The sequence below is a fragment of the Geotrypetes seraphini genome, chromosome 8 (genome assembly GCF_902459505.1).
Source record: "Geotrypetes seraphini chromosome 8, aGeoSer1.1, whole genome shotgun sequence".
Taxonomy (NCBI): Eukaryota; Metazoa; Chordata; class Amphibia; order Gymnophiona; family Dermophiidae; genus Geotrypetes; species Geotrypetes seraphini.
Genome location: NC_047091.1, coordinates 123,324,575 through 123,396,414, shown reverse-complemented (window position 1 = coordinate 123,396,414; position 71,840 = coordinate 123,324,575). Strand labels below are relative to the sequence as shown.

Below are 71,840 nucleotides of genomic sequence, written 5' to 3'. Positions count from 1 at the left end.
GATGGGAGAGGAGGGGCTTGTGGGCCCAGTGCATGTACGTGCCTGGCCTGGTGTTGGGGAAGTTTGAAATTGGCGGTGGTGCCTTGGGAGGGGAGCAGGGAGAGAGAAAAAGAAAGAAAGAGAGGGAGGGGGAAATTTTGGGTTGGATAGTATTGTCTTATACTGAACTGGCTCTAAATACTCAAAAGTCAAAAACAATGCTTTTCACTTGGAAAGGAGACATTATTCAAAAAATACCATTCATAATAGATAATACTCTACTTGAATCAGTATCTCAATTGAAAATTCTAGGAATATTGATTGATACAGATCTTTCATTTCATAGTCATATAAGTGAAATAGTTAAATCTTGCTTTTATAGATTGCGGCTTCTTCGATCTATTTCCTCCTTTTTAGATTCCAAATCAATCAATATTCTAGTTCACTCACTAATTATCTCAAAATTAGACTATTGTAACTCTCTTTTCATCAACATAACCCAAAAAGAAAAGAGACGGCTTCAAATAATCCAAAACACCACAATCAAACTAATTCATAAAGCAAAAAAATATGATCATGTAACCCCACTTTTTATTAAATCACACTGGCTCCCTATCTCTCATCGAATCACCTTTAAAGTTATATTCTTGGTTTATAAAACATTAATCTTTAATGAGCCTCAATTCATATCAAAAATGATTGTCCCATATAATTCTTCTCGCTCTCTACGATCGTCTTCATTAAATCTGCTTTCAATCCCGTCTTTGAGGGTTATCGGCACAAGACGAAATGATATGTTCTCAGTAGTGGCACCTTCCTTGTGGAATGCCCTTCCAAATTTTATTAAACTTGAAAAAGATATCACTTCTTTTAAAAAAATTTTAAAAACATATTTATTTCAAGATGCATTTGATTTATGATAAACATATTCCAATTTCCTGCATTCTTATAATAATCAACTAAAATTTCTAATATATCTATTCCATTTTTTACCTAATGTGCTTCCCTTTTTATGTAATTTCACTAAATATTACAATTGTAACTTTTTCCCCTCTTACCTACTCAATCATGTATGTCCAAATCCTCTGTCTAATGTCTTGTCCCATCATATTAAATGTAATACCAAAATCTGTTGGTTTTTAATTTGTACATCGCTTAGATATTGTAATAAGCGATCCATCAAATGTAAATAAACTTGAAACTTGAAGAGTACCAGTATGACTGTTTATGTTTTGGGGTGGGAATTTGGCTTTCTGGTTTATTGTTTGTATTGTTTTGTGCTGTATTTGCCTTTGTGAAAATTCAATAAAACTTGTTAAAATAAAATAAAAAAGAAAGAAAGGGGAGGGGGCAGGGAGAGAGAAAGAAAGAAAGGGGGCAGGGAGAGAGAAAGAATGGGGGGCAGGGAGAGAGAGACAAAAAGTTGGACTCATGGAGGGACAGAGAGAAGTGTTGGTTGGGGAATGGAATGAGGTCTGGAGGAGAGGAAGCATGCAGGAGGCAGAAAGAAAGAAAGATTGGATTTACAGTCAGAAGAAGGAAGTGCAGCCAGAGACTCATGAAATCACCAGACAGCAAAGGTAGGAAATAAATTTAGTGATCAAACTGTGTCTGAATTTATATCAGCTGTCTATATTTTGCACTATGGCCCCCCTTTTACTAAACCACAATAGCAGTTTTTAGCACAGGGAGCCTATGAGCGTGGGGCATTCAGCGCAGCTCCCTGTGCTAAAAACCGCTATTGCAATTTAGTAAAAGGGGAGGGGGGGTGTCTATTTTTGTATAGTTGTTACTGAGGTGACATTGCATAGTTTAAAGTCATCTGCCTTGTCCTTTTGGAAAAAAAAAATCTTCAAATATAGATAATTAACATTTTCTCTGCGTACAGTAGACTTTTGGTAGATCATTTTAATTTGGTCATTTTAAAAGTAGCTTGCAAGCCAAGAAAGTGTAGGCATCCCTGATCTAGACAGTCACAGTAATCAATGTTTTCCTCAGCAGCTAAAACCAACAACTGAAATATGTGGGAGAGCTGCCAATTTTGAAGCCTATTGTTGAAAGACTTTTCCTGGAGTAGGTGATAACAGAGCAGGCTAGACTGCTGAGTCCTAGCACTGTTGGCACTTTTATTTTTTGTTTGGTTTATTTATAATCTGCCTTATACAAGGCGAAGTACATCAACATATTCATAAATATACATAAATAACACTTCAATTATTTTACAAAAATAAAAATTGACACCACCAAATTACATAAATCAGACTGACATATCAACTTTAACATCGTCAAACAACCCTGCCTTCCCAAAAGGATCAGTTCAATGAGCATAACATGTAGTCATAACAAAGCTGACAAATTCATTCTGTGTATTTCATACAACAGAACAAATGACATTTTAACAATTTCTTGAGAGCCTGCAAACTTTCTTGCTGCTTAATGGTTGGTGGGAAGGAGTCTGCATCTCCTGTCCAGGCTGGGAAAGTGGGGCACCGGGGGGGAGGAGGGGATCTACATCCCCTTTTGTGCCCTAGGTGAATTGGGGAGGGGGGGTCTGAGACCAGTTGTGTGCAGGGAAAACAGGTGCTGGGGGGAGTGGGATCTCCCCCAGGCCCTGCTTGCCTCCTGGGACTGCCTCTTCAGTGGTCTTTGATTGAAAGCATGACCACTTTTAATTTACTGGGTTACGGTGCTTTGAAGGCTTTTGTTACAGCTCCTGCCTACACTAATTCCAAGCTAGTCTCTATGGCAGCCACCGTAGATGTGGTTCCATGGGTGAAGGCTCACACGTGCTTCTCCAGAGTGCACTACTATCACGGTGGTTCCCACAATCAGACTCCCTTCAAATGACACTCCAGTGATCTCTGAATTCCCGCAGAAGTATGAGTTGGTGGCTTCATCCATAATAATTATTACAAGTCATGCCTCTAAGAATAGTGTTGTGGGTGAGTCTCACAATGGATTCCAGCCTGTTCGGCTGAGGAGGCCACTGCAATAGTTGCTCAGTCCAGGGGAAGTAGTCGGCCTCCCAGAGAAAGTGGTCCATCAGCAAACTGGAGCTTTGGGCTAATTAGTTGGCATTGCAGAAGCTGGAGAAGATTTTGGAAGGACAGCTGTCTGAGTTGCATGTCTGGTGGCATATGTCAATTGCCAAGGAAGCACCAAGAGTGCACAGCTGAGCCTGAAGGTCCACATTGTTCCAGGGGCAGAGATACACCTATAGGAGATCTCCATGGTGCATGTAGCAGGAGTAGACAAGGTCCAGATCAATTACCTTAGCAGGCAGGCCTTAAACCCAGGAGAATGGGCATTCTCTACAGCAGCATTCCAATCCATCTGGTTTACTTTTGGATTGACTGTGTTGGAATTGCTGCTCATGGATAGAGACATTGTACTCTTCAGCTTTCCATTTCTAGACTGTGGATGGACAGATGGACCCCAAATTTATTTAAAATAATTTATAACCCACTTATTAATACATTTGTCATAATGTATAAATTGAATTAATTAAATCACATCTTGTAGGTATGTCTAGATCTTTATCATAGGTTGTATGGGGAAAACCAAACTCAAAATCTTTTGGACCTTTCAGATATGACAGCAAACACAAACTCAATTGTGCAGATTTACTTGTCACTCAGTGATTTACTATATATACTCAAATATAAAGCAATATACATTTTCCCCTGAAGAAAGATGGAAAAATATTAACTTGAATATAAAACTGAGAGCTTATATTCAAGTTTTCCTCTACATCCCACCTTCCCTCTTGTCTGCCTGCCAGCTAGCTTTGAAAAAGAAAGAGGTTGTAAGGATTTTAGCATGGTGATCCATCCCTATATGACAAAAAACTTGAGTGGTGAGGATTTAATTCAGAGGTCTGTACTGCTGAGGCATTTTTGACTACATTAGTCATTGGGGATTTGACTACATTAGTTCCACACTTTCATTACATTTGGGCTGCGTTTTTATAGCAATATCAGTTGAGAAGATTACAGTTGGTTCATACCGGAGAATTCAACAAACTCTTCTCTTCGGCACCGGGTCGGCGATGGACTCCTCGACATCGACAGCGGTACCACAGAAATCGGCACCGTCTACTTCGACACCGCCCGACCCCGCATCGGCGTCTCTGGCGCCAGGTAAGCCGGCTAAGAAGCCTTCCTCTTCCCTCGAGCGCCCTCCAACTACGGTGGCGACACCGGCCTTGCCGGCATCGCACCGGTCCCGCAAGCGCTCCGCCCCGATCTCGGTGAGTGCCTCGTCATCGGCCTCCTCATCGCCGGGGCGTGGAGCGGCATCTAAGGAACCGAAGAAAAAGAAAGCGGTTCCGATGCCACCCCTAGATGACCGTATCTCGGCCATCTTAAAAGTTCAACTCCAGGAACAGTTACAGCAACAACTCGAGCACCTGTTGCCCACTATCCTGGCACCGCTCCTTCCGGTACCAGACCGGCCCGAGCCCCGTACCGAACCCCCGGTATCCACCCCTTCGGTACCTATTAACACCTCCATGCCGATTCTTTCGGCTGAGCAGCTTCATATCCATCCAGTGGTTCACTCCCATACCACATCGGATCCTCCTCGGCACCAGGCAGTGCGTCATTCTTCCCGGGACCGGGATCGACGCCGGTCTTCCTCTCCTGGTACCGTTTCGGTGCGCTCTGGAAAATCCTTATCTAAGACTCGCCATACCGCACCTTCCACTCCAGTGTCTCGACATGCACCAGAGGTCCTGGACCCTGACTTATGGGAGGAATCCCCTCTCGGTACCGAGGAGGATCCCTCCTCATCTGATGAGGACCCGTCGGCACCCGATGCCACCTCCAAACCGGAGCAGTCCTCATTTTCTAAATTTCTGAGGGAAATGTCTGCTGCCCTGTCCCTCCCTTTAGAATCTGACTCAAAGAAGTCTCAAGCCTTCCTGGAGGCTTTAGATTTCGAACAACCTCCTAAGGAGTTCCTCAAGCTTCCCGTACATGACATCCTACGGGAGACCTTTTACAAAAACTGGGAGAATCCCCTTACGGTACCGGGGGCCCCCCGCAAACTAGACAACCTCTATCGTGTCATCCCTATCCCAGGGTTCGACAAGTCTCAATTGCCCCATGAGTTCCTTCTTGTTGAATCCACCTTGAAAAAGACTCAGGGCTCCAGTGTCTATGCCTCTACCCCTCCTGGCAGAGAGGGTAAGACCATGGACAAGTTTGGCAAGAGGCTCTACCAGAATGCCATGCTGGCCAACAGGGCGAACAACTATTCCTTCCATTTTTCTTTCTATATGAAACATTTGGTCCAACAGCTGTCTGCCCTCCAAAAGTACCTGCCGGAGCGCAAGGTCCCATTGTTCCAACAGCACATCTCTGGCCTTCTTCAGTTGCGCAAGTTTATGGTCCGCTCGATTTACGACTCATTCGAGCTCACCTCCCGTGCCTCTGCCATGGCCGTAGCCATGCGCCGCCTGGCCTGGCTGAGAGTCTCCGACCTGGACATCAACCACCAGGATCGTCTAGCCAACGCCCCCTGTCTCGGGGATGAACTTTTTGGAGAGTCACTGGATTCCACCACCCAGAAACTCTCCGCCCATGAAACCAGGTGGGACACCCTGATCAAGCCAAAGAAGAAGGCTCCGCCTGCCCGAACTTATCGACCTCAGTCGTCCTATCAGCGCAGGTTCTCAGCCAGGCCACTCAATCCGCCTCCTCAACAACCTCGGCGGCCCCGTCAACAACAGCACCATGCCCAGGCTCGTTCTCAGGCTACTCAACCCTCCAAGCCTCTTCAGCCTGCCAAACAGTCTCAGCCCTTTTGACTCTTCTCTCCAGGGCATAGCCAGTCTTCCACCTTCACTACCTCTTCCACAACCAATCGGAGGTCGCCTCACCATATTCTCCAGCCGTTGGGAGGTCATCACATCGGACCAGTGGGTCCTCAACATCATCCGCCACGGCTACTCTCTCAACTTCCAGACTCTTCCTTCAGACAACCCTCCCGTAGAGTCTGCTTCTCACTCATCTCAAGCCCCCCTCCTCCTGAGGGAGGTTCAATCCCTCCTCCTTCTCAATGCCATCGAAGAAGTACCTCCAGATCAATGGGGTCAGGGATTCTACTCCCGCTACTTCCTGGTACCCAAAAAGACGGGAGACCTCCGTCCAATTCTCGATCTCAGGGACCTCAACAAGTGTCTGGTAAAGGAGAAGTTCAGAATGCTCTCCCTTGCCACACTCTACCCTCTTCTATCTCAGAACGACTGGCTATGTTCCCTGGACCTCAAAGAGGCCTACACTCACATCTCCATCCATCCGGCTTCTCGCCGCTATCTGCGGTTCCAAGTACTGCACCGCCACTATCAGTACAAGGTGCTACCGTTTGGCCTCGCTTCCTCACCCAGAGTCTTCACCAAATGCCTCATAGTAGTTGCGGCCTTCCTCAGGTCTCACAACCTCCAGGTGTTCCCCTACTTGGACGATTGGTTGGTGAAAGCACCTTCATCTCAACTTGTGCTACAGGCTACTCATCACACAATCTCTCTCCTCCACCTCCTGGGGTTCGAGATCAACTACCCCAAGTCGCACTTACTTCCCACCCAGCGACTTCAATTCATCGGAGCTGTTCTGGACACCACTCTAATGAGGGCTTTTCTTCCCTCCGATCGTCAGTGGACTCTGCTCCACCTCTGTCGTCAGGTGCTCCAACACTCCTCCATTCCTGCTCGGCAAATGATGGTCCTCCTGGGACACATGGCCTCGACAGTACATGTCCTTCCTCTGGCACGTCTCCACCTTCGCACGCCTCAATGGACTCTCGCCAACCAATGGTCACAGACTACAGATCTTCTTTCTCATCCCATCTCTGTGACATCATCTCTTCAGCAATCTCTCCAATGGTGGTTGAACTCCTCAAATCTTTCCAGGGGTCTGCTCTTTCATCTGCCCCCTCACTCTATGATCATCACCACGGATGCGTCCCCCTATGCGTGGGGAGCTCACCTAGGGGATCTACGCACCCAGGGTCTTTGGACCCCACAGGAGCGTCGACATCACATCAATTTTCTGGAACTCAGAGCCATATTCTACGCCCTCAAGGCTTTCCAACATCTTCTCTGCCCTCAGGTTCTCCTCCTGTGCACAGACAATCAGGTCGCCATGTACTACATAAACAAGCAAGGCGGCACCGGATCTCACCCCCTTTGTTTGGAGGCTCTACGCATCTGGACCTGGGCCACGGACCGCAATCTCTTCCTCAAAGCGGTCTATATCCAGGGCGAACAGAACTCCCTGGCCGACAATCTCAGCCGCATCCTTCAACCTCACGAGTGGACGTTGGACCCTCCGACTCTACTCTCCATCTTTGCTCGATGGGGCACTCCGCAGGTGGACCTCTTTGCAGCACCTCACAATCATCAGCTGCCCCTCTTCTGCTCCAGACTCTTCTCTCCTCACCGTCTGGCCCCGGATGCATTCCTACTCGATTGGAGGGATCGATTCCTGTATGCCTTCCCTCCACTTCCTCTGATGTTGCGGACCTTGTCCAAGCTCCGCAAGGACAACGCCACCATGATTCTCATCGCCCCTCGGTGGCCTCGTCAACACTGGTTCTCCCTCCTGCTCCAACTCAGCTCCAGGGAGCCCATTCCTCTTCCTGTGTTTCCTACTCTACTTACACAGCAGCATCAGTCTCTACTGCATCCCAATCTGTCTTCACTCCACCTGACAGCTTGGTTTCTCTCGGGCTGACCTCTCCGGAGAATCTATCTCAACCGGTCCGCCTCATTTTGGACGCCTCCAGGAAACCGGCCACTCTCCAATGTTACCATCAGAAGTGGACCAGATTCTCCTCGTGGTGTCTCCGGCATCATCAGGAACCCACCTCTCTAGCGGTGGAACTTGTATTGGATTATCTGCTCTCGCTGTCCAATGCTGGCCTCAAGTCTACCTCCATCAGAGTCCACCTCAGTGCCATCACTGCGTTTCATGAGCCTATTCTCGGAAAACCCCTCACGGCTCATCCTCTGGTTTCCAGATTTATGAGAGGTCTCTTCAATATCAAACCGCCTCTCAAGCCTCCTCCTGTCGTCTGGGACCTGAATGTGGTTCTCTCAGCACTCATGAAACCTCCGTTTGAGCCTCTTGCCACAACTTCGCTCAGGCTTCTTACCTGGAAGGTGCTTTTCCTAATTGCCATCACCTCTGCCAGGAGGGTTAGCGAACTGCATGCACTGGTTGCTGATCCACCGTTCACTGTTTTTCACCATGACAAGGTTGTTCTGCGTACCCACCCTAAATTCCTTCCCAAGGTGGTCTCGGCTTTTCACCTCAACCAGTCCATTGTGTTGCCCGTCTTCTTCCCTAAGCCTCACTCGCATCCTGGGGAACAGGCGTTGCACACGCTGGATTGTAAGCGTGCCCTTGCTTACTACCTTGATCGTACCAGAGCTCACCGAACATCCCCTCAGCTATTTTTGTCTTTCGATCCCAACCGTTTGGGTCGTCCTGTCTCCAAACGGACACTTTCAAATTGGCTTGCTGCCTGTATTGCATTCTGCTATGCTCGGGCCGGTCTCTCACTGGAAGGAGCTGTCACGGCCCACAGAGTCCGAGCTATGGCTGCTTCTGTAGCGTTCCTCCGTTCCACGCCCATCGAGGAAATCTGCAAGGCAGCCACTTGGTCCTCAGTTCACACGTTCACTACTCACTACTGTCTGGATGCGTTCTCCAGACGGGATGGACACTTCGGCCAATCTGTGTTACAAAATTTATTTTCCTAATGGCCAACCATCCCCCCTCCCTCTTTGTTAGCTTGGAGGTCACCCATGTGTTAAGAATATGCTGCCTGCTTGTCCTGGGATAAAGCACAGTTACTTACCGTAACAGGTGTTATCCAGGGACAGCAGGCAGATATTCTTACGTCCCACCCACCTCCCCGGGTTGGCTTCTTAGCTGGCTTATCCTAACTGGGGACCACGCACTCCTCCGTCGGGCGGGAAGGCACTCGCGCACGCGTGGTGCGGCCAACTAGAAACTTCTAGTTAAAAAGGTCCGTACCGAGGGCTCCGTCGGTGACGTCACCCATGTGTTAAGAATATCTGCCTGCTGTCCCTGGATAACACCTGTTACGGTAAGTAACTGTGCTTTACAGTTGGTTCATACCACAGCTTCCCAGTTATTAATGACAGATCATGTTTCTTTTGTCTTGGCTGCCCTTCACTGACTCCCTGTTGAATAATGGGTTCTGTTTAAGATTCTTTGCATGATATTTCAAGCTTTATGTGTAGATGGTCCTTTATATTTGGTAGAGTTTGTGAAGCTCCAAGGAGACTATGGGCTCATTTTATTGAGCCGCGCTAGTGGGGTTAACGCACGTGACTTTTCATCACGCGCTAACCCCCGCGCTGGCTTAAAAACTACTGCCTGCTCAAGAGGAGGCAGTAGCGGCCAGCGGTTTAGCACATGGTATTATGCGCGTTAAACCACTGGCACGCCTTTGTAAAAGGAGCCCTATGTTTATCAGAGTGGTGTTTTTCTCAGCTTCTGGGAAATGTTAGATTGCAGAGAAAACCAAAAAAACTCTGGAGTGACGATGTTCCCAAATAGACTTTATTTGAAAGTATCAAAGTTCCAAAGGTACACTAAAATCATCCACATAAAATAATTCCATCCACATAAGAGCCTTAAAGGACCTAGTCCGCTAGGGATACAGGACCCAACACGGTCCGCATTTCGACAAAAAGTCTTCCTCAGGGGGTCCCTGGGGGTCCTATAAAGGTGAGTACGTGGGAAACAATTGTGTGGTGAACCGGAAGTGAGACACTGATTTTAGTGTACCTTTAGAACTTTGATACTTTCAAATAAAGTCCATTTGGGAACATCATCACTCCACAGAGTTTTTTTGGTTTTCTCTGGATTTTCTTCTTTGTGGATATTTTGGGGTCAATTCCTTTTGTTTTTTTTAAATGTTAGATTGCAACCTACTTGTTAACATACAATGGGTAGTGGCTTTGAGTTTTGAAAGGCAGTATTCTACTTTTAGGCAGAAATTAAAAACAGTTTTATAATGCATTTTATTAATTCTCTGTTTTTAGAGAATTGAATTGATGGGATGGGTGGGTTTTTAATATTGATATTTCTTATATTGTTACATGCTTTTGACTTCTGATTGAACATGTTATCCAATCATGCTAAAAGTAAAAAAAAAAAAAATCCAGCATGCAAATCCTTGTCAATGTCTTATTACCAAGTTGTTGTTTTTTTTTTTTAACGTTCTTTATTCATTTTCAAATTAAACCACAAGTGCACAAAAGAATATTCTATACAAGTTATTTCACAATAGCACATTAATCTCTACCACATAATATTCTAGTGATATAATAACACCCCCAACCACCCACCCTTTATCACATTTTCAGTAAGAATAAACACACATATATAGCATATTTTAACATATTATGTATAAATTATTCCCAACTCCCTCCCCCCCTTCAGAGGACATATACTAACTTTATAAAAATATGGGGGCCATTGGCAACATATTGTGGTGAATAGTCATCGATTCTTCTCTTTTCCTTTTCTTTTTTCTTTCTTGTTAGCACACCAAGTTGTTTTTTTAAAAAATCCAGTCATTTAAACTAACAAAGCCATTGTCTAAAACATTCAGCTTTCCCCCCTGCTCACTGAAAAACGATTTTAATCATGCCTACTCTGTCGAGAAGCGCAGCGCCATTGTAAGTGCCTCTGCATGCGTATTACCCCTTGTTTTACTGCCATGACCTGTGTTTAACAGCTAGTGTTTATTCTAGGGCACTCTGGAGTGTTTTGAGGAAGAGCTGCTGGCATTCTTCTCCGTGAGCCCGCAGTCTGTATACACCGCTCTGTTGGATAATAGGTAATATCTGTTAATGCTGTAGGTGTTGGCAAAGCAGGTTTGATAGACTGGGGAAGGGCTAGGGAGGGAGAAAAGAAAGCAGGAACCAGTGGTAGTTTCTGCAGCAGGAGAAGAGAGGGAAAAAAACTGCTGCAGACTTTTAAAAAAGTTACTGTATGCTGGCCCTGCAACACAATTTCCCGGGTCCTCATAACACACTAGTGTGTAGCGAAAAGTTGGTTGAGAGCCACTGTTCTAAGGTTAATAGGACATAAAGAAAGGCCATAATTTCAGCAGTAAAATACACACTCAGGTGCCATGAAGGTGGCCATGTATAAGCATAATTAACTTTCATATGCAAAATTGCACAAAAAGTATGCACTTTAAAATGCTTTAGAGTTGATGAAAATGTCTGCATGTACTATTTAGGTTAATAGTTTATAAAGATAAATAGATGCTTACTTGTCTTTATAACAGGCTTCACATAGTCACTGCACTTATAAATGTCCCCATTATTCAGACACTACACTTGTAAGGAGACATTGGGTCTGATAATATACTAAGCATGCCTTTCTTTCTGTCCCTTCCAGCTATGAGAGATTACTGTTACATGCACTTTGCCAATACATGGACCTCGCCTCTGCCAGTAAGTGCTTCCTAGATGTGTTTTTGATTGTCTTGATATCTGTGAATGTTTGATTTCATTATGTATTCTGAGTCTGTGATTTGACTAACAGTAAAAAGAATACTAATAAGACTCTCTACAAGAATTCTCCCAAGAAGGGATGACTACCCCATAGGTTCAGTAATAGTGTCTGTCGCACTAGACTTATTTATTATTAATACTAGTGTTTAAGCCCGTTAGATTAACGGGTGCTAGAATAGATGTGTGTGTCTGTTTTTCTTTCTTTCTCTCTCTCCCCTTGACCGCTGTCTGTCTGTCTATGTTTATTTGTTTTTCTCTCCTTGGACACTGGCTGTCTCTCCTTGGACGCTGCCTGAATGTCTTCCTTTCTGTTTGTCTCACTGGCCCCCTGTGTGTCATTCTTTGTGTCTGTGTCCTTGTATCATTGCCCCACCCCCCCAGAGCAAAGTTGTCTGCCCCCAGCATACCCCTTCCCCTCTCCCTGACTGTCTCTCCATGGCCCCCTTCTGTCTTCCCCTTCCCCCCCCCTCCGAGCAAAGCTGTCTGGCCCCCAGCAAACCTCTCCAACAAAAGCATCCCCCTGTACCTGAAGCATCGGCACGACACCCTTCAGCCAATCGTGAGTGCTCAGAGCGCGAGAGAGAGCGGGGCCTGCAATTTTTTAAGCGTCGGTGAGGAAGGAGAGGTTGGTCCAACTCAGGGGCTTTGTGGACAGTCTTCTGCGGCTCGAAGCCTTCCTCCCAGCAGCCACTTCCAGCAGCACTCCGTACTGCCTTCCTCCCGCCGCCCAGAGTAGATGTCTGTATGTCTGCATGTTTTTTTTGTTTTTTTTTTAATTTGTCTCTCTCTCCTTGGACGCTGTCTGTCTGTCATTCTTTGTGTCTGTGTGTCTCCCTGGTCCTCTGTCTGTCCGTCTTTCTTTCTGTCTGTTTCCCTGGCCCCCCTGCTTGTCAAAACAGCCCTCTTTCCCTCTCCCCCTGTTCTGCAATGCCTACCTGCTCCGTGGCCCCCTTCTGTTCCTCCCCCACCTGATTGCTGTCTGCCCCCAGCACACCCTTCTCCCCAAAGCAGCCCCTTTCCCTCTCCCCCTATTCTGCAATGCTTACCTGCTCCATGGTCCCTTTCTGTTCCCCCCCCCATGATTGCTGTCTGCACTCATCACAACCCTCCCACCAAAACAGCCCCCTTTCCTGTCTGCTCCATGCCCTTCTTTTTCCTCTTCCCCTCCCTGCATCCATGTTTTCTGCCATCGCTGCCACTCCTATTTAAAGTGGCCTGCTGAGGTTCGCGGCCGGCTGTAGCGAACCTCGCAGGCCGCTGTCCACCTCAGTAGCATGTTCCCTCTGACGCGATCGCGTCAGAGGGAACGTGCTACCATGTGGAGAGCGGCCTGAGAGGTTCGCTACAGCCGGCCGCGAACCTCAGCAGGCCGCTTTGAACATGAGCGGTAGCGGCTGTTGCGGGAGGATGGGGGGGGAGTCGTTGACGTGCAGGCCGCTGTGAACAGGAGCGGCGGCAGGACCATGAGGCGGGAGTGAGCTGTTTGGCTTCCCCTATCTGGGGAAACCGCCGTGCCGAGGAGAGCCGGAAGTGAGTTTTTCGACTTCCCCTATTTGGGGAAAGCGCCGTGCCGAACTCAGCTGCGCGTCGGGAGTGAGTTGTTCGACTTCCCCTATCTGGGGAAACTGCCGTGCCGAACTCAGCTGCGCGTGGTGCCGTAGTAAGCGCGGGGCATGCTGCACTCTTGGCGGCCACGGACATACGGATCATGGAAGCACGCCGATAAGAATGCGCGTGCGCCGCCTACGGTTTTATTATATAGATACTGTATATTTTGCTCTGCCTATCATCCCTCTGGACTGTCCTCTGATTCCTTAGTTGTCGCTCTACAAGTGAGATGGTAGGAGCTGATCTTTTCTGCTCATGTTTATTTTTCAATTATATTCGGGTTTTTGGGACCATTTGCGAGGCTTTTCGGTGCTGCAGAGGATCCCTTGGGACATCTCTGGCCGTGTGAGAGCGCAGACTCTGAAGATGAAGGTCTGTTTCCAAGGGACAGCCTGCACTTGGACAACTTGACTGATCCCAAGGGAGCAAAGCTCACCCCAGGTTCATCCGCAGTGGGCTTGAGCAGAGGCTGAGTGGCTCTGTAGTGTTTTTTTGCAGGATTGGGGCCTACGGTTCCCCCCTCTCCCTGTTTGCATGTGTGAGGTCCAGTGGGGGTTTAGATCTCCAGCCAGTTCGTTGGGCCTAAGAGGCAGTCCAAAGACACAAGCAGTCTGGATTCCAGGCTTGTTGAGGCAGACGTTCTCTCTGAAAGTTGTTTCCAGCTTCAGCATTTGCTGCTCACAGCACACAGCAAGTAACAGGCTGACAGCCTGAAAAACAAAATTAGGGGAAGGGTTCTTAAAATTGGTTATTTTTTGGGTTCTGGGGTTAATCAGGTTTGATTAACCAGCGCCATTTTTCTGATGGTTCCATTACAGTTCCAGTGCCATGGTGTGGAATCTTTACAGTACCCCTGATACAGTAAATTGCGAAACGGGGATTTCCCTGTCGGGTCTATGGAGGATGTCTGTTTCCAGTGGACTGAGATGCTAGACTGATTGTGTTCTGGTTAATTATTATCCAGTAAAGAAACAGATAAGTCCTCTTTTTTTGTATCTTAGGGTCACGGTTACAACTATGGACTGAGTGTCATGAAAGAAGTGATTTCCTATTTTTCAAGTCACTGAGAGCTCTGTTTTTTAGCTTTCAACATTTGAATTTGTTTAATTTGTTGAATTTGTTGAATTTGTTGAATTTGTTGAATTTGTTGTTATAGTCCTGTATATTAGCCCCCGATGTGGGCTAATATACAGGACTATAAAGGAGTGGAGGTTTTTTGACCATATGAAGCTGAACTGAGGATTTTTCTCCACTTCTTTATGTTTGCCCAAATTTGGCTGGGTTTGCCTATTAACCTATTTGATCTCTAGGTGACTGATAGGAAAACTTCACCTCTCTATTTATTTTGGAGCAAGAGTTTTTGTTTATGTATGATTTATCTGCTTCATCTAAAATACGGATTGTGTTAATCAGGTTCCCCTACTTTTAAATGTCTGGAGTGGATTATGTAGCTGATGATATGTCTGATCTTTTCAGAAATCCCAGTAAACATCAAGTTACCACCTGAATTGGAGAAATTCAACACACAAGTTCCTCAGAATGCCACACCAGATATACGTGTGGTAGCCGTCCTCATAGGAACATAGTAATGTGTGAATATGTTATTTTATAACGTTTCATAACGCTTATAAAGTGCAAGTGCTTCAATAAGTTATATAATGGTCATTTTTTAAGAGTTACTGCAAAGGCAATACTTAGGCACAAACCCGGCATCTTTAACAAGGATTTAGCATCTTGCTAAGATTTTGAACTGCTCTGCTCTCCCTATCCCCGACCCTGATGAAATTATGAAACACGTCGGTGGAGATTGAGGCAGACCCAGTTTCACAAAGTTAAGTATTGCCTTTGCAGTAACTCTTAAAAAATGACCATTATATAACTTATTGAAGCACTTGCACTTTATAAGCGTTATGAAACGTTATAAAATAACATATTCACACATTACTATGTTCCTATGAGGACGGCTACCACACGTATATCTGGTGTGGCATTCTGAGGAACTTGTGTGTTGAATTTCTCCAATTCAGGTGGTAACTTGATGTTTACTGGGATTTCAGGATTGTCTTTTGTGTGCACATTTAGACTTTGATCTTTTCAGAGTCATGAGCAAAATGTCTGCTTATTCCATTTCCACCCACAGGATGCTATGGATCAGACACTGGATGGCACATTTCTCCTCCAAGGCAACCTTGTGTAAATTAACATTTAAGGGACATTTACTCTTTGGAAAAGGTCTGAATGATGTTAGCCAGGATCGCAAGCCAAAGTCTTTACCGGACAGCAGACCTTGAGCCCCTAGAGGTTCAGGTTACGGTACTTTTTGGACCTCCAGATGATATCACCAGTTCTCGGGAGGACCTTCGGGCCAGAGGTCTTTTCAAGGCTCCAGACAAAGATTTGTAGGGGCTAGGCGTCTCCAGTCTTTAGGACCCCACCCCGCCACAAACTCCTTAGAAGCAGTTATGATGTCAAGCTGTCAGCCAAGCTTTCATACGTTGGAGGGAGGGAGGTTATTGGGGAACATGGAGAGAGATCACCACAGATCTTTGGCTGCTGGATATTATATTGGGGGGGGGAAGCTCAAGTTCTTTCGTCTCTTCTCAGACCTTTTTTCTAGACTTTCCAGCTGGGAGCCTGGAAAAGGAAAAAAAAAAGTCTAAAGTCCAAGCAACAGTGCAAAGGCTGCTGGATCTGGAAGCCATAGAGCCTGTGCCAGCGGAAGACTCAGGCTCCAGCAGAAACTCGATATACTTCATAGTGCCCAAGAAAGGCTCAGAAGACAGGAGAACAATTCTAGACCCCAAAGCAGTAAATGCAACTCTCCAGCGACCCTGTTTCCAAATGGAGACAGTGAGGTTGGTGATTGTGTCAGTGGTGTTGGGGGAATTTCTCACCTGCCCTGGATTTGACGGAGACCTAACTGCACATTCCCATTTTTCTAGAGCACAGGAAATTTTTATGATTCCATGTGCTGGAACAACACTTCCAGTTTGCGGCTTTGCCCTTTGGGCTGGCCACCACACCACCATGGACATTCACCAAAGTAATGGTGGTTGTTGCAGCACACCTGTGCAGAGCAGACATACAAGTACGTCTGTATCTGAACAATTGGGTAATAAGAGCCCAATCCGAAGGCAGACTAGTGGTTCAAAGAGTGATTCAACTGCTGCAGAAGCTGGTCTGGGTGGTTAGCTTTTGGAAAAGCTACCTGGAGCCGTCGCAGATCTTGGCGTATCTGGGAGTCCGGTTCGACACAAGAGAAAACAAAGTGTTCCTCCTGAAAGCCCACAGAGAGGTGTTTCTGTATAAGACTGCTTCGACAGCCTGGCATTATTGCAGGTGCTGGGATCAATGGTTGTGACCATGGACATAGTTCCATGGGCAAGGACACACTTGCATCCATTCCAGGATGCGCTACTCTCCCAATGATGCCCACAAAGGAATGCACTTCAGCAGCAGCCCCCTTGGACAGTGGAAGCTCATCACAGTCTAGCCTTGTGGTTGGAGCCTCAGTGTCTCACCAGAGGAATTCCCCTTCACATCTCTGCATGGGTGATACTGATGCCAGACACCAGCCTATATAGCTTGAGGGCACATTGTGAGGGTTATCGGGTTCAGGGAGCTGAAGTCGTCGATCAGCCACTTAGGACTTCGAGCCATCCACCTGGTTCTTCATTCCTTTGGGAGCACACTGTAGTACAAAGCGGTATGAGTTTTCTTGGACAACGCAACAGAAATAGCCTATGTCAATCGCCAGGAGGGCACTAAGAGTGCTGCTCTATGTTTGGAAGCCCAGATGCTGCTTTTTTTGGGCAGAGGCCCATCTCTTGTCCCTCTGGTGGCACATATGGCAGGAGTGGACAGTGTGCAAACGGATTTCCTCAGCCGGAAGACCCTAGATCCCAGGGAGTGGTCACTATCTCAGGAAGCCTTCTGCATTGTGAATCGGTGGGGCATCAGCAGCCAACAAGAAGGCAACTTGGTTTTTCAGTTGAAGATATGAGACAGAAAGCAAAGGCCTGGATGCCCTGGTGCAAACCTGGCCAAAGACAGGTCTTCTTTACACTTTCCCTCCTTGGCTCATGATAGGCAGACTTCTGCACAAGATCATGCTGCACTAGGGGCTGGTGATTCTAAAAGCACCAGACTGGCTGAGAAGACTGTGGTATGCAGAAATGGTCCGTCTACAAAGAGATCAGGGTCTCAAGCTTCCATGTCATCCCCGGCTGCTCATGCAGGGTCCAATTATCCTGCAGGATTCAGAATGCTTTGATCTTACAGCATGGCTCTTGAGCGTGTGGTATTAGTGTAAAGGCTATTCAGATGACGTGGTCTCCACCCTTGTAAGATATAGGAAGAAAGCAACTATAGCAGCATATGCAAAAGATTGGAAGTGCTTGGTGTGCTCAGAGGAATGAGGATCTGAGCTCGATACCGATCTCTGTGCTTTAACAAAGATAGAGGACACAACTGCCACATTAATGAATCTAGGAGAGTATCTGTATAATCTCCCATATTCTTAGTGCAGGTTGCGCTAAGGTTGGTGACGTTGTTTGTTTTCACTTTATGTATTGCAAATGGTTAAGTTTTGCTGTATCTGTTATATGTTAATAATATGAGTAGAACTGACATGTTTCTTGGGGAGAGTCTTCGTACCCCTCCCTATTTTATATGCTCTCCAGGGCTGCCTGTCTACGTTAGTATGAACTGAGGAATTGGAGGACAGCAGGCAGAGCAAAAGAATGCTAATAAAGCTCTCTACAAGAATTCTTGAGAGAAGATATTGACTACCCACAAACTCAGAAATAGAGTGTCTGTCTACTAGAAAGAAGATTGAGATAAGAACCTAATCTTTTCATACAAAGGCAGCATACCCTCTCCTTGGATAGAACACAATCAAGATTGTGTACAGATAACAAAAGCAAAAACCCAAAGTGAGATTGAAAAGGTATTAAGTGAGACTGAAAATGTATTAAGGATAGTATGAGGTTGACTAAGGTCAGTAAAATAGTTCAGCAGAAATCAGCATTAGGATTGGGACAGCTGCATGTGTAATGGAATAAGCACAGTTGAGGGGATGTATCCTAGTACAGTGTGGTTATCACATTTGTTTTGGATCACAGTGTAATTAAATAAGCACTCTTCATGAGCTGCTGGTGTGTGTGTGTGTGTGGGGGGGGGGTGGCTGAGATGTACCCCAGTATGGTGTGACATGGCTTTGGATATCATCTTGATCTTGGCTCAATGTGTAATGGAATAAGCATTCTTCCTTATTATCCTGAACAGACCAGTCCAGCCCAGCACCTGTGGGTTTTGTCTTTCAACCAGTGTTGTAAGCTCTTATAAGGGCATTGTACAGATTCAGCTCCTTAGTATTTTTCTATCTGAAGCAGATTGTAACAGGCAAATCTTGCAGCTCCCGGTCTAGCCAGGTCAAGTTCACTCCTGGGCCATTTGGAGAATTAGGTTCCAGCTGTGCAGGGGGCATTCCACTAGTAGGGTTTGGATTTGTTGAAGTGGCATTACCCCCGTTCTCTTTTTGCTAGCTAGATTTTTCTAGTTTTATTCACTCATTAAAAAATAAAAATCATCAACAAAGGAGGGATGCAATGGAAGCTACACAAGATGAGCTTGGCTCTGCTTAGAGCAGAGACAGGCAGCCCTGCCAGTGCTTCATTCTAATGTAAGCCATTCTAATGTAAGCCAGTCTTTCCCCTTTTACAAGGGGAAAGACTGGGCTGCACACACCAAAGTTTGAGGGAGCTCCAGGGTGGGGAGATGTGCAGATTGAAGCTGTGGTCAGCATTGGGATTGGTGCTTTGGTGGGCCTGTTTCAGTGGCATGTTGCTGAACTTTTGTGACCATGGTGACTCTCTAAGTTGGGCTTCCAATGGAGGCCCTGGCAGAATGAGTGAAGCTCTGCTTCCAATGTGGTGGCCACTGTAGTGTTTTGGGATTAGTATGTAATGGAATAAGTGTTCTTCAGTTCTTGGGGGGGAGGTATATATCTCTGTACAGTATGACACAGTGGACCTGGGCTAGTGTACTAGACTGCTCTTATGCTTACTCAGATGATATTTTCAAAGTCTCCAGGTAACAAAAAATTTAGTGATGAGAATAACATTTGGAGTGCCATGTAAAATAGTAAAACAAGGGGGCATGAATTGAGGTTGCAGGGTGGTAGACTTAGGAATAATGTCAGGAAATTCTTTTTCACAGAGAGAGTGGTTGATGCCTGGAACGCCCTCCCAAGGGAGGTGGTGGAGAAGAAAACGGTGATGGAATTCAAAAAGGCATGGGATGAACATAAGGGATCTAATTAGAAAATGAATAGTATTAAAAAAAAAAAACCCAAAACTTAAATGGTTGCCTGTGTGTTCGATGTGTCGAGTGGCGCTTAAATAGCGTCTCCGGCTGTGAAGAACTAAGGCTGATACTGGGCAGACTTGCATTGTCTGTGCCCTATATAGGGCAATTCAGTTAAGATGGGCTAGAGAGGGCTTCAACAGAAACTCCAGAATTTGGAACATGAAGACAGTGCTGGGCAGACTTGCAGTCTGTGTCCGCAAATGACAAAATGGTTTGGATAGGCTAGAGTGAGCTTTGATGGCAACTGCAGTAGTTGAAACTTAAGGACAGTACCAGGCAGATTTCTATGGTCTATGGTCCAGAAATGGCAAAGAAAGACAATCATGAATTAATGAGTGTGACTGTTGGACAGACTGGATGGACCATTCATGTCTTTATCTGCTGTCATTTACTATGTTACTATGTTAATATATGGAGTGCCACATAGAAGGGTTCACCAGCTTCCCATTTAAATCTAGGATCAAATCCTTTCATCTTCCTCTTACAGGTTGTATAATTCAGTTCCATCCTAACATCAGTGAGAAGGGAAACTGAATTTTGTTTACCTTAGGAGGAAGGTAAAAGGATCAAATTTCTGTTGGACTGAGGAGCTGAACATAACAGAAAGCTTATTAGTCTGGGCTTTTGGGGAAAATGTCAGGATGGTTTCTCAGAGTGGAGGTTTTATCGCTGGGGAAGGAACAGGACTTTTTTTGTTCAATATTTGCTGGGCATGTTTGTTTGCTGTATACTATATGCATGGAATGCTCTATTGCAGTGTTCTTCAACCGTCAGTCCGTGGACCGGTGCCGGTCTGTAGAAATTTCCTGCTGGTCCACAGGGCTGGCACATGTATCGGGCCCTAGACAGTGCTCTTCAGCCACCAGTCCACGGTGTGACCAATGTGGCGTTGTCTTTGGGCCGGCTCCCTCTTCCTCAGTGCTGCAATGCACAAAGCTGTGGGCAGACGCTCCTGCGCCTGAACCAGAAGTCTTCTCTCTGACGTCGCAGATGAGACGTAGAATGCGCGAGGAGCCACCGCCCACAGCTTTGTGCACTGCAGCACTGTGGAAGAGGGATGCGGCCTGAAGATAACACCAGGGAGCAGGCCAGAAGGCAAGGCATAGCAAGGAGGGAGGGAGGGAGACTAACAACAGTAGGGGGGAATGATTTTATTTTTTAATTTAGTGATTGATTTACATCTGCTGTCTGTTTAGGAAGAAATGCATTTGTTTCTTTTCCTCTGGGGTTGTACTGCTTGCAGAGTCTTGCATCTTAGGGTTTGTTTGTAAATATTAGTACTTTTAGTTTTTGGTCCTGCATTTGCATAGGGTTATCTGTTTTCTGGTAGGAATGAATGTTAAAAAGCATACAGTGTGCTTTGTGTATTTTAATTTTGTGGTTAACCATTATGTGTTGTTAATACGATTATATTGTGTGTGTATATATGAAAAATGAATGGAAAAAATGGTGTTACAATTAGTACTATTATGGGGGCGGGGTTTGGGGCAGAGATTGGGTGGAGATGGGCGGGGTCTGGCCCACGACTTAGCCCAGTGTTCTTCAACTGCCGGTCCACAAAATAATTATTTTATTTCCGCCGGTCCATAGGTGTCAAAAGGTTGAAGAACACTGCTCTATTGAGTTGAATGGCAATAACGAGGGTACCTTAAGCTCATTTAGAAGTGCTTCTGTAAAACTAGTGATCCTGATGATATGCTGCTCTGTTATTGGGGTCTTTTCCGTGAATTGCTGTTTTACTGTGTTAATGCAGGTGGATGGGGGTGGGATAGCAGGAGACTCTGCCAGCAGCACTAATTAACTGCTAACATGGCAGGAAAGCCTCTGTGTCTCTGTTACTACCATATAAAGAACCTGCTAATGATGGCGGCTGCAGGCTGTTTTGCTTATTACTGATTTATCAAAAAATGTCTAGAATGCAGCTGGAATAAATCATTGAAATTCTCTGAAACACTAAGGAGTTGATATGCAGTGAGGTATAAATGGGCAGGAAAAGCTCAGAAAACTGTTTTGGCGATTCAGTGGCACTCGGACTATCACAGCACTATGCAGTTAGTGCTGGGATAGTCTGTGGGCTAAGCCAGGAAGGAGCTAGCAGCTCTACAGTCTCCAACCATATTCAGTGCCAGGTAGTTAGGACTTCCTTTTGTGTGCATCCTATCTTTGCCCACTTAGCTGTGTGGGTACCAGTACTCAATATCGGGCTGGCACCCACATAACTTCTGGGTAAGTGACTGACCCAGATAGTCAATGCTGGTGCCTGGACTAGTGCTGTCTGATTCTCGATTCAAATCGATTCAGTTTTTAAAAATAAAACAGACTTACCGATTCAGGCCATGCAGCCAGTGGGGTCAAGTCCAGCACTATCTCCATACACCACTCTCCCCACTTTCTGCCACTGCTGCTGCTTTCCCAAAGCAGCAGCAGTGGTGACAAACTGAAACAGATGGGCTGAGGGACCTTCTTTTATGTACCTGTGGCTGCTGGCCCACCCTCTCCGACGTCACTTCTGGGGCAGAGCCAGCAGCCGCGGATATGTATGAGACGATCCCGCAGCCAGTCTGTTTGAGTTTGCTGCTGCTACTTCAGGAAGACAGCAGCAGTGGTAGGGGTGCTAGGGGGCAGTAGGTAAATATGGAGTAGGAAGGAGAGAGGGGCAGACACTGGTGGATGTGGGGTGAGTGGAAGAGGTGGGGCAGACGGTGGAAGATGGGTGGGGAAGAGAGAGGGGGGGTAGCCACTGATGGAAGTGGAATGGGAGGAGACAGATGGGGTAGAAGCTGATGGAAATGGTTTGGGGTGGGGGAGAGAGAGGGCAGATTCTGTATAGAAGTGGGAAGATGCTGGATGGAAGAGGGGAGAGACAGGAAGGAGGGAGATAATGATGGAAGGGGAAAGAAAGGGCAGATATAGGGGGCAAACATTGTATAGAAAAGGGAGAGAAAGAGGGCAAAGTTAATGAAAGAAGTAAAATAGGAGAGCCAGGGTGAGGGGAAAAAGATGGAACTTGAAATCTAGATAGTAAGAATGAGTTAAATCTGGATATAAAGGTAGAAAAATAAATTGAAGAAAGCTGAAAGGAAAAGGAAGAGAGAAAAATCCTGGCAAGAGACTTAAGACGGAGGAAAGAAGAAACCAGAGAAGTAAATGGCCAGAAAACAAAGGTAGAAAAAAAATTATTTTTAATTCAGGATAAAGTAGTGTGGTACCCAGGTTTATAAAGGTTAATAAATAAAAATAGAAAATAGAATTAAGATGATATCTTTTCATTAGACTAATTTTAATACATTTTTGACTGTCAGAGACCAAAACCTTCTTTCTCAGGTAAGGACAGCTTATTGTCTTGACGTAGGGAAAGAGGTGTTGCCCTCTGAGAACTAAAATGTTTTAAGTCCTTTCAATAAAATAGCTTATTTTCCATTTTTTAATTTGTGTTTGTAATGCACAGTGCGTTTAATACCAACAGGATAATATAACAGAATTTTTGCTCACATCAACTCAGTCCTTTGCACACGAAAAAAACTATATCCTAGAAAGCGAATCAAATTGTATCGAATCGAAAAATCAATTCAATTGACAAAATCAAATCAAAAATTTTTTTTCTGAATCGGACATCACCACCTTGGACATCACCCAGCTTTGAATATCCAGGTTAGATTCAGTCCTCAGTGATCAGTAGCTTTAAAACCTCTGACTACTGTAGGCTGAATATCAAGCCATAAGTATATACTGAACTGAACAACTGGAAGAAGTTTCCATCCTGATAAGGTGCTCTTGGAAGGGTATGAGGCATAATGTTCCCAGCCTCTGAGTGTTAACTGTGCTGTGTTTTTTATATCTTTAAGGTTCTGACTGTGAAGGGAAGCGCCAGATGAGGGTGAGCAACAAACATGGGGCTTTCTTCCCACCAGACCTCCTGCTGTCGGTGTATTTAGGACAGATGAGCTGATATCCTCCTGGGATGCACTCATGCTCCAAGAGAGAACCATCTATTCTGGGTTAATGTGTGCCTGCATGTCAGAGGTTTACTGTGTGCTTGTGATATGAAAATGTACATTTCCATTAACTTTTTTATCCCTTGAGGGAACATGGACATGCTTTATAGGTGATATGGAATCGTCTCACTTTTACACATGAAAGCCTGAGAAATTTTCTCTCTCATTTCTCTGAGCCCGCAGTTGTATGATCTGAGGTTTCAGCAAGCTCCTTTCATGAAGTTTATTTATGCATTTGTTGGTATGATTACGAGACCAGGTCTTGCCTCATGAATGAGTCCACAGGTGATGCAGAGGAGCCCTGCAAAGCTGACTTTCTTCTTTTGTTTTTTTCCCTTTGTGCTGGTGTCTGCAGCCAAGTGACAGAACTGCCTCCAAATGACCATGGCAATTCTAAAGATCTGATTTGTATTCCCTTTCTATTTTTTTGCAGTTAGACTGTTCATTAATACAACAAACTTGGCTAAAAGTGCATTTCCTGGGAATTTCAGACCCTCTTAACTGGAGGACAATCAAAATAATTTGTTCTGGTTTCAGCCGAAATCAGAACCTGCGACTGAATTTCATTGCTTGGTTTTAGTCGAAACCAAAACTGCACCCTCCACCCCTCCCTAGGCCTACCTTATTAGTATTGAGGGTTCAGTTGGGGCAGGAATGATCCCTATTCACTCCTGTGCCTGTCTGCTCCATTGTCAAAATGGCTGGCGTGACTTAAAGTGGCAGTCTTGTATCACAGTTATGGAACTCACTCCCAGGCTATATTAGAGAAGAACCTACATTAGACAAGTTTTTAAAAAAAAAATTATTTATTCATTTTACATCTTACAACAAGTGTATCATAAAATAACATTTAAACTTATACAATATCACTTGATTCTCTATCAATTTAACTTAAAGTTCATTGAAAACCTTTCTTTATAAAGATGCCTTTGGAATACATTTTCATTATCTAATTTTAAAAATGATCTACTCTTTCTTTCTTCCCTGACCTGTCATGTTACCCTTTAATCAGACCAGTAGTCCATCTAGTTCAATATCCTGCCAGAGGATGTGGTAGGAGTGGATAGTTAAGCTCCGGAACGTGTAAGAGCGGATAGCGTAGCTGCTTTTAAGAAAGGTTTGGACAAGTTCCTGCAAGAAAAGTTCATAGTCTATTATTGAGAAAGATATGGGGGAAGCCACTGCTTGCCCTGTATTGGTAGCATGGAATATTGCTACGCCTTGGGTTTTGGCCAGGTACTAGTGACCTAGATTGGCCACCGTGAGAATTGGCTACTGGACTTGATGGACCATTGGTCTGACCCAGTAAGGCTATTCTTATGTTCTTAATCCAGGTCACAGGTACTTGGCAGAAACCCAAATAATAGCAATAGGCCATGCTGCTGATCCCTGGCCAAGCCATGGCTTCCCCTTGTCTGTCTCAATAACAGACTATGGACTTTTCTTCCAGGAACTTGTCTAAACCTTGTCTAAGCCTTTCTCTAAAATATTGTAGTTCTACTCCTTCTCCTCCTGTTTCTGTTTGTCTGTCTTAAGAATTTTTTCCTTGTGCGTATAATTATAAGTTTCTATTACCCCTGATTTTTAATATATGTAATTCACTTTGAAATAATATAAGCGTTTGCATCAAATTTTAATAAACTTGAACTTGAAACTTGGCTTGACACCAGGGACCACGGCAACTATTTTGAGATTGGAGCCGGCATGAATAGGCAATCACTCCTACCTATGACAACTCCAGTCTCAAGATGGCTTCTGTGACTTCTAGTGTTAGACCCACAAGATTGCCACGTGAAGTCATGGTAGCCATTTTGATAATGGAGCCGGCAATGGCAAGAGAGTAGGGGATCACTCCTGCCCCAACTTGTACCACTGAACCACCAATACTTAGAAGGTATGCCCTTGGGGGGTGTCCAGGAAGGGGGAGGGGATCAGAGGGGAGTTTGATCCTGTTCAAGCTGGAGTGAGAGAGGAGTGGGGCCTGCATCATAGTTTTCGTTTCAGGCAAAAACACACTTGCATTTTTGCTAAAACTGAAAGAAGACCAGATTAGCATTTGGGTCTGAAACTGAAATTCAGTTGGCCTCTACTTTTGATCCACATTGGTACTTCAGATTATTAAAAGTTCCCTTCTGCTTTTGTACTGATACTGTGAGGTCAAGCACTCATTCAGCAGACTCCTCAGGAAATACTGTAGAAGTGCATTTTTATTATATGATGCTTGGAATCTCAGTGCATCTCATTACTTTGAATTGGGGAAGAAATGGAAAGTTGAGCTGCCCCCTGATTGTAGCTTCCAGATTCTTCCTTTAGCATAATGATTTTTCTTTCTTTTATTTTTGAAGCTGGCTGTGTGGTGAAACCCCACTTATGAAGAGCTCTCTGCCGCACAGCTGCCTCTGTACAGTATGGTGTAATTATGTATAAATGACAAGCATGGGGAATAGTGGTGCTAGCACTTAATTTCCTCTTGGAAAAAGAAGAAGAAGCACCTTGTTAATGTGTTTAAATGTGCAAAGGGCAGTGGGTTTCTTGATTAAGTTGAAAGCTGCAGATTTATGGATTGACTTTGCGCTGGTGTAAAGGCGATTTCCCTAATGAAGTTTTTGATGCCTGTTGAGTATTGAGCTGCCAAACCTTCTGATAATGAGGATGAGTTCAGGAGCCATAACTTAGAGAATTTGCAAATGTGGCTCTAGAGTGTCCTGATTCAGGAAGTCTTGTTTGCACACCAGGGGAGAGAGGGAGAATGGCTTGTTCCTCCATGGAGGGCAGTCAGCTCACCAATCATGCTCTGCAAGCAGACGTCCCAAGACCTACTGGTGATGGGTGTAACAGAAGTGTAAAAGAAGAGTACATTAAAGTGCATTAACGGCACTCTAAAAATAGGTCTTCTGCTGTGCAATATATAAAAAGGAACTTATCAATATTGAATTGAACTTGTATCTTGACTCTTTTCTATGTATATTAAATCTAAATATACTACCCTATGGAAATGTGCGTGTCCATTATTATTATTTTTTTGCTTATCCTTTCCTGTGTGCAGACTGGAAATGTGTATCATGAATCAGGCCAGTCATCAGATGTTTCCTCCCCTTAGTTCTGGTAATCACTGAGTGCTGCCTCCCGGTGAATGGTACCTGCCTGCTGATGACTCTTTGTAGTTAGCACCTGTCATCAGATGCTGCTTCCCTGTAGCACTGGGGATCACCTGATGCCAATTCCTTGTGATTGGTACTTGTATAACACTGCCTTGCTGTCCTTGTTCAGTGTTGTGAAGAGCCTCTTGGAAGGAGCAATCCTGGGTTGCAATGGAAAGCGCCTCCCCCTCCCTCAAGATAGACCCTAGGGCGCTGAGGTGCCTGACAGGCTTGAAGCCCTGAAAGGAGCAAAGCCATAGATTTTTGTTGATTGTGTTGTATGTTACATAAGAATAGGCATATTGGGTCAGACCAGTAGTCCATCTAGCTCAATATCCTGCCAGAGGATGTGGTAAGAGTGGATAGTTAAGCTCCGGAACATGCTGCCAGAGGATGTGTTAAGAGCGGATAGCATAGCTGATTTTTTTTTTTAATTTTAAAAGATTTTTATTGAATTTTGAATAAAGTATACAAAACATCTTGATGTGAATATCAGCGTACACAACAATAGAGTACAATATGCAACAATAAGATAGAAAAGTACTATCATCTCTAAAAGAAAATCACAGCATCAGTCCGAAGAACTATAAACCAGATATACACGCACAAACTGTACCCCACCCCCATTGCACTATAACATGACCCCAACATGAGACAGCCCCCTGTTGGTTCTTCAGGAAGCCGTCCCAACAAAACAATCCCCCCCAAAACCTCCTCCCCACCCCCCAGCAGTAAACTTAAGTCAAAGAGTCCACTTTGTCCATAATCAGAGACCAAGTCCGGGTAGTAGAAAGATAATATCCATGTCTTTTTGCAATAGAAAGCTCCATTGCACTCAAAGTTTGAAGTTTCAAGGACCAATCCAATAGGCTAGGCGGCTCCAATCACTTCCAATGGCTGGCTATCAAGCACTTGGCTGCTGCCAAACCCCACCTGCGAAGTTTAGTTTGCCAGGTATGTAAGCATATATTATGGAGGCCCAATAAACAGCCCTATGGCGTAAAAGGAAGAAGGAGTTATAACTATTGTGACAGAGTTCCCACCACCCTCTTCCAGAAAGGTTGCAAAATTTTACATTCCCACCAAACATGGAGGAAAGTACCCAAGTCCACCCCACATCTCCAACAGGTATCTGAGGCCCCCGGATACATCTTATGCAAGCGGGTAGGCATAAAATACCACCAAGTAAGGACTTTATAAGCATTTTCCTGAATTAAAACACAGGAGGAAGCCTTACCCACCTCAATACACATGTGGGACCAGCCCCTGTCCGAAAAGAGCAGCCTAGGTCCCTATCCCAAGCTGTTTTATAGAGGGGATGGAAGGGAGTGGACCCCCTAAAATATTGATAACTGAGATGGACCCGGGCAAACCCCACAACACTATCCACAATTGTTCTAAATGAGTAGAAGAGCCCATGGTCCACCCCATCCCACCCCTGAGAATGAATAAAATGCCTAAGTTGTGCATAGGCTAGAAAGTCCCCCTTTGGACAGATCACAACTAGTTTGAAAAGCTTCAAAAGACACCAGGATCCCCTTATGCAGAACATCCCAAAAAGTAAGTAGACCTGAGCCCTCCCAACGCAAAAAGACACCACTCTCTCTACCTGCAGGAAACTGGTTCATCACGCAGCGCCCCCAAAATAGAGGGTACTATACCCGCACCCTATCTCCGCCGTGTCTCGCACCACAAGCGCAAGAGATGTGTAAGAAAAGGATTACCCTGACCCCCGAGCACCTCTCGTTCGGGAGAGAGGTCCAAAATCAGAACTTCAGGATATGAGGGCCCGCAAAATGTTCCATACCTACCACAGTCTTCGCCGCAGCTATATCCCAATCTAAGATAAATCATAACTGCGCAGCCTGAAAATACCAAAACAAATTAAGGAGAGCTCACCCCCCACAGGATCTGGAGGACCACAAGCCCTGTCTAGAAAGTCGAGGACATTTCCCCTTCCAAATAAACTGAAAAAATAAACCATGCAGTTGTTTCAAAACAGAGGAGAGGACCGGAATTGGCAAAATTTGGAATAAAAACAATAAACGGGGTAAAACATTCATTTTGATGACAGCTATTCTGCCCCACCAGGACAACCACAACCCATGCCACCTTTGAAGATCCCCCCCGAATTCGCTGTACAATATGAGCATAGTTTATAGCATATAACTGTGTAAGAGCACTCGAAATACCGATTCCCAAATATTTAATCACTCCCAATGCCCAACTGAATGGAAACATCCCCTACAGGTAAAAGATATCCCTCTCAGTCAAAGTGACTCTCAACAGCTCAGATTTATCCATGTTGACCATAAACAGCACCATATTCAGAGAGAAGCTCAATCAAGATAGGGAGGGAAAGCTCTGGATCACGCACATACAATAATACATCATCAGCAAATAGGGCAATACGATGTTCCTGTTCACCAACCCACACCCCTCGCAGATGTAAATGCTCCCTAACACGAAAAGCCATAGGCTCCATGGAAAGAGTAAACAAGAGGGGGGATAAAGGGCAGCCCTGACGAGTACCTCTAGCAATAGGAAAAAATGGCATATATCTCCCATTAATATGAATGGTAGCCCTAGGAGCCCGATAGAATGCCTGCACCCAAGCTAGAAAGAAATCCCCCAGGCCCATCCGCTCCATCACTTGCCATAAATATTCCCAACCAACTTGATCAAAAACCTTCTCTGCATCTATGGTTAAAAAAGCAACCTTATCCTGGGCTCGCTGAGTTGCCCATAACAGATGCAATGTTCTTCTAATGTTGACACTAACCTGGCGTCACTGGATAAAACCCGACTGATCCATATGGATCAATTGGGGCAGGCGTCTCCCCAGCCTAATAGCTAGTAGTACTTTTGGCAAAATTTTAGCGTCCATGTTTAAAAGTGAAATGGGGCGATACGCCCTGCAGCTCAACGGATCCCTCCCAGGTTTAGGCAACACAGAAATGCCCGCCTCTCCCATGGATGGTGGTAAAGATAGTCCCTCCCGCATCCCATTAGCAACCCGAACCAATAAGGGAGCCAAAGCATCTCGATATTGTTTATAAAAAGAGTTAGGATACCCATCCAATCTGGGAGACTTCCCATTCTTCAGATGGGTAATAACACCCAAAACCTCTCCCAAAGTAATGGGTTCATTAAGACATTCCTTGTCAGAATCAGCCAATCGTGGAAGGGGCATATTATTCAAATAGGTGGATATCGACTCGGAATCCACCCCTTCTACCTTCTCATATAGCTTGGTATAGTAAGACAAAAAAGCGGCTCCAATGAAACCGTCAGTAAGATGTTCAACCCCTTCTGCATCCCTTATGCGCGTAATAGTCGCCCTAGCCTGCCGTACTTTTATAAACCGAGCCAACCGCGACCCAGCCTTATTATTATACTCATATATAGTCTGACACAATCTCAATCTGGAAAAATCAATTTCCTCCATTTGTAGAACAGAAAGTTCTGCACGCACCTTCACCAATTGTTCATACACTATGGGATCCTGGTATCTCTGATGGGAGTGCCCCAAACTAATTAGACGCTCTCGAAGAGCCAAGGAGCGCAGTTCTCTCATTCTCTTAAGACGAGCCCTCAACTTAATAAATACACCTCGAATTACTACTTTTAGAACATCCCACAGAATAGAATCACTAACCAAACCAGTATCATTAAACTGAAGGTATTGGACAATAGCATCTTCCACTTCCTGCAGTACCTGAGTGTGTTTTAGTAGAGATTCGTTGAGTCTCCAAAAATTGTGCTGAACTTCCACTTCCCAGTATCCCACACAGGTAACCCAGATAGGGGCATGATCTGATACTGTATGGGGCTAATTTCTGTCTGCCTCATGTCTCCCCACTGATTTTGATGAGTCCAAAGTCCATCAATCCGAGTATAAGATCGGTGAGCATGAGAATAATGGGTATAAGATTGTTGAGAGGGGTGCAGCAGGTGCCAGCAATCAACCAATCCCAGGGAGGCCATCAAAGCAAGAAAGGCCCTACGAGAGGCTCTAGAAGGCGCCCGAGAGCCCCCCCGGGAATGATCCAAAATGCGCTAGGGAGACAGAATTCCTGGAGGCTATACAGGATTGTTTCATGGAGCAGCTTGTTAGAGAACCAACAAGAGGAAATGCCACTCTGGATCTAATCTTAAATGGGTTAAGGGGACCTGCAAAGGAAGTAGAGGTAGTGGGACCGTTGGGAAACAGCGATCATAACATGATCAAGTTCAAGGTTGAGGTAGGAATACCGAAAGGAAAGAGAACCATAGCGACAACTTTTAACTTCAGGAAAGGAAACTACGAAGCAATGAGGGAAATGGTAAGGAAGAAATTTAGGAACACTTCCAAAAAATGGCAAACGGTAGAACATGCCTGGTCTTTTCTCAAGAACACGGTGAGCGAGGCGCAAAATCTGTATATCCCCAGATTCAGAAAGGGGTGCAAAAAGAGTCAAACAAAAGACCCGGAGTGGATAACTAAAATAGTGAAGGAAGCAATAGGCAATAAGAAAAATTCATTCAGGAAATGGAAAAAGGACAAAACTGAGGGGAACTGGAAAGAGCATAGGAAGTATCAAAAAGAATGTCACCAAGTGGTTCGAAAAGCCAAAAGAGAGTATGAAAAGAGACTAGTCAAGGAAGCACGAAATTTCAGACCGTTCTTTAGATATGTTAAAGGGAAGCAACTGGCTAGGGAGGAGGTGGGACCGCTAGACGATGGAGACAGGAAGGGAGTGGTGAAGGAGGAGAAAGAAGTGGCAGAAAGACTTAACATGTTCTTTTCGTCTGTATTCACAAACGAAGACACATCCAACATACCGGAACCTGAGCAATTCTTCAATGGAAATCAAGCAGAAAAATTAACATCCATGGAAGTGAGCCTTGAAGATGTATGCAGGCAGATAGAAAAACTAAAAACTGACAAATCCCCGAGTCCGGACGGAATCCATCCAAGGGTTCTGAACGAATTAAAGGAGGAGATAGCAGAACTACTGCAGCAAATTTGCAATCTATCCCCGAAAACAGGCATGGTCCCGGAGGACTGGAAGATAGCCAACGTTACGCCCATCTTTAAAAAGGGATCAAGAGGTGACCCGGGAAACTACAGACCGGTGAGTCTGACCTCGGTTCCAGGGAAAATGGCGGAAGCACTGATAAAAGAAAACTTCGATGAACATTTTGAAAGAAACAAACTTCTGATAACCAGCCAACATGGTTTCTGCAAGAGGAGATCGTGCCTAACAAACTTATTGCTATTCTTCTAAGGAATTAACAAACGGATGGACAAAGGAGACCCCATAGACATAGATTTCCAAAAAGCCTTTGACAAGGTGCCCCATGAACGCCTACTCTGGAAACTGAAGAACCATGGGGTGGAAGGAGAGCTATAGATGGATCAGAAACTGGTTGGCGGGTAGGAAACAGAGGGTAGGAGTGAAAGGCCACTACTTGGACTGGAGGAGGGTCACGAGTGGGGTCCCGCAGGGCTCGGTGCTCGGGCCGCTGCTATTTAATATATTCATAAATGATCTAGAAACAGGGACGAAGTGCGAAATAATAAAATTTGCAGATGACACTAAACTATTTAGTGGAGCTCGGACTAAAGAGGACTGCGAAGAATTGCAAAGGGACTTGAACAAACTAGGGGAATGGGCGACGAGATGGCAGATGAAGTTCAACGTAAAGTAGTACATGTGGGAAACAGAAACCTGAGGTACAACTATACGATGGGAGGGATATTATTAAATGAGAGTACCCAAGAAAGGGACTTGGGGGTAATGGTGGACATGACAATGAAGCCGACGGCACAGTGCGCAGCGGCCGCTAAGAAGGCAAACAGAATGCTAGGCATAATCAAGAAGGGTATTACAACCAGAATGAAAGAAGTTATCCTGTCATTGTATCGGGTGATGGTGCATCCGCATCTGGAGTACTGCATCCAATATTGGTCGCCGTACCTTAAGAAGGACATGGCGTTACTCGAGAGGGTTCAGAGGAGAGTGACAAGTCTGATAAAGGGGATGGAAAACCTTTCATACACTGAGAGATTGGAGAAACTGGGCCTCTTTTCCCTGGAGAAGAGGAGACTTAGAGGGGATATGATAGAGACTTACAAGATCATGAAGGGCATAGAGAGAGTAGAGAGGGACAGATTCTTCAAACTTTCGAATAATTAAAGAACAAGAGGGCATTCAGAAAAGTTGAAAGGGGACAGATTCAAAACGAATGCTAGGAAGTTCTTCTTTACCAACGTGTGGTAGACACCTGGAATGTGCTTCCAGAGAGCATAATAGGGCAGAGTACAGTACTGGGGTTCAAGAAAGGATTGGACAATTTCCTGCTGGAATAGAGAATAGAGGGGTATAGATAGAGGATTACTGCACAGGTCCTGGACCTGTAGGGCCGCCGCGTGAGCGGACTGCTGGGCACGATGAACCTCAGGTCTGACCCAGCAGAGGCATTGCTTATGTTCTTATGTCCCCCCAAGTAGACAAAACTCACCAAGTCAAGAACAAGAGAATTGTAAAATCCAGCCTGACCTTCGGTAGGGCCATATCCTATTTAATAAAACTCCTACTTGCGTGTTCCCTGTTCCATGTTCTGTAGGTCCGTGGCCGCAGGAGTGCGCATGTGCGAGTCTCCAGCCCCTACCTACACACGCAGGACTGGCCGCCAGCGCTGGACTTCCTGCTCTCCACAGGATTAGTAAGTCAGTTCTCCCGACGTCTTGCCGCCTCCCCCCTTCCCGCGGTCCTGACTCCAAACCTGCTGACTGCAGCAGCCTGCAGCACTCTGCTCATTCTGCTTCGGGGCCTTCTACTGCCCTGATTTACTCTGGCACGTTCCTGATGACATCATCAGAGACGCGGTAGAGCAAATCAGGGCAATAGAAGGCCCTGAACAGCGTGTGTACAGTGCTGCAGACGCTGCTGGAGTCGGCAGGTTTGTTGGGACCGTGGAAAGGGAAGGGGGGGTGGCGGCAACGGACTAAAGAAGCTGGCTAGACCGCGAGAAGGGAAAGGGGGGTAGGGGAAATGCTAATGCTGCACAGGGAAGTGGTGTGGGGGGAGGTAAATGGAGGGGGAGGGAATGCTGCTGTGGCTGCTGCACAGGGAATTGGAGGGGAGAGAAATGCTGCTGCATAGGAGGCAGGGAGAGAGACAGACAGATAGATAGAAAGAAAGACAGACAGCGGGAGGAAGGGAGAGAGAAAAGAAGAAAGACACAGGGGCAGGGAGAGACAGACAGACAAAGGGGGCCAGGGAGAGAGACAGACAGAAAGAAAGAAAGACAGCGGAAGGGAGAGAGAGACAGAAATAAAGAAAGACAGACAGACATATATTCTAGCACCCGTTAATGTAACGGGTTAAAATACTAGTAAGTTAATAATAGTGAGAACTCTGCCTTCTAAGGTACCCTGAAGAGCCAAACATCTCCCTATAGAATCACGATACACCTGCTGCACCACTAATCCTAATCCTTTGCGCACCAGAATAGCCATTGATGAGTCCAAACTTGCTCAAAAGTAGGCGAGTGCAGCACTCCCACATCTCGAGGCCTCAGATGAGTCTCCTGAAGCAAACATCCCACTGTAACCTCAGCAATTCACGATATACTATACTCCGTTTACCCGGACTGTTCATCCCATTGACATTCCAGGACTCTATAGTAAAAAGTTTTCTATCCCCCCCTCAGAGCACTCCCACTCCCTCCCCCCCTGCAGGTTGCTGATCCTCCCTTGCCAAGACCAGCCAGTCAGTAGAAAGTGATATCCCAACCCCCTGCTTCCCCAAATTAACCTCAAATAACATCCCTACTCTTATCATCCAACCCCTAAATGAGAACCTCCACCACAGCCCAACTGAGAAATCAGGAGAATATCCCAAACTAGGAAAAGGGAAAGAGAAATAGGGGGAACCCCTCCCCACCCCCATCCAAACATTAATTTAACAAACCAAACCTCCAATTCCTCAACCTTGCACCCCACCCCGTCCAACCTGAGCAGAGCAAAAATCATAGACCCAGCAAACTCACAATTCTGACATATAGGGTAAAGCAGAAAATAAAAGAGTATAAAGGGCTATACCCACATCCAACTCAGCAGTACCCATGTCCATAAATGTCCAAAGAAACCCTCTAATGGGGTCCAAGAATTCCTTCAGGTAGCAGTTTTAGCAGCTTTCTTGCCCGATCTCAACACTGTAGTCCAGGTCCCATGCAGTCCAGAAGTCATTGCAGTCTCCATGATGGGTGCTGCAGCAGGAAGATTTGCACAACCCAAATTCCGTAGCGCAGCCCATACTTCCACTACAGTACTTACTCGCTTAGACTTCCCATTAACTGTCAGCCAGATTCCAAAGGGGAAAAGCCAGCGGTATTTGTAACCCCCAACACGTAATGCCTGTGTAACTTCCTTAAAGGCTTTACGTTTCTGCAGTGTGGACTAGGCTAAATCTTGATAAACCCTCACTTCCAATTCCTTCCACCAAAATTGCGGCTGACGGCGTGCCGCTTGCAAAACCTTTTCCTTCAAAGCGAAATCCCTAAAACAGGCAATAATATCCTTTGCTCCCTGTCCTCGGGATAGCCCCAAGCTACGATGAGCCCGTTGCAGCAAGATATCATCTGGCACCACCGCTCCAGCTGCGCTAAGGAGTTGCTGACAAAACTCCCACACCACCAACTTGCAGTCGCAGTACACTTCCACATTGGGTATGCCTTTAAATCTCAAGTTACAATGGCGGAACCGATTTTCAAGATCCTCCACCTGCAACTTTTGTAATTCCATAGAAATGTGGTTAGTATTGTCTTTAGTCTCCGACCCAGATGTGGATAGTGTCTCCACATGGTCTTCAGTCACGGAGACCCGGGCCCCGAGTTCCCCGACATCAGCGTGTAGCTCTGCCAGGGCTGTTTTCACATCAAGTGGGACCCCTACCATTTCCTCTTTTCAGTTCACGGAACCACATCTGCAAAGTCTTATGTGCCTCACTCCCAGGCTCTATCTGGTGTGCCGGTATGCCTTCACCCTCCGACTCAGATTGAGTCGAGGGCCCCGCAGCCATCTTGTTTTTCTCCACACTCTCACCCGGCAGGTCTGACGCCGATTTTTCCCCTCCTTTTCCAAAATATTTATATTTTTCTAGTTTTTTTCGAGTCGCCATGACTAGAGCTATGCCAAATCTCTCGAGTCGCCAAAATTACTTTGCACTGGAAGCGCTAAACTCCACTTTTCACCTCAGCCCTGTCGGAGCTCTCGGATTAGGCAGCCATACACCGGGATGACATCACTTCCTTCTAGCATAGCTGATTTTAAGAAAGGTTTGGACAAGTTCCTGCAGGAAAAGTTCATAGTCTGTTATTGAGAGAGACATAGAGGAAGCCACTGCTTGCCCTGTATCGGTAGCATGGAATATTGCTACTCTTTGGGTTTTGGCCAGGTACTAGTGACCTAGATTGGCCACCGTGAGAACGGGCTACTGGACTTGATGGACCATTGGTCTGACCCAGTAAGGCTAGTCTTATGTTCTTAATCCAGGTCACAGGTACTTGGCAGAAACCCAAATAATAGCAATAGGCCATGCTACTGATCCCTGGCCAAGCCATGGCTTCCCCCATGTCTGTCTCAATAGCAGACTATGGACTTTTCTTCCAGGAACTTGTCTAAACCTGTTAGGAATGTGGAGGGTATTGAGTAGTTGCTGCCGCTGCATGCTCACAGAGTTAGAGGGACAGGAGTCATTTGGCAGAAGGTTTTAAATGCTGGCCTGATCATAAGAGCGGAAGATTAGGTTCTTACCTCAATAATCTTCTTTCTGGTAGATATGTCTAGGCAGTGGTGTAGTAAGGGGGTTAGCGGTCTTTCCCGGGCACAATTCCCTTCTCTCCTTGCCATATATGTGTGCCCCTTGCCTTACCTCGTACCTTTTTTACTTCTCCAGCGCAAGGTTGCTTTGGCATTGGCATTGGAGCTGTCTCTGATGTCACTTCCGGGACCCACACCTAGGAAGTGAAGTCAGAGGGCAAGCTGACCCCAATGTGGGCATGCTGCTTATGCCAGATAACTTAAAAAGGTAAAGGGGGAGGGGGTGCATGCACGGCAGGGGTGGGGCGGGCAAGGGCGCCACTCACCCTTACTATGCTACAGTGTCTAGCTAATATCCCCTTCTTGAAAGTTGTATTGCAGAAGGATGAAATTTATATTCTCCAGAGACAAGCAGGGGAAATGCAGGCACACTTGCTGGTGATTGATATTGTGTATTTGGATTTTCAAAAGGCATTTGCCAAAGTACCCCATGAAAGACTTCTGAGTAAATTAGAAAGTCATGGAATAGAAGGCAATGTCCTTTTATGGATTGAAAGACAGAAAACGGAGAGTGGATTTAAATGGTCAGTATTCTCAATGGAGAAGGGTAAGTAGTGGGGTTCCCCAGGGGTCTGTGCTGGGACTGCTGCTTTTTAACATATTTATCAATGATCTAGAGATGAGAATAACTAGTGAGATAATTAAATTTGCTGATGACACAAAGTTGTTCAAATCACAAGAGGATTGTGAAAAATTACAAGAGGACCTTGAGAGACTGGAAGACTGGGTGTCAAAATGGCAAATGATATTTAATGTGAGCAAGTGCAAAGTGATGCATGTGGGAAAGAGGAACCCGAACTATAGCTATGTGATGCTGGGTTCTGTGTTAGGAGTCACTGCCCAGGAAAAGGATCTAGGTGTCATTGTTGAGGGTGCATTGAAACCCTCAGCTCAATGTGTGGTGGCTGCTAAGAAAGCAAATAGAATGTTAAGAATTATCAGGAAAGGAATTGAAAACAAAGATGAAAATATTATAATGATCTTGTATTGTTCTATGGTATGACCGCACCTTGAATACTGTGTGCAGTTCTGGTCACCATATCTCAAAAAAGATATAGCGGAATTAGAAAAGGTACAGAGAATGAAGACAAATATTATAAAAGGGATGGGATGACTTCCCTATGAGGAAAGGCTAAAGCGGCTAGGGCCCTTCAGCTTGGAGAAGAGACGGTTTGGGGTGATATGGTAGAGGTCTATAAAATAATGAGTAGAGTGGAAAGGATAGAGGTAAATTGCTTGTTCACTCTTTCCAAAAATATTAAGACTAGGGGCCGTATGAAGCTACTAAGTAGTAGATTTAAAACCAGAGAAAATATGTATTCACGCAACATGTAATTAAACTCTGGAATTCATTACCAGAGAATGTGGTGAAATCAGTTAGCTTAGCAGGGTTTAAAAAAGGTTTGAATAATTTCCTAAAAGAGAAGTCCATAGGCCATTATTGAGATGGCTTGGGGAAATTCACTGCTTATTCCTAGGATGAACAGCATAGAATCTGTTTTGCTACTTGGGATCTAGCTAGGTTCTTGGGACCTGGGTTGGCCACTGTTGGAAACAGAATACTGGGCTTAATGGACCTTTGTCTGTCCCAGTATGGCAATTCTTATGTTCTTATCTGTGGATACTGTGTGAGCCCTTTCACAGCCTGTCACTCAGAGATGTCTGCAGGGTCAGTGGCATAAGAAGATAAAAATAGCCTTACTGGATCAGATCACTGGTCCATCTAGCGCAGTAGCCCATCTTCGTATGGCCAATCCATCACAAAGTAGCTACCAACTCTTATAGCACCATTACTATCAAGCTTGCCTAATCATGGATATTTATCTTCCATGGAAACCACATTTTTTTTCTCCTAGCAAAACAAGATCATTAAATATATGTGAGACAGTATAAATCAGATTCCCTTAATTTATAATCTCTTACCCACTCCGATACATCTTCACTTCCAAAAGCATCCTCAGAACATTGTGATGGCGGAGTTTGCCTGTGGCATAATAGAAATGGAATGTTCCTGTCCTGTGACTGATCTCGGCTTCAGTGGAAGTTGGCAGTAGTGTTTAAAATTCAACACATTTTTTCCCCTTTGTTCCTTCTGAGGAGAAAGTCTCATGCCTTTAATCAGATTTTAATTACTTTTATGCTGTGGGATTTTCTTATCACAATCCATTAGATTAGAGGTTGTGAAAATACATTCATTAAATGTAATAAAGTAGAGATGCCAGTGTTTTGGGCTTGGCTTAATAGGGCCAGTTTTCATAACTTGTATATGCTAATAGTAGAAATGCTACTGCCCTCTTGAACTGCTGATTCCCAGAGCATCCCCATTTCATAACACAGAATATGATTGTAGCTCAGCACTTTTATGTTTAAATATTTTTGATTAATTTCCAAGCGAAAAACATAAACAATAGTACAAGACATTTCAATGTTTCTGTGTACATGCACTTTATCCAACTCCTCCCCATCCCCAACATCAGTATCAATTGTACAGCACACTGAATGTCAACAAATAACTATAGTTCACGTGTTCAATATACGATTTAGGGCATGAGGTGTAAGATCCATCCAGAAGACCTCTGTAGCTCAGAACTTTTAAGGTTTATCTTCCTGGCCCAGCTCGGGCCAGTACAGCCCATCTACCTCCATCACCCGCTAGTCACAATGCACAATAGAACAGCCCTGTTGTCCCACCCCTGTTACTCTCCCGCCACACTATGCAATAAACTGGTTCAGTTTTTCTACCACTCAAACCACCTAAGGAAAAGGACAGATACAATCAACAACCACCTCTATGTATGCCCTTAATGGAACACCAAGGGATCTTTGGGACACTGCAAGGCCACACCACCCTATACACACATCACTCACTCAACCACACCTTGAGAAAGAAAGACACAGAAAAAAAGTGGAGAAAAAGGCTCAGTTTAGCTTCATATGGCAAAAAACTTTTGTGTCTTGCAAGCAGACCAACTGAAACCACTTGCACATGTGTGTTAAATCAGCAATGATGGAAAAAAACAAGGCACTATAGCAGCCCCCAAAAACCACGCCAAAAATTCACAAGTTAAGCAGCCGTAATGCACTAGCCCCGCTCTTAGGTGTTCACGAATAATGATAATTGCACAAATGTGTCCAATCAGATATTGTTTATTGAAATTGACAGAAAAATCTCATATCAAAAGGTATTTGTGCAATGGAGTCATATATAGTCAGGCATGTCAAAGTACATCTTTCCTGATAAATATGAACTCAAAAACCAGTCCCACAAGGTTCACTTATATACTTTCGCAGTGACCAATATGACATCACTCCTCATCTACCAATCAGCCAACATTCCTTTTAACATAATTACTAGTTGTTCACAAAGCATTCTAAATATGTATAAACCATTAAAATATACCCCCAGTGTTCTCTAACATTCGAATCAAAACAGCTGTCTGACCAAATTGTACTCAAATGCTGTCAGTTTGGGCCTTTTCTGTGTCTGAACCCCCCTTACTAAGAATTTCCTAATATGGGCTTAAAGGAGCACTGAAATGGCAAGCAGGCCTCCTAGAATGTCGCTTCCATGGTAACAGTGTCCCTGACATTAGCTTAACCATTTCCAGATGTTGTCTCTAAATGATTTATCAAAGTTTAAAATATATAAAAATATGTTTTCAAAACCCATTCTATATTTAATATACATTCACTCTCATAATCAAACACTCTCTAACACAAAGTCTGGGATCCCATTCAGTCACTCTCAGCCACCCGTCATATTTCATTCAAATTCAATAATTATTGTTAAGGTACATATAAACTATCTATATGTGAAATCCTATATCAGGGGTGCCCAATACGTCGATTGCAATCGACCGGTAGATCGGGAAGGCAACGCAAGTTGATCACGGAGCTTCTAATCAGGTGTGGCCTTAACTATCACATATGTATCTAACTAGATTTACCCAGAATCTCATGTGTAGAACAAATCTACAACGTATTCAAATTTTTTCTTGCACACTATCCATTCCAATATAGCTTACCATAGCGCCCCCTGGCTACCAGTGCCACTACTCAAAGTCCATTGTGTGGAGAACAGTCACTAATATTGCAACATGAGCAGAAAAAGCAAAAAAAGACTTAGTTGCCAAAGAAGTCCCAGCGTTCTCCAATGTGCACAGTAATCATGCACTACTGCCTGGACTCCGAAGCCAGTCAACCCACCCAACGGGGAAATCTCCGTTTCGCTCTTGTTGCGTCAGGGGTGTAATACTTCCTGCATCATAGGCAATCAAACACGACCCTCCATACATAACTCACACATTCCACAAACAATTTGTTACTGGCACCAGGAAATGCTGCAGTTTGCAGCTCTTCTACTAATCCAGACTCCACCTCTTGAAGCCCGCAGACCAATCACTACTCAGCTCCAGCCCACCAACCAATCCTCATAACTTCAACCAAAAAATTGCACCCTCTCAATTCGGGCATTCAATCCTATTGGTTGGACCGATTGCAGCAGATATATCCAACGTTGTTCTCTCTGTTTTAACTGACGCCGCCAATCACCGCGTCTGGATGTATAGGGGAGATGCTCAATGAAAATAAAAACAAAAAACTGTGGATACAGATATTTTGGAGATAATTTATTAAACACTGACATATAAAAACATGAAAATTCAATTTAAAAAGTACAATGATAAAAAATACAGTGATAAAAATCCAACCAGACCCTACATGGTCCATGTTTCAGCGAACACGCCTTCCTCAGGGGTCCAATGGTTTGCAAACTCACTTATAAAGAATTGGACTGAAAACAGTCTATTGTCTTTAAACATGTGAGCAAAGAACACTACAGACAAGCTGAAGTAGCAAAAAAATTCTAAGGAGGTGTTCAATCACGGTGATACATACTTGTAGTTCTAGACCAGTGGTTCCCAATCCTGTCCTGGAGGACCCCCAGGCCAGTGGGGTTTTCAAGATAGCCCTAATGAATATGCATGGAGCAGATCTGCATTCCTGGCATCTCCATTTTATGCAAATCTCTGTCATGCATATTCATTAAGGTTATCTTGAAAACCCGACTGGCCTGGGGGTCCTCCAGGACAGATTTGGGAACCATTGTTCTAGACCAATGCACAAGGGACATAAGGTTGGGGGGGAACTCAATCAGTAGATAGGACAGTGAGACATTTAAGGCAAGTACAATAGGGAGGGATCCTGTCTGAGCGAAGCTTTAGAAATAAGGGTTCATACATTGAAGGCATCCTTGAATAAGAATGACTTCTACTTTGATTAAAAGTGGTCTAATAGGGGTTCTTCTCTTATATGGATTGGGATAGAATTCCACAGTTGGGGGCAGTTACTGAAAAGATAGAAGATCGGGTTGTGTTATAATTTATGTGGCATAATGAAGGAATTGCCAGTAGATGTTGAGGGTGTATAGGGAATTAGAAGTCTATTTATGAATTATGAGACATTTGTTTTTAGGGTTTTGAATGTGAGGAGTAATATTTTATATATAATTCTATGTGAAATGGGAAGCCAGTGTGCTTTGAACAGTAAAGGTGTTTGGTTTTGCCTTGCTTGTGCCCATTTAATGTTGAGGTATACCAGAGGGAGCGGATCCGTACCCCGCTGGAGATGTGGATGTCAGGTGAGATAGGTTGTTGGGTCATGTAGGCTGCTGTATCTAGTTGGTGACCTTTCTTGTGGGTGGCTTGGAGGTCTAGAATCTTGTAGGACAGAGCTTTGAGAAATGAGAGGAGATTTTCTACTTGTTTGGAGGAATGGTCTTTGTGGTGTAGGTTTAGGTCTGCTGACGATAATGAGTTTCGGAAAACAAAATCTTCAAATTCTGGTCTTGCAGCACACCATTACCCTGGTGCTATGTAGCAGAGAAGGCAGCTCAAGGAGCCTTTTAGCTTGTCAACAAATAATTGGCAGGCAAGCAGATCCATGTAGGGAGTGGAGGCTTTGTTCAGGATATTGATGTTTAAATTGTTTTTGGCTAGGATGGCCAGACCACCTCCTCATTTGTTTCTCTCGACAGACCACCTCTAGCTTGTAGCCTGGTGAACAGAATTCTGTTATACGGGGGTTGGAGTCAGAGGTTAGCCAGATTTCGGCGAGGAATAGGCATCCTAACTTCTCATTCTCTAGCCCAGGGGTCAGGAACCTATGGCTCGAAAGCCAGATGTGGCTCTTTTGATGGCTGTATCTGACTCGCTGCCAACGTGACACTCTGACTTCCAGGGGCGGCCAGCCAAGGAGAGCGGCCGCACACACTATGTGCTCCTCTGCTGCAGTAGAGAAAAATCTTCTCCAAGATGTGCACTGCAGCAGAGGACACCCGAGCAGACCTACCCAGACCATTGGGGACATTCTGCCGGTCACCCGGAAGTGGGAGCCGCCGACACAGAGCCGGATTGGATCTGAGCCAGGACAGGGACAGCGGCAGCCATCTTCCGATGCTCTGCACAGTGTGGCACCTCCCCCAGCTGCAGATTCTAGCTTGGACCGCAGCAAGCTATACCAGTGAAGGGGACAAGTTGTGAGTGTGCCTACTTCATTTGTTATTGCTCCAGAACACCCCCTCCCTAATCTCCCCAGTATCCCTCTGTGACTATATGAATGCATGGGCAAGATTCTTGGCTGGGACTTGATTGATGCATGCTGGGAAAGAAGAACACGTCTTCTTTCCGCCGAGTGCAGGCCATGCCCTTGTCTGCATCACATCCGCATCCGGCATCCTTGGAACCCACCCTACCTTGCCCCGCAGCATCCGCAGCCGAACGGGCCTGAAGCCGCATCGTCATTCACAGGCAGCCCCAAATTGAGGCCCCGGCTTCCCATCCCACCAGCTACACCCGCAATTGGCTACCCTGCCTTCATTACCTCTGCCCTGCCCCACAGACCACTACCTGGGGTGGTATCCTCCCCACCTCAGTCAGCTAGCTAATTGCAGAAACCCTTTTATTGAAGAAGATGGCTAAAAGATAAAAAGATGACAAGTATTGTAATTTTCAGCAGGAATGGACAGAGGAATTTGCCTTTGTGGAGAGAGCAGGTTTTGCAGTGTGTCTAATATGCAATGATAAAATTGCATCGATGAAACGGTCAAATATAAAGCAGCACTTCGACACACGCCATACTACATTTGCATCGAAATATCCTGCGGGGGACAGCAGGAAGAAAGCATGTCAAGAGCTACTGTGCAGAGTGCAAGCTAGTCAGCAGCAACTCCGTGTTTGGACCCTACAAGGCGACTGGAATTCGGCTAGCTTTGCTGGTGCTTTAGCAATTGTGAGAAACAGAAAGCCATTCACAGATGGGGAGTATGCCAAAACATTCATGCTTGATGTTGCCAATGAACTTTTTGATGACTTTTCGGATAAAGACAAGATAATCAAACAAATAAAAGACATGCCTCTGTCGGCAAGAACTGTTCACGATCGTACCATCATGATGGCAAATCAAATTGAGGCAACACAAGTGAAGGACATAAATGCAGCACCATTTTTTTTCTCTTGCTTTGGATGAGTCAACAGATGTAAGCCATTTATCCCAGTTCAGCGTGATTGCAAGGTATGCTGTCGGTGACACACAGTCTCTCACATCTAAAGAACATTAAGACCAACCTACGATCATGTTTAACGGATGGAAGTCTCAAGCCTGCATGAAATTTAACCACCACGTATCAACCAGACTACAAAGCCATCAGCAAAACCATGTAGCACCAGAAGTCGCATTAATGGTAAGAACTACTTTATTTATCATTGGTTAGCAACTGCATAACAACGTTATTAAAAATAATTCAGAGACTTATTGTACTTTAAAAGTGTTGGTGTTACATAAAATGCACACATTTACTTGCATTTAGTTTTTAAACATATTGTATGGCTCTCACGGAATTATATTTTAAAATATGTCATTTTTATGGCTCTCTCAGCCAAAAGTTTCCTGACCCCTGCTCTAACCAGTCGTTTATTAGGTCCACCTTTGGACCTATTGCTCTGATGTTCATGTACGCACAATTGGGATGTATTCTGTTCACTTTATGTTGGTCCTTTTTGGGTAAAGAAAGTTATTTGGCTGGATGTGGGAGTTGGAAGGTGATGTATTCATTGGAGTGAATGATGGTCTTCTCCCTCATGTTTGGGGGTTTGCTGTTGTGTATGTAGGATGATCAGTTTACTAGGTTTCTGGGCTATTGGCTATTAGTACTACTGGGATTGGGAAAATGTGCCCTCTGCCCTGCAACTTTCCAGTTTGTTAGGAGCAGGGAGAGTAGCAGGATAATGTGCATTTGTTTTGCTGTGGGAGGCTTTGAAAGAAGAGGGAGGGGTTGGCATGGGTATAGGATGCGGGTGGGAAAGGAGGATGCAATTTAGAGGGGTAGAGAGGCAGGGGATCTGGGTTATCAAGGCATGTGCTTGGAGTGGGGGGGGGGGAGAAGGGTCCTTTTGAGGGGTTAGTGGGTGAGGTCTCCATAGGAGCAAGACTGTTGGCGTCCTCTCTCCTAATGGTGCTGATTCAAGGTTGTCCGTTGGTAGAGGGGATCCTGCGTCAGCCTTTAGAAAGCAAGGCCGTTGGTTGCAGGATTAGGGTTGTCTGGGGTGTGCCTCTTTGGGAAATGTGGCTTGTGTGCTTCTTTCTGGTGCTGTGAGGAGGGATCAAGATGGGGGCCTCCTTTCTCCTCAACGATCTGGTCTGGAGTCGTCTTCTGGGGATGATGTGTTGAGACGACTGCAGAAATGTTTTTGTTTGTTGAAGACCGTGGAGGAGGGTGATGGCTCTTTTAGTGAATGTACGGAGTTATGAACCAGCCTATTGGGCTGTGCTGGTCCTGCTTGGTCTGCTCAAAGGGCCACTCAGGGAAGGCCTACCTGCAAGGCGGCCCTTTAACAGGGCTGAAAGGAAGAGACACATGGAGGGTTGGCCTGCCTGCAGCCACACAGCCAATACCAGCGAAGTGAGGGGGATGATCTGGTCTCCCTTACCCCTCATCTCACTGTGCTGGAGTCACTGGCAGATAGGCCCTTTAACAGGGCTGAAGAGATGCAGGGAGGGCAGGCCTGTATGCAACCACCCTGCTTCCAACAGCAGCCAAACCAGGTGCAAGTACCTGGCAGATACTAAAAGAGTAAAACAGATCTTATGGTACTTATGCTAGAAACAAGCAATAATTTTTCCCAAGCCCATCTTCATAATGTCCTACTGACTTGTCTTAATAGTTAAAATGTGTTCTTTGAGCAAAATATGGAACGCTTCACGAATTTGCGTGTCATCCTTGCGCAGGGGCCATGCTAATCTTCTCTGTATCGTTCCAATTTTAGTATATGTGCTGCCGAAGCGAGCACGAGTTAAAAGCATGTCCCATCAGTATTTATAACACTAGCTTAAAGCCGTCTTTAGAGTCAGAGTGAAAACTATCATACGTTAGGAAATAAATTAAAATCTTCAAATGTCTCTCTGAATTAAATAAAGATGAAGAAATTTACACGCTTTATTTTTTTCTGATGTAAAATAATTAATGTGATAATCGTTAATACACAACAGCGATTCTATTCTATTGTTAGTGTTGGCTCTTTTAAAAACAAATAAAGATATTTTGAAGACAAAAAAAACTACAGCTGTCCACTTAAGAAGAGAATGCAAGATATTATGTATACCACATGTGTCCTTGAAAGTAAAAAAAAAAATAACTATTTTTTTACCCCTTTATCACTTGGAAGCGCACAGCATCCTGGGAAGGATCTATGTAAATTAAAAATAACGACGTCATAGGGGAGTCGGACGCGACGCAAAGGTGGAGAGATTTGGCGCTTGGGAGTGACGCCAACAAGACCCTGGGATTCTTTCCTCACGCTGTGGATTCTGATTCCTACTATAGGACAGATATGAGCAGACTGGTGCCGATTTCCCTCGTGGAAGCAGCAACGTGGCAGCCCTGTGGGCTGGGATTGCGGTGCCTAGTGCCTTAGTGGCCCCTGGCCTACCCTTTTCCCTGCTGGGCTGTACCAGCTCAGCACACCTCCTCACCCTACTAGTGTCTGGTTTATTATCTACGTAATGGATGTAGCCTATGTCTGTGAGTGGGACAGAATACCCAAAAGCAATCACTGTCCTTCCATCCCTTTGGTGTGTGCTTGGTCCTGCCGCAACTTAATAGCTTTTACCACAGATCTCAAAAATGAAGAGGAAAAAGGTATGTGTCAGGGTGGGCTGGCTGTTATTATATATAGTCTCTTTCCTCTGTGTCTGTATATTTCTAGGGCAGTGATCACAGGATTGTTAAAATCCCATATGTTCATTGTTTTCTAGATCTTACACACATGATTCATATTCTGGACACGGAGCACCCATGGGATGGCTATTCCATTAATTCTGGGCACAGTGAGCCCATCACCTGCTTGGAATGGGATCAATCAGGTAGAGTTCCCCATCCTTTTTCTGTGTGCCTGCAGCTACTGTCTTACTATTGAGGATCAGGCACAGATGACCTCTTTGGTCCTGCCCTGGGGTCTGACTGTTACTTAGTGTGATTGTTTTGAAGGGTTGTAAAGGATCTAAATATAGCCAAGGAAATGAAGCACTACTTTTTCAACAGGTGAAGTTAGTTTATTGTCACAAGGGGGCCTATTATGTAGTATTGGCTTAAATATAGGTTGTTGTTTTTTGTTTTTTTTAATTACTGATATACCACTTTTCTGTGGTACAGTCAGTATTTGTTTTCATGCTGCATACCAGGGCCAATGTAGAGATTCTTATAGTTCTGTAATTTCTGTCCTGAAACTTTATAGTACTGATAGCTGTAAAGACAGAGACAACAAACCCCAGGTCTGAATGCTAGCTTCTCTTGAACTTCATGGAAAAGAAGAAACTGGCAAGAAACCTTATTTTTTTTCCTGACTTTTAGTATTTTATTCTTGGTGGAATTCTGTGCAACGCACAGAATTTGCCACCCGCATAGAATTCTTCATATGCTGTGCAGAATTCTGCACAAACCTTGTTCTGCCCCTATCCTCATCTCCTCCTTCTCCCCCTACATGGGTCTGGCCTCTCTGACCAGCCCCCCTCGTTAGATCAGAAATACCTGATGACCTCCCAAAGAAGTGGCAAAGGCAGTAGTGTGAATGGGCTGCTTGCGGCCAGCCCCGCAAGGACCTTCCTCTGCTGCATCACTTCTGTAGATAGATGATGTGGTAGAGGGAAGGCCCTGGCAGAGCCAGCTGCAAGCTGCCTGTTCACTGTGCTGCCTCTGCCGGCCTTTGCCACCACCGCTACTCTGGGAGGCCCTGATCTCTTGGGGGATGGGGGGGGTGGATGGAGAGAGGTCAGACCCGCATGGGGGAGGAGGAGGAGAGGACGGGGAAATAGATGCTAGACCACAAATATATATATTTTTTTTTGGGGGGAGGGGAGAACATGGATGCTAGATCTGTGATGGGGGGAGAGGAGGGGACATGGATCCTGGACTGCAAGGGGGGAGGGACATGGATGCTAGACCTACAGGGGGAAGAGGAAAGGGGAGGGGACATGGATGCTAGATCCATAAGTAGAGAGGAAAGGGGGGTGAGAAGGAAGAGATGCTTGACCATAGAGGGAGGGAGAGATGTCAGGTCATGGGGAATAGGGACAAGGCAGGATTAATTCTTCAGTGGGCCTTAGGCATATAAGTACACTGGGCCCCTCTACCCACAGCCCTGCCTAGTATCTATCCATCCCATAGCTCCCCCTACCCACTCCCCACCCAGATAGCACTATAAATATTACACTGGACCCTAAAACACTATTACACCACCTAATGGAAAAAAAAATCTTTACACAGAAACTACATGCTAGAAGAATACCACATCTTGGTCACATAGACCCTCAACAAATATGAAATTAGGGACCACAGATCAGTAATAGTGATATAAAGGCAAGAAAATGAGCTGGAAATATAAAAAAAATCAGACTCGTATACAGCAAGTGAAATACGAGGTATCAGAAATGGGCTTTTCTAAAAGCTGACATATTCCCTTTAATAAATTAGTGTTTTCAATTCCGCCAATACCTTTCGGTTTTAGGGGGATTACAAAAGAATTGGTCTGGGCATACCCAGTGAGATTACAAGATAGATATAATTAAAAGAAGCATTAGGGTCTGGGGATATATTGAGGTTAGTTTGACTTGACAAATTTCCTGAATAACTTGGTTTTTTAAATTCTCTCCTGAAGGTTTTGTAGTTGGACATTGTGATCAGAGGGTTGGAGATGTGGTGGTCTAGTTTCGCTGCTTGGGTGGCTAGTAGGCTGTCATACATTTTCTTATGTTGTATCTCTATATAGCCACACTTGGTACTTGCCTGGACAAACTAGGCATAATTTCATACAGCTACGCAGATGACATCACCATACTCTCCTTTCAACCAACATACCTACAACACAACAAACATACTATACACAACACTAAAAACAGTGACAAAATGGATGACAGACCACAAACTAAAGCTGAACCAAAACAAACCTAAATTCCTGCTTCTCAAAAAAAAAACAACAACCCCCCACCAATAACAAACCTTGAAATAAACTCTTATCACATACCCTTTGCAACCCAATCTAAAACTGCTGGGAATAGTGATAGACAAAGGCTGCACCATGCAACTCCAAATTAACAAAACAGTTCAGAAAGCCTTTGCAATCATGCACAACTTAAGACAAATCCGAAAATACTTCAACAAAAAACAATTCAGACTCCTGGTCCAGTCCCTAGTTCTAGGACTCCTAGACTACTGTTAACATCCTATACCTGTCATGCCCTGCCAGCATGATAAAACAATTACAAGCTGCAAAATACAGCCCTCAGACTGATATAATTGTTGAAACAAATACGACCACATTACCACTGCCTTCCAAGACTGGCTCCCTGTATAAGCACGCATACTCTACAAATTCTACTGCATGCTATTCAAAGCCCTGAATGGCGATGGACTAACCAGGACTAACACATTCAGACCAGGTTACTATCTTGGAACATGGGAAGGGGATTACGAGTAGAACGGAAGAGGTCATAATGCCACTTTATAGAACAATGGTCCGACCGCACTTAGAATACTGTATCCAACACTGGTCTCCATACCTTAAAAAAGATATAACTGCTGGAAAAAGTGCAGAGGCGAGCCACGAAACTTATCAAAGGAATGGAAAATTTGACCTACAAAGATCGACTCAGGAAGCTAGGGCTGTTTACCCTTGAGAAGAGAAGACTAAGAGGGGATTTGATAGAGACTTTTAAAATATTAAAAGGATTTGATAAAATAGACCAAAAAGAAGCATTACTGAAATATTCTGATGTGACACGGACAAGAGGACATAGCCTGAAACTGAGTGGCAGCAGGTTTAGGACAAATGTCAGGAAGTTCTGTTTCACACAGCGAGTGGTGGGTGCTTGGAATGCTCTCCTGGAGGAGGTTGTGGAGGAGACTACTGTTCTGGGATTCAAACGCAAGTTGAATGCACACCTTCTTGCATATCATATTGAAGGATACGGTAAATCCAGGTCTCCAAAAAGGAGTACCTAAATGGGCCGCCGCGTGTGCGGATCACCGGACTAGATGGACCTCGGTCTGATCCGGTGAGGGCGTTTCTTATGTTCTTATGGTGTCTGCTTTTTTGTTCCAGAATTTGGGGGGGGGATGATTTTGACATGCTTCATAGGTTAAGCTTTGGTTATTTTGTTTGGGTTTGCCCTGTGGCCAGTTTATTTTGAAGGTGTATATTTAATGGTCTGACCAAAGGGATCAGGACGAGGCTCCGTTCATGGTGTGAATTTCTGGTGAGGTGTGGGATATCAAGTTGATGGCCTCTCTCATCTGTGGTTTGGGGGTCTAGAATCTTGAAAGATAGAAAGCCTTCTATCTTTCCTTAAAGCCCTGTTTGGAAGATTCGTCTTCAAGGTGAAAGTTTAGATCTCCTAAGATTAGGTTGTTTGCTGATGTGGGAGATTTTCTGAAGATAAATTCTTCAAATTCCAGCTTTGCAGTGTTCCATTTCTCTGGAGTTATGTAGCATAGGAGGTAGGTCATGGATCCCTTTAGTGTGGAACTTGATAATTGGCAGGCAAGTAAGTCGATGTGGGGGGGGGCTGCTGGAGGTTTTGTCTAGTATGTTTATATTTAGAGTGTTTTTTTCTATGATGGCTAGATATCCTCCATGTTTTTTGTCTCTGCAAACTACTTGTATTTTGTAGTCCTGCGGACAGACTTCAGTTATCCATGGATCGTTATGCCACAGGGCTTGTTTAAGGCAACGCTGTGACATAATATTGGACAATCATTAATTGTTAGACACTGGCATCTAATACAAGCTTTGGTGTTTCCCCTGAAGAAGTCCGTTGGTGTGAAACGGACTTGGTCTCCGTTGGGTTTAAAAGATAAGTGCTTGTTGTCAGTTACAATACAATTTGCCAGATTTAATGTCCTTTGTCACATTATGATTGTTGCCAGCTCTTTAAATTCTTGAATGAGAGAAAAGGGAATTGTTGAAATATATTCATATTATATAAAAATCATAAAATAATTTAAAAATATTTATTAAAATAAAACTATTAAAATACTTAAATTATTAAAATATCTCCACAGAGATTGTGATCAATGATGATATCCTAACCCCGAAATTGGTTTCCTTCTATTGATTGGAATCCAGGGATGTTTTGAGATCTTTTATCTTTGTTGGTATTAATTTGCATTGGATTATCAGAGAGTTCTACATTATATGATATTCTGAAGAATTTGTGGTTTGAACCCTCTGGTATAGGTTTCCACTTTTTTGTCAGTTCAGAAATATTGTGTCATAATAAACTATTTAAATTAACATGAGATCCATTGACGAATTTTGTTAACTCTAATTAGTTGGATTATGCCTTTATTTCCATTTTGATTTACACATCCTTGGAGGGAGGGGGGTAATATATTTTGTTGTATTCATTGATCGATTGTAAGTTCTGTGTATGACGTTAATTGTATGTATATATTTAATGCACTGTTCTCAAATTGAAAATTAATAAAGATTTATTAAAAAAAAAAAGAATGCTGTACTATTGGAGGATTCCTGCATTGCTGAAGAATTTCTGAAATTCTCTTTCTTTTAGTTAAATATAGGGGTCCTTTTACTTTTTTCTTCTACAAGCAGCCGGAGCCGCGTGTGGCCGCCTTCTCGTACCTGCGGCTGCGGTGACCATTTTTTCCCCCCCACAGTTTTGGCAGGTTACCCGTGGCTAGCCACAGGTAATATCCACCGTGTCATTCTCCTATTGTGCATGACTGCAAAGGCTTTCTGGACTGTTTTGTTAATTTGGAGTCTATCACTATTCTCAGCAGTTTTAGATTGGGTTGCAAGGGGTTTGTGATAGAGTTTATTTCAAGATTTGTTATGGTTGGGGTTTGTTGTTTTTTGGTTTTTTTTGAGACGTAGGAATTTAGTTTTGTCATGGTTCAGCTTTAGTTTGTGGTCTGTCATCCATTTTGTCACTGTTTCTAGTGTTGTGTATAGTATGTTTGCTGTTTTGGAGATATGTTGGTCGAAAGGAGAGTATGGTGATGTCATCTGTGTTAAAGAATGACATGGTGGTTGTTACCTGCAGCTAGCTGCGGGTAACCCGCCAAAACGGTGACCAAAAAAAAGGTCACTGCGAGATCGGGGACAAGGCCATTCACTGCCCCGTGGAGCGGTGAATGGTTAGCACGCGTGGTGAACGAGCTTGAACAGGCGGTGAAGAGAGTTCAATCTGGCAGCTCCCTCTCTCCCACCGGCTAGCCGGCCATGCATCTCCCTCCCTCCCTCCTTTTCCCTTACCTTCTCTTGTTGAAACTGGCAATTTCTATAAGGCTATGTGCTGTATTACAGCCGGAGCCTTGAAGTTGCGTCACATTGCCTGCTGGAAAAGTCTCCTCCGACGCAACATCCTGTTTCCGGTTGCATCGGAGGAGACTTTTCTAGCAGGCAACCCGACGCGACTTCAAGGCTCTAGGGTAAGGGAAAGGGAGGGAGGGAGGGAAATCCAAGGCTGGCCGGCAGGAGGGAGCTGCTGGACTGCCTGAAGGGTGCTGGGGGTGAGAGGATGGAAAGGAGAAGACGCTGGGGACGGGGCAGTGAAAGGGACAGCGGGGACAGTGACGGGGTGGTGAAGGGGTCGACAGAGACGGGGACGGGGCGGTGAAGGGTACGGCGGGGACGGGACGGTGAAGAGGATGGTAGTCCAGGGATGGGGCAGTCACGGGGACAGAATTTTTCCCCGTGTCATTCTCTAATCTGTGTAGCTGTATGAAGTTATGCCTAGTTTGTCCAGGCAAGTACCAAGTGTGGCTATGTAGAGATTGAAGAGTGTTGGAAATAGAGGAGAGCATTGGGGGACTCTGATTTTTCTTGTTTGTTATAACTCTATATCTCCTGGATTAGCGCGCATTAAATGCTAAGGTTCCTTGACTTTAGCACGCCTTAGTAAAAGGACCCCTTATTGCACTAATAGCTGCCCTAATTTGTTAGATTTTTCCTACTATTTAGCTTTCTTTTTTTTAATCTTTATTTAGTTTTTAATGCCAACAAAAAGTGCAATACAATTTATATACAAATAATGATCAATCAAGCACTTATAATCAATCGGTATCTATACAAAATATAAAAATTCCCTCCCCCATCCATCATTACCATCAGGAATAATACCAAAACAGTGACAAAGCTTTCTTAACAGTGACAAAGCTTTCTATTAAATTTAGACTTTAATGGTGAAGTTGAGAATTAGAGGAGTATTCTTTGTAAGAATATGTTGATTCTTTCTCTAAAGCTTTTAATATGCGATTCTCGCTAATCTGTTTGTAATTTGTCCTTCTCTTTATTCAATCTATGGGAGTGGGCCAAGATTTCTCCTAACATGATTGCTGTGTTCTGTTAGGTTCCAGGCTCCTATCTGCTGATGCTGATGGCTGCATAAAGTGCTGGGGGATGACTGACCATTTGGCCAACAGCTGGGAACACACTGTAGGGAGTTCAGTGGAAGGGGACCCTATTGTGGCTCTCTCCTGGTTACACAATGGAGTAAAGTTGGCCCTCCATGTGGAAAAGGTATTTGTTGGATTGCTGAACGAGGCTTTTACAGCATTCTTACTACGATTTTAAAAAGGGTTTAAAAGCCTGTTTGTTTCAGTAGGCTTATGGGACTGGGCTAGATGAGAATTAAAAATAAATTTTAGAGAACTGCAATTTGCAGTGAGCTTTGTACTGGATTTTATTGATTGTACTGAACTGTACATGTTTTTATTGGATTGTACTGGATGGTTTGGATTGTATGTGATTGAGATAAGAACATAAGAATTGCCACTGCTGGGTCAGACAATCGTGCCCAGCAGTCCGCTCACGTGGCGGACCTTAGGTCTATGGGTTTTATATTCTTTAGGATGGGATGGGATGGGCTTTTATCTGTCTAAAACAGTGGTTCCCAACCCTGTCCTGGAGGACCACCAGCCAGTCGGGTTTTTGGGATAACCCTAATGAATATGCATGAGAGAGATTTGCATTTAATGGAGGTGACAGGCATGCAAATCTGCCCCAGGCATATTCATTAGGGCTATCCCGAAAACCCGACTGGCTGGAGGTCCTCCAGGACAGGATTGGGAACCACTGGTCTAAATTCTGGAGTTCTTTTCCTATGACTACCTTTTTAAAAATATATTGTAAAACTCAGACTTTAATTTGTATTTTGATGTTTTTATTGTGAAGAGCGGATAATAAATTATCTTTCAGAACATCCGCAGTCTGTTGTTTTTATCATTGGATTGTTTTTACTGTGGAACATTAAGGGCTCCTTTTACAAAGGTACGCTAGCATTTTTAGCGCACGCACCGGATTAGCGTGCGCTGGCCGACAAAACTACTGCCCGCTCAAGAGGAGGCGGTAGCAGCTAGCGCGCACGGCAATTTAGCGCGCGCTATTCCGTGCATTAAGATCCTAGAGCACCTTAGTAAAAGGAGCCCTAAGTCGTCTTTTTGTTTTTGTTGTGTAGTAGTATATTAAATAAATCAAATCTGTAACCTGTCAGAGTCTAGCGTCCTAGCAGTGACTGATGTTCTGGGATAAGTTTAGCCGATGTCAATGAGTACAGTGTGCAACAGTACAAAAGACTGCTTGAAACAGAATTACATGAATGAAGTTATTGGTTGTCATTTTTAAGAATAATTCTAATTTTTCTCTGAAATTTATATATAGAAAACAGAAAGGGGGCTTTTCTTTTTTGACTCCGCTCAGTCTTGCAGTCTTAAACTCAGGACCAAGCAGAACTGATGAGTTTCTCTTTTTACAAAGTGGGCCTCAGTTTGCCATGGTTGAATGGATCTGTCTGGGGATTAATGCTCATTGAAAATTCCATTGTTCCTGACTCCACCTTTTTTTTCCCCCCCTTCCCCCTCCCCCTTTCCAGTCCGGTGCATCTAGCTTTGGGGAGAAGTTCTCCCGAGTCAAGTTTTCTCCCTCTCTCACTCTATTTGGTGGGAAGCCCATGGAAGGATGGATCGCAGTCACCATCAGTGGCCTGGTAACAGTCTCCTTATTGAAACCCAATGGGCAGGTGCTGACTTCCACAGAAAGCCTATGCCGCCTACGCTGCAGAGTTGCTCTGGCGGACATTGCTTTCACCGGCGGGGGTAACATTGTGGTGGCGACATCAGACGGCAGCAGCACCTCTCCCATCCAGTTCTACAAGGTGTGCGTCGGCGTTGTGAGCGAGAAGTGCAAGATTGACACCGAGATCCTGCCCTCGCTGTTCATGCGCTGTACCACGGACCCTGCTCGCAAGGACAAGTATTCTGCCGTCACCCACCTGAAGTTCCTGGCTAGGGACATGTCTGAGCAGGTGAGGTGTCTGTAGGAAGAAAGGCTGCCAGCACCCTTCTGCTCCCTTCCTCCTGCTCATCTCTGCTTTGCCTGTTTTGAAGGTGCTGCTGTGTGCTTCCAGCCAGATGAGTAGCATTGTAGAGTGCTGGTCCCTACGGAAGGAAGGACTCCCAGTGAACAACATCTTTCAGCAGCTGTCTCCTATGGGTGAGCTCTGTCTGTCCCAGGGGTTAACACTCATTGCTATCTGGTTTTCTTTCAATGCTAGCATGCATGGCTTCTCACCTGCTTATTTTCAGCACCCCCCTTCCCTCTAAGTTGTGCAGCAGTCCTCCACCTCAGTCCTGCCTGTGTGTGTGTGTGTGTGGGGGGGGGTGCTATTTCACTATCACATTTTCAATAGTGAGGGACTGGCTTCTGCTCATTATGACAGGGGTTGCCATACAACAGATTACGAATAACTGGAAAAATTGGAAGAGGCTGAATTACAGCTTTTGGTGGAACTCTTTATGCCACATATTCAAAATGGAAAGGATAATTGCTATACAGCAGGGACATTTTAAAAAATTTCAGGTTATTTGGGAGCCATTAACAAGATATTGTAAAGATTGAAATTATTGCATAGAATAAATATTCCCTTTTGTTCATATACGTCCAGGGTGGGGTGGGGAGTGGAAATATTTTATGATTTCTTTTGTTTATGATTAATTGTTGGGGTATAAGGGAGGGAGGAAATTTGATAAAAGCTATAATTTGATGATATAATAAGTATTGTTAAAGTATAAAATGATTGTACTTTGTGTTATACTTATTGTGAGTTTAAAAAAAAATGAATAAAGATTTACAAATAAAATAAAATAGTGAGGGACAGGCAAGCTGCTTGCTCCTAGTGACTGAAAACACAATATTGAAGCACCTCCTCCCTGCTGGCAGCAGTGTGGTTGGATGACTCCCATACTGCTTAGAGGGAACAGTGCCTCCTCTCCTGCTCAGGATAGTTTTCCTTAGTCTGTTAATGTTGTGGCTTGCTCCCAAGATGTTGCATTAGAGTCGTGGTGCTTTAGCTGTGTTGTTCATATTAATCCAGTGCTTTCGGGGCAGAGTTAATAACCTGATTATGTTTCTTGTACTTCTCCAGAACAGGACATGTTCTGCCCTCAATCTTTTCTTCTGTCAAGTGTGGCCCACTGCAGTTAAAAGCCACTTCTGCTAAAAATAAAAAGCCTAATGGGGCCGTGTAGGTGTAGAGTCACTGGGTTTAATCCGCTGATTAAAAGGTGAAGAATGGCTTTCTCCACAGACTATATGTATTGTCCATTAATGAGATCACATTATGTTCTGCTTGGTTTAATATCTACTTCATTGGAGAGACAAGAATGGGAGATTAAAGTGCTATAGCCCAGATAGCTGAGTAAGTCAAGTTCCAGTCCTCGGGAAGTGGGGTTGGATGTAGAAATGGGGGGGGGGGGGAGGGCTCAGTGGGACTTTGTTTATACATACCACATCTCCCTTAATTTTGTCTAGCAGAGAAATTCAATCTTTTCCGTCACAGCACCTCAAACCTGGAATTTACTTCAAATCAATATTTGAAAAGAATTAGATTTGGTTAGATTTAAAAGTAAGCTCAAATGCTTTCTTTTTAAAGATGCATTTGACAGCTGAGATAACCAGAACGTACGACCCGACTAAAGTTTTTTATAGATCTCATTATATTTACTACTCTTGCCTCCCTTCGTTTTTCCTTCCTAATGTTGTTTACCATATATGTTTTCTTTAACCTTATCAAAATTGTATCCCGTGTTTGTCTTAAGTTTTTTTAATTAAATTGTCAGTCTCCCTTTATTAACTTATGTTTATTATTATACTATGTACATCGTTTAGAATGTTAAATAAGCGATTAATCAAATATCGAATAAACTTGGAACTGATGCTGCTTCTGCACAGAAGGGTTTTATGGGGATTTTGTAATGGGGGAAGGGGGAGCAGAATCATTGGTCTCTAGGTAAAACATGCTTATAGCTAGAATGTCTTTTTGCTTTTTCCCCCTACCCCACCTTCATGAAGCAGCACAAAAACCCAGTGTTGCTCACCTTTTGGGGCCCAATCAAATCAAGATTCACTTTTGCTTAGCACCTCACTCAGTGGATATCTTTCAACTACCTCAGAATTCCCTACTCTTTCAGCTCCAGGTCAGCCCTCTGGGTGTGCTGTGACTCTCTTTGAATTGCTTTTTTTTCTTGGTGTCTGTTTTAATTTTTCAGAGTAGACTTTTCTCCTTTTTTTTCCCTGGGGAAGCTGATGGGAAACGGAGTAAATAGCTGAAGGCGTTAACATATTTTTCCATTAAAGTTGGAGACAAGCAACCAATGATCCTGAAGTGGCGTATCCTGTCAGCAACCAACGATCTGGGGCGCGTGTCAGCAGTGGCTCTACCCAAGCTGCCTGTCTCCCTCACCAATCCAGACCTGAAGGTGGCCAATGATACAAAGTTCTGCCCTGGATTAGGTGAGGAGGCATTATCGGCTTTTCTTTCTAACACCCATAAAATCTGCTTCCAACCAGACACAGCCAGGCCACTGGTTCTCAACTAGGCTGGAGTCTTCTTGCTGATGCAGCAGCAGGGTGCAGTTCAGCTATTTTGAAGAACAGTCAGTGGTTCCATTCAGAAGGTCCTGTTATGATTTGGCAAAGTTCTACACAAACGCCTGGCTTGTCTATACTCTGGTGGAAACCTTGTTCTGTTCATTTCTCTGTAGGTGAAAGGAGGGTTATGTGAGAGCCCAGCAGAAGCTTTTCACATGTTGGGGTGTTTTGTTTTTTTTTGCTTTCAGGCCTGGCCTTGGCTTTTCACGATGGCAGTGCCCACATTGTGCACCGCCTATCTCTGCAGACCATGGCGGTGCTCCACAGTAACTCCTCCCAGCGCTCTGCAGATGAGCAGGCAGTAAAACGCCAGCGCACAGCTGGCCCCTCTGTTCATTTTAAGGCCTTGCAGCTGTCTTGGACCTCCCTTGCTCTGGTGGGAATTGATAACTATGGAAAAGTAAGTGGCAGCCAGATCACTGCCAAGCTACAGGAAAGCCTCCTAAAAGGTTTTCTCACTGTGTGGGTTTGTGGTGGTTCTTTTTACCAGATGGAGTGGGGATCTAGGCGTCTTGCTTGGCAACACTGAGTGTTATTTGTGTCCTCTGCAGTTGAGCATGATGAAGATCTCTCCATCCTTGGGCCATGCATTGGACATGAACACGTCGCTGCGCCACCTGCTGTTCCTGCTAGAGTACTGCATGGTGACAGGCTATGACTGGTGGGACATCCTGTTGCATGTGCAGCCCAATATGGTGCAGAACTTGGTAGAGAAACTACATGAGGAGTACATGCGTCAGAATGCAGCCTTGCAGCAGGTGAGTAATCGAATTGGTCAGGCCTGGGAGGAGGCTCCCCAAGCAGGAACTTCATGGACGCAGAGCCTTATGTCTGCCTCTCTTTGGTGCATAGCAGAAATGACCCCTTTCATATTTTGTGAGCTTGTGTTATTTATATGAGTTCTGCTGTTGTCCTTTCCAAAATTAACTGGGACTATAAGCACTTTCTGGGCCTGGAACAGTGCCTGGGATCTCGGTGGTGCTGGCTTTCCAATGATGGCTGTGTCCAGAAATGAGAACATGTATTTTTTTCTGTGTAGAGTTTCATTCCTGATCCAATTGCCCTGCCAGATGTTTTCATTGTACTTTCAAAGAAAAATGGGGAGACCCTATGATCCGCAGTGAAAACAATCCACCAATGAAAACAAAAACTGTGGATACAGATGTTCTGGAGATAATTTATTAAACACTGACATATAAAACCATGAAAATTCAATTTAAAAAGTATAATGATAAAAAATACTGTGATAATACGGTTGGATTTTTATCACAGTATTTTTTATCATTGTACTTTTTTAATTGAATTTTCATAGTTTTATATGTCATTGTTTAATAAATTATCTCCAGAACCTCTGTATCCACAGTTTTTGTTTTTATTGTACTTTCTAAAGGAAGGAAGTGTTGTGTTTGTATGTACCTGTCCCTCAGCCTCATCCCCAAGAGCTCTTCCGTTATTGTGTTGTCATGAAACTTTAAGGGTATGTCAAGGGAGTGGGGGTTTCAGATCTGCATACATATGCATCCTGGAGAGTGCTGGAAAGTTGGTGGGATTCCAGGTGGAAGGTCTTGACTGCTGTAGTTTGGTGTAAAGGATTAGTTGAAGGTGCTTTCTCATTTCCTGCCTAATCTCTTTTTCTAACTAGGTCCTTTCTACCCGGATTGTAGCCATGAAAGCCTCTCTTTGCAAACTCTCGCCCAGCACCATTGCCCGTGTCTATGACTACCATGCAAAGCTTTTTCTCATTGCCATCAGCTGTACTCTGAAGTCTCTGCTCCGCCCACATTTCCTGAATACACCTGACAAGAGCCCTGGGGACCGGCTGACTGAGATCTGTTCCAAGGTTACAGACACAGGTAACACAAATTGTCTTTCCTAACTTCTGAACTGCTACATTACTAAAGAAGGTTTACCGTTAAAATGCTTCTTCCGATTTGAACAAAACAAGTTAGAGATGTTCTCACTTGTCTTTCTTTGTTTTCAGAATTGGGCAGAACTTGGCTTTTATCTTTCCTAACCAGACATATATACCTTATCTTCTGTCTCTGCTTTTCCTCATTGAGATGACCTTATGAATACCAAGGGTTGGTGGTGCTGTGCCAGGATCTATATGAGTGAGGCCTTTACTTGGGCCCCGTCACAGCACCATCAACCTCCCTTCCCTCCACCACCAAGTCTAACATTTCTCCCTCTTGCATCTCTTTCCAACCCCATGCAGGATCTGTTCCCTCTCTACCACCACATCCAACATTTCTTCCTCATCTCTCTCACCCCCATGCATCTCTACCTCACTCCTCTCCACCACCATACCCAGCAATTCTCTTCTTTCTTCCTTTCCCCATGTGCATACACTCTTTCCCTCACTCCCTTCATTCTGTGTCCCAGGTTTTCATGCCACCAATCCCCACAGGAGTTCAGCTGGTAAAAGGCTCATCTTTGTGCTCGTATTTCAGATATTGATAAAGTGATGATAAATCTGAAGACAGAGGAGTTTGTCTTGGAAATGAATACCCTTCAGGCTCTGCAGCAGCTCATCCAGTGGGTAGGGGACTTTGTGCTTTATCTGCTGGCCAGCCTGCCCAATCAGGTAAAAGCAAAACCCAGGCAGAGGCGGGGGAGGTTGCCTTCTGAGCACCATCCTTCTCTGACTACATTCGTTTTCCCTTTCTGTATTGTAGGGGTCCCCTATGCGCCCTGGTAATAGCTTCTTAAGGGATGGTTTTTCACTGGGCATGCTGCGAGAGCTGATGGTGGTGATTCGCATTTGGGGTCTTCTGAAGCCTAGCTGCCTCCCCATCTACACGGCGACCTCTGACACTCAGGACAGCATGTCGCTACTCTTTCGTCTGCTCACCAAACTGTGGCTATGCTGTAAGGCTCTTTGTACTGGAGCAGTGAGGGTTCATTCTCGGTCCTCTTCCAGACTAATACATAAAACCTTGGTTGTTATCTGTCACATCATTGACCTTTATTGGATGCTTGGTATCCCAGTGGAGACAATAGTTTAAAAAAAAAAACAAAAACCAATAACCCTAGACGAAGCACAAGGGAAGTCCAGATAGCTTGGGTGTGTGACATTGGACCAAGAACTAAACAGGGATAGTAGAGAATGACACGGTGACAAAATTTATCACCGTTCCCATCCCCGCGGATAACTGCAGGAAACCATCCTGTGTCATTCTTTAGTGTCTTTCTCAACCTCAGTCCTTCTACACCAGCATTCTTAATGCAAGGCTTGAGGATCAGTGGTTTGGCCCATTCATACTCTGATTCTTCGCTCTCTTCTTAAAGAATGACATGGAGATGGTTTCCCGCAGTTAATCTGCGGGGAAAGGAATGGTGATGAATTTTGTCCCCGTGACATTCACTACTGGATAGGTCTGTGATCCTTCTGTGACATCATCTTTATTTCTAAGTTCCCATGCCCCACTTTCTCCCACCTCTTTTAGCACCACCCTCTTGTCAGGCATTTTACACCTGCATTATTTCAGGCTTGACACAGCAGCTCCTGAAGCAGCTCCTGAAGCCTGAAGCCTGTATTGCTGTCTTTTGACTGAGAAGGCAACCAATACATGCCAGCCTAAACTGCTACCCTGCAGGATGAAGTCTGCATAGCAGGAAATTGGAGGAACAGCACTCGCTTCCATCAGTTCTACATATTCTAGTGTACAACACCTGCTGCCCTTAGTTCTGTAGTAAGGCAGGAACCCCTGTGCGCACAGCACCCTCTGCCCTCAGTGAAGCAGGTTCTGCAGTAAAACAGTGACCCTTGTGCATTCTTAACAGCTGCATCTTTTATGTGACTTTCAGCTCGTGATGAGAATCACCTGAGTGAGCCAGACGATGCCCTGATTGATGAGTGCTGCCTTCTTCCCAGCCAGTTGCTCATCCCCAGCATGGACTGGTTGCCCATCAGCGACAGTCTTGTTAGCAAGTTACAGAGCAAGCAGCCCCTGCGTCTGCAGTTTGGGAAGGCTCCTAATCTCCCCAGCCACATTATGGGCTCACAGGTTGATGTCATTGCAAGGTATGAAATGCCAATAAGAGACTTCTGGAATGGGCCAAAGAGTCTGCGAGAGCTTCAGTCCTGCAGTTTCCTTGAGCTGGGTTGGAATTAGAGAGCTGCACGGGAACAGGGTCGATGGGAATCCTGTGGAATCTGCGTGAATCACACAAGAAATCCCTGGAGGTCTCTCCCTCCCCCCCCCCCCACTGGGTTACGAGGATGGAAGTACCTCTTCCGAGGCTTCCACGGGAATGTATGTGCTTCCAGACCAGTTCCAAGACATCCAAGTACCGCCGTCTCCTTCCTTCCATCATAATTCAGGCAGCCACATTTACTGTCTTCAAAAAGCCGTGGGCAGCAGTTCCTACACGCTGCCTGCAGCTGACCTGGAAGCCTTTCCTCTGATGCTGGGATTTTGCATCTGAGAGAAGGCTTCCAGGTCCACTGTGGGCTGCCCATGGCTTTTTGAAGACAGCAAATGCAACTGTCTGAATTATGAAGAATGAAAGAGGAGGCGGTACTTGTATGTCTTGAGGCAGGTAGACTCCTGCGGGGAGGGGTGGTGCGCAAATTTGGGACATAGAATGGAGGGAGTGAGGGAAGGGAGTGTGCACCTAGGGAAAGGGAGAAAGAAGAGAATTGTTGGGCATGGTGGTGGAGAGCAGTAATGTAGAGATGCATAGGGAGAGAGAAATGAGAGGAAGAAACGTGGTAGAGAGGGAACAGTGGGACAGATCCTGCATGGGGATGGAAAGGGATGCAAGAGGGAGAAATGTTAGACATGGTGGTGGAGGAAAGGGGAGGAGATGTGGCGTGGGACTGGAGATTGTTATAGAAGGAGAAATGTTGGGCTTGGGGGAGGGATGAGAGAGGGAGAAATTTTGGATGTGGCAGTAGAGGGGGGTTGTAGAGATGCATCCTATATCCAGTATCTATTTATTTTTCCCACTCCCTGTGCAGCAAAGGAGGGAGTGTGAGAAAGAGAGAGATGGTGGACATTGGGAGAGGAAGAGATGTGATGGACATAGGGGGAAAAATAAATCTCCAGACAACAAAGGTGAAAAAGCATTTAATTTAATGACTGAAATATGTTAACTTCGTGTATAGTAGATGTCTTTAATGTTATGATTGTAGCAGTTTTCCGGGTCTCACCGCATCTGGGTAGGTAGAACTGATGCGACGAGACCCAGAAAACTGCTACAATCATGATGCCAACTGTGGAAGCCTAAGAGAATGTCTTTGTATTGTGTTTTAATAGAAAAGGAAATGCATTCCTATTTTTTATTTCTCCAGTATTGAAGTACTTGCTGAGTTTAACTTTTTGGGGCTCCCAGTTCAATTTTTGTTTACTTATATTTTTGTTTCTAATTAATGTGGCCCCTTCTGTATTTGGTGAGGGTCTGTTAGCGTGATAGTAATGGGATCTTGTGCCATTATCATTTCAACTTATAGCATCACAAATTATGGCAATATGTTGAAAAAACTCTTACATCCAGCCCAAATATGTTACAACATCCAAACTAATAGGCTCTGGATAAATAATGCTTTGTGTATCTCAAGGAAGCCTCAGCCCCACCTCTCCTCCGCTTTATAATCTCACAACCGCGGGAAGCATTACATGGTGCCTCATCATTGGCCGTCCCCGGTAATGTGCTTGGAATAGTTATTATTATTTATAATACTTAATGGTTTTCAATAAATATCCAATATCAAAATATGTAAAAATATAAAATGCTTAGTACTTAGCTTTAAACTAGCTTTAAATTTGCTTCGTGGTCAGCCAAACCTGGGAGTCAGACCCGACATGTTTCGCTCGAAGAGCTGTATCAAGGGTCTCCCGAGGCTGCCGTTGTCATCCGACTCCAATTTTAATCTCCCATTCTCCAGTACTCTGTCCCTCTCTATCCTCTTAGTCCCTCTCCTTTATCCTTCATTGTAGTTCCTTTCCTCTTAATTCTGTAAACCATGCCGAGCTCTGCGCTTGCGGAGATGGCGCGGTATACAAACCTAAGGTTTAGTTTAGTTTACAGTATATTTTATATTTACATTAGGGACTGGCAGAGACCCATTTACAAAGTATGTATTCTTCCCAATTAATATTTCCAAATTAATAAAGTGTCTTTGCTTACTTGTAAATGGATCTCTACCAGAGCCTCTAATGTACTTCAGAAGCATAATTAAATGAAATAACACTACTTCTAAGGAAAGAAGTGATGTCACAGCTGAAGATGGCAGCTTGAAGCTGGAGCTCCATCGAAGCTAGGCATCTTTGTAGACATTTGCAGTAGTGTAAGTTCCTTTTGCTCCCCAGACCTCTGTTTGCCATCTCAGCATGGCTAGTTGTAAGAAGCTGGAGAAAGTTAAATATACAGCAGAGTCCAGGCACTATATGCCGTCAGAATTGCTATCGGACGCTGTGGAACAACAAAAAATGGCATCTGCTGACCAGATCTTGGATATGAAAGATTCTGTAGATCAAGATGATTGCAGCCACGGAATGACTTAAAAGTGAAGTTGTGTTGTGGTTTAAAGAGCTGAAACATGATATTGCAGGCACGTGCTGAGCAGGCAGAGGGACGACTAGCACTTCATCAGTTATGGTTGCAAGCGTTGCAGACTGATCGGCGACAAGAGGCAGCATCTCTGGCGACTATGCGGGAGCAAATTGAAGACCTTTAAAAATAGGTCCCACAAGTACAATTTGTGGTTTAGGTTTAGGGGGATTCCCAAAGTGGCTGCTTATAAAGACTGTGCTTAAGTAATAAAGGAAACTTGTGAAGATATCATGAAGACTGAACCCAATAGTGAGCATGTTATCTTACTATAATGAGAGCACACCGCGGCCTTGGCCAAATGAGGGAGGGATTCCCCCTGGAATATCGTGGTCTATTTGGAACACATCCTTCATAAGGCCCAGCAACAAAGAGAACTAATATGGAAAGATGTAAAGTTGGCTATTTTTCAAGACCTTACTTGGTCATAGTTTTTAAAGAGATGCTCTTTTTGGGAGGTCACCCAATACTTGAAGGATGGAAGATTCAAATATCACTGGATATTTCCTTGTGCCCTGTTCGTGATGGTGAACGGAAAAATCATGAAAGGTCAAAATAGTAGAGGAAGCCTAGGTGGTGGTCTTTAAGGACTTGGGCTGCCCTCCCCCACCCTTTGCGACCTTCGAAGGAGAAGGAACCTTCTAGAAATTCTGCATGGTAGATGGTAATGGGAGGTCGTAAAAAATCTACAAAATCAGTGAACTGATTTTTGGTCAATGCTAATTTTTTCTTCCCTTTTTCTGTTTGTGGGAACTTATGCCATATCTTTACTTAGCAGTATGTATATGATTAATGTTCTGGGTTGTTATAATCTGAGAGTATGTGAGGGGCAGGGGGATTTTTTGGGGTGGTAGAATGGTTTGGGGCCTTGCATAGTAATTCCTGGGCCTCCCGATGCCCCCGGGCCTTCCTGGAGGCATGTGTGTATGTGTGATTCTGTGGTTGACAGGGTGAATGGGGTTAGCGTATGAGTGGTTTGGTATGCTAGTTAGAGCAATATTGATGTGCTGTCTTCCTATCAGGGTAGGTGATCCGAGGGGTGAGGGATCAGCATACATACTGAGTATAGGAAAGTAGGGGGGATGGAGATTAAGCATAAAGATATAATTGGGAAGGATGTGGGAGTCCAAACCTTGCAGGTGGGTACTTGGAATGTTAATGGTTTAAAATTTGATGTGGAGAAATGCAGTGGGTGTGAAAAGTGATGAATACCTTGGAAGGACACCACAGTGTCAAGAAAGATCCTCTTCGAGAGAGAAGGTTTATTGAGAGTTCTCTATTGTGTATAAAGAATGTTTTGGCAAATGGGAGACTACAGTAACTATATAAGTGTTAGGGCCGGTTGCACTCAGATAAGTGGCTTGTTGGGTTCCCCCTTGTTATTTTAGAAATTCCTGTTGGCATTGGTTTTCTTTAATTGTAGTTGATTAAGAGCAGAACAGACTTGACTTCGTTAGGGAGTATCCCATGCCCCTCCTCTTTCTTTTTTCTGTTCTACTGGCTGATAACTGCTTTGGTACGAACTGATGAGCAGAGCATAGTGCAGAGATAGGTCAGGCAGAACCAAAAAATGTAGATGACACCTTCTACACAAACTTGTGAATAGAGGTGAATAACCCATTAGTTCTTGATTCATATGCCTTTCTAGTAGAAAAAAGATTATTAAGATAAGAACCTAATCTTCCCATGATATAATGTGTACCTGGGAACTTTTATATAAAGTTCATTGCAGTGCCCCCTATGCCCCACTTCTCTGCTGAGATGTCTATGTTTTTGTTTGAAAATGGCCCTTAAAGATGTGTTAAGCACAAAAGTGTCTAAAATAGGGCAGTTTTTGAACCAAAAAGAAACGTTTTTCTGGTTTGAAAATGACCATGTTTGCAAAATGTCCAAAATCAGATTTGGATGTCATATTGAAAATGCCCTTCTCTATGTGATTAATTGTGCATTTAAAAATTTTACTTTTTCTCCACCCCAAACCGCTGAACTCAAGACCATATCGCCCATTATTTGAATTTATCATCTCACCTTCCCTTTTGAATTCCCTTTTCTCAGCTCTAAAGCGTCAACATTTTCTTCCCCACTCTGTCTGTGTGCATCTCGTCTGCTTCTCCTACTCTTGTCCATATTCTCTTGTTCCTTTTTTTGCTCTCTGCTGGGGTTATCGATACCAATATTGTTTCTCTTAATCAACTCTCACCTTACTCATTCAGGTCACACCACAATATCTCTAATCATTTCTGTTCTTCTCCTCCCCCTCTGCCTTTCTCATGTGCCTTGAGGAATGTCCCCTCTGTCTCCCAACAAGCTTGCTTACATCCATGACCCCTTTATCTCTCGAACTCTCTACCTGCTTGCATTAACTGAGACCTGACTCTACTTCAGCTGCCACCGTTGTCAAGGAAGTTACCTTTTTTCCCATACCCCTCGTCCAGTTGGTCACAGAGGTGGTACTGGATTGAAACTCAACCCCTTCCTCCACCTCGGTCTCGCTGCTTTTCTTCCTTTGAAGTCTACTCCACGGTCTCGCTGCTTTTCTTCCTTTGAAGTCTACTCCATTTATCTATTCGCTCCCCTATTTCTCTGAGTAGCAGTCATTTATTGACCCCCCTGATAAGTCCCTTTCTTCATTCCTCACTTACTTTGACTGCCGGCTTTCCTTCTTTGTTGAACCTTCATCCCCTTCCCTCATTATTGGTGATTTTAACATTCACGCTAATGATCTCTTCAACCCTTGTGCTTCTAGGCTCCTAGCCTTAAGATACTCATTCAATTTTCAGCTGTGCTCCACCACTCCTATGCGCCAGAATGGCCACTGCCTTGATCTTGCCGTCTTCTCCTACTGTTCCATTACAAATTTCTCCACTGCAGTTCTTCCCCTTTCTGACCATCATCGGATAACTTTCACCAGTCATCACCCTTCCCTTCGGACCCGGCCAATCTCCACAAATACATTTAGGAATCTTTTAAGCTTGCACTCTCTCCACCACTGTTTCATCCCTCCTCTCAACCAACGTAACTTGGAGAAATTTAAGAGTAAATTAAAGAGCTTTCTTTTTAAAGACGCTTTTGATAATTAGCTAGCTAGTTCCCTAGCTAATTTTAATTTTACTACATTACCTTATTGAAGCATTTTAACTTCCCCTACATCATGTATTTTCCTAAACATCTTGCTTACTTTCAAATAATTTGTAGTTCTTCCCTTCCTTTCCTTGTGTTCTTAAGTTTGTCAAGTTTGTTAGTGTTGTAAGACTTAGCTCTTTTTATGCGTTGTATTGTTTCCTAAAACTTTGTAATTTTATCACTATGTACATCGCTTAGAATAACGATTAAGCAATTAAACTTTAAACTTAAACTTGAAACTTGACTATGCTCTACAAGTCTGTCAATGAGGCTGTCTCCTCTTATAATACCATCCCCTCATCTGCTCTAGATATCCTCTCTCCCCCCAGTCAAACCCCAGCCCTGGCTGACCTCTAAAATCTGCTACTTAAAGGAACCTGTGCCAAGTCTGCTGAACGTCTTTGGCTCAAATCACGCATTCATGCTAACTTTGTACATTTCAAATTCCTTCTGACCTCCTTCGAGTCTGCTCTTTCACTCGTCAAACAAAACTACTACGCTCAGCTCAATTAAGGGAGCTGACTGTTCCTACTCTTAAGCAGGGGGAGCATTTTCTTGTGCTGGTCCGGACGCTTGCAATCGTATTCCTTTTTATATTAGAAAGCAAAAGGATGTACAGTTAAACCTTGGATTGCGAGTAACTTGGTGTGTGAGTGTTTTGCAAGACAAGCAAAATGTTTTATTACATTTTAACTTAATAAACGAGTGAGGTCTTGCAATACGAGTACATTCAATATACACGCATCACAGCTGAGCCGATGGTTCTTCTCTCTCTGACGCTGCGGGAATGTAGTGACTGTTCTAAACAAGCGATGTCTTCCAATACAAGTACGTTCAATATTTTATATTAAAGTTTTGGAGCTGTGGAACGAATCGTCTTGAGTGTCCATTATTTCTTATGGGGAAATTTGCTTTGATATGAGTGTTTTGGATTATAAGCATGTTTCCAGGAATGAATTATGCTCGCAAACCAAGGTTTTACTGTAACTATATTTAAGAAGCTTTTGAAGAGACATCTTGCTTGCAAAATGAAATATGGGTGCTAAGTACTTATCTGCTTATTTTGTATGATATGTGGATGAAATTTATATATGTCTGTATTTTATGGTGATCTTATAATATTTACTGTGAATGTATTACTGTAACCCACCTTGCTAAAGGGGGGCTATAACTAAATAAACTGTAAACTATTTGATTAACTCGGCTCCAACCATCGTTGTCTCTTTGCCACATGGAACTCTCTACTCAAAGTGCCCTCCCTGACTATAGCTGAGTACATCTCCACCTCTCCCTTTCCTAGCCCACTCTGTCAACTCTCCTTCTTTCCCTGCCGCCTTTATTTCCTTTCCTGAAATCACTGAAGAGGAAACTGTAGCTTGTACATTTTCTTTCCTCCTCCAAACTCACCACCTGTTGCTCCGATCCAATCCCCACCAATCTACTTGGCACTATCTCTTCTATTGTCATCCCTTCCATCTGTCACATCCTTAATCTATCACCTTCCACTGCAACTGTCCCTGAAATCTTCAAACATACCACTCCTCAAGAAACCTTCACTGGACCCTACATGCCCTTCCAACTATTGCCCCATCTCCCTCCGCCCCTTCTTATCCAAGCTACTTGAACGTGCTGTTCACCATCATTGCCTTGACTTTGTCATCCCTAGTGAGTAAATTCAGGGGGGCGGATATTTGGCAGGGGCAAACTCGATGGGCTATGGCCCTTTTCTGCCACCATTTTCTATGTTTCTATTCTTGACCCACTTCAATCAGGGTTTTGCTCCCTGCACTCTACAGAAATTGCCTTTGCTAAAGCTCCTAATGACCTGTTCCTGGCCAGATCCAAAGGCCACTATTCTATCCTCATCCTTCTCAATCTGTCCAATGCTTCTAACACTGTAGACCACCATCTTCTTCTCTATATCCGGCCCTCACTTGGATTTCAGGGCTCTGTTCTTTCTTGGTTCTCTTCTTATCTTTCACATTGCACCTTTAGTGTATGCAATGGTGGATCCTCCTCCACTGTTGTCCCACTATCAGTTGGGGGTACCTGGGACTTCCTCTTTTTTTTCCATTTATGCTTATTCCCTTGAAGCACTGATCTCCTCCCATCGTTTTCAATATCACCTCTATACTGATGACACCCAGATCTATCTCTCTACACTAGAGATCTCTACTGGACTCCAGGCCCAAGTCTCAGCCTGCCTGTCCAACATTGCTGCCTACCTCTCTTTTCCCCCCACTCTCTGTCTCAGTGGCTAACACTCTCATCAACTTGCAGCCTCAGGGTCATCTTTGACTCCTTTCTATTTCTTCACAAATACAACAGACTGCCAAAGTTAGGAATTTCTATGAAATATTCTACATGCTTCTCTCCTCTCCACTTCTTCCTGCCCTCCATTGTCCTCTCTACCCTCTTCTAACCCCTTCCTCTTAATGTCGCCCAGGTATAGGTATGTGTGACGCACAAATGGAAGAAATAAAAATAAATAAAATAAAACCTGTCATATCTTTCTCTATAATAGAAAACTGAACAAGGACAATGGGAATCCCAGAGTCCACAGGGATCTGTTCATGCAGGGCAGGCTTTCTATTTTCCCCACCCCCCCAACACAAAGCATACTTCCCTGGTCAATTCCCCTCCATGTCTCTTCCCCTCTGATGCACCTCTGACTCTCTCTGCTGAAAACTCTCTTGAATGCTTTCTATGTCATTTCCTTTCAGGGCACCTGGACAACCAAGACTTGATCATCTGAGGCGACTGCATCTAGGAGTATTTCCCACAGAGGAATGCAAAGCTTGCACAAGGTAAGTTGTGGCCTTTGCCCCATTTCCCTCTGCACAAGGTAGAATGGATACACACTCCTGGAAGTCTCTTTACATAAAAGTCCCATGGTTTCTGTGTATTTTATATATGTTCACTTGTGATCCACCTAGAATAAGTAGATAGTATGGAAAGGAAATTTTTGCAAATAAACTATATCTTGCTTGAGGAAAACAAAATATAAACTGGGACAGTCCTGCAAATCAGCAGTGTGACAAAGGTCGCATCTCTGTTCAGTGTATTGGAGAAACAGCCCTGCAATGCAAGGGTTAATCAACACCTCCTGTTGTTGTGTCATCAACAGATGTGGCTGTGTTACAATGCTCAAATCTCCCAACAAGACCACAGCAGTGAAACAATGGGAACAGCGTTGGATCAAGAACTGCCTGTGTGGAGGGCTCTGGAGACGGATACCCCTCAGCTGTTCCTGAGCCCTGGCTCTCTCTGCTCCTCTTCCTAAGAACTTGTGATCACACTGTATGCTCTTTCATAAGCCGCAACTCTGGCTGCTGTGAGCCTGGCATAGATTCCTCCAGCCTTCTCTGTCTGCTGGGCAGCACTTGTACATACAATGTTTTTTGTAATAAAATTTTTTTAAAGCTTTTGGAGTATCCTGTTGCCAAGAGCTGGAATAGGCCCTTATTCTGTTCTACTTCACTGTGCTCTGTCAGGAAGAGGGCATCCGTGCTAGGGCCATGTGAACTGGATGCTACTGGCGATGTGGGCAGGAGGCACAAATGGATCCTGACTGTCCTGTTTTCTCTTGTTTAAGTGAGAATGTTGTGATTGCAGTGGCGTACAGTGAAATTTATATCAGGGGATTTGGTAGATAAGCTAAAACAGGGGTGACCAACCTCGGCCCTTGCCTAGTCAAGTTTTCAGGATTTTCACAATGAATATGCATGAAATCTGTTTGTATACAATGGAGACAGTGCATGAGCCCCTGGCCCACAAACTGCAGGTCAAACAAAACACAGCAATAAGTCTCATATTGGAACTGAAAAAAATATGATTCAATCTCAAACAACTACACTGGCTACCTGTCCCAGCATGAATAAATTTCAAAATTTCCTGCAAAACGTTTCACATGCTAAACAGAAGCTCTGCCACACCACTCAGTCACTTATTCTCCTCGGCATGGCCCTCTTCACACAGAAATCTCAACAAGCTCCAGCTGAACCTCCCCTCGGCAAAAAACCTCAAGTACAAATGCATATTTAACACCATGTTCACATATATTGGTATAAAAGCATGGAACAGTCTCCTAACAATCATCAGAACCGAGGAAAACTACCTCGCGTTTTGAAGGAAGCTAAAGAT

The 71,840-nt window shown here is 44.5% G+C and overlaps 2 protein-coding genes and 1 non-coding gene across 3 annotated transcripts in view; 2 read left to right on the top strand and 1 right to left on the bottom strand.

Annotated features, from left to right (window-relative positions):
• R3HDM4 (R3H domain containing 4) overlaps window positions 1–24,648 on the top strand; it is a 37,759-nt gene extending 13,111 nt beyond the window's left edge. Inside the window, exons 6-8 of the mRNA XM_033955690.1 lie at window positions 10,772–10,857; window positions 11,427–11,482; window positions 23,365–24,648. Coding sequence (XP_033811581.1) covers window positions 10,772–10,857; window positions 11,427–11,482; window positions 23,365–23,468 — 246 coding nt within the window. The 3' untranslated portion in view covers window positions 23,469–24,648. The remainder of the gene's footprint in view (window positions 1–10,771; window positions 10,858–11,426; window positions 11,483–23,364) is intronic.
• Window positions 24,649–45,762: 21,114 nt separating this feature from the next.
• LOC117366265 lies at window positions 45,763–45,869 on the bottom strand. The gene has a single exon (XR_004540538.1). It is a non-coding gene; the product is annotated as a U6 spliceosomal RNA (small nuclear RNA).
• A 416-nt stretch (window positions 45,870–46,285) lies between these two features.
• On the top strand, window positions 46,286–71,123 carry MED16 (mediator complex subunit 16). Its single transcript, XM_033956395.1, has 14 exons — window positions 46,286–46,717; window positions 46,834–46,941; window positions 53,443–53,612; window positions 54,964–55,395; window positions 55,478–55,583; window positions 57,726–57,881; window positions 58,208–58,419; window positions 58,571–58,777; window positions 59,662–59,872; window positions 60,470–60,603; window positions 60,695–60,887; window positions 61,827–62,043; window positions 70,421–70,504; window positions 70,825–71,123. Exons 1-14 carry the CDS (start codon window positions 46,582–46,584, stop codon window positions 70,949–70,951), a joined length of 2,493 nt encoding a protein of 830 aa, XP_033812286.1. The 5' UTR covers window positions 46,286–46,581; the 3' UTR covers window positions 70,952–71,123.
• Window positions 71,124–71,840: the final 717 nt, after the last annotated feature.

Excerpts from the sequence above, each read along its gene's own strand:
- MED16 (XM_033956395.1), top strand. The coding sequence starts at position 46,582 with ATGGATGTAGCCTATGTCTGTGAGTGGGACAGAATACCCAAAAGCAAT. Across the intron at positions 59,873-60,469 it reads TTCCAAGGTTACAGACACAG|ATATTGATAAAGTGATGATA; the intron begins GTAACACAAATT and ends CTCGTATTTCAG. Across the intron at positions 60,888-61,826 it reads CACCAAACTGTGGCTATGCT|CTCGTGATGAGAATCACCTG; the intron begins GTAAGGCTCTTT and ends TGTGACTTTCAG.